General features: G+C 46.2%; 4 protein-coding genes across 5 annotated transcripts; 3 read left to right on the forward strand and 1 right to left on the reverse strand.

The window, feature by feature from the left end:
* The first annotated feature begins 2,719 nt into the window (after positions 1-2,719).
* On the forward strand, positions 2,720-31,103 carry glg1b (golgi glycoprotein 1b). Of its 2 annotated transcripts, XM_067249622.1 has the most exons (27): positions 2,720-3,037; positions 13,478-13,507; positions 15,189-15,275; positions 16,194-16,409; positions 17,788-17,991; positions 18,206-18,277; positions 18,545-18,731; positions 18,910-19,124; positions 19,202-19,323; positions 20,287-20,388; positions 21,094-21,247; positions 21,473-21,490; positions 22,120-22,257; positions 22,359-22,445; positions 22,577-22,639; positions 23,026-23,139; positions 23,544-23,632; positions 24,283-24,400; positions 25,117-25,209; positions 25,300-25,437; positions 25,633-25,756; positions 25,874-26,016; positions 26,354-26,455; positions 27,038-27,145; positions 27,301-27,421; positions 27,819-27,925; positions 28,007-31,103. In XM_067249622.1, the coding sequence occupies exons 1-27, from the start codon at positions 2,720-2,722 to the stop codon at positions 28,172-28,174; spliced, it is 3,438 nt and encodes a 1,145-aa protein (XP_067105723.1). In that variant the 3' UTR covers positions 28,175-31,103. The 2 variants fall into 2 exon arrangements, with proteins under 2 accessions (XP_067105723.1, XP_067105724.1); XM_067249623.1 differs by lacking the exon at positions 21,473-21,490 and having other exon boundaries at positions 2,727-3,037.
* A 407-nt stretch (positions 31,104-31,510) lies between these two features.
* On the forward strand, positions 31,511-42,646 carry pdpr (pyruvate dehydrogenase phosphatase regulatory subunit). Its single transcript, XM_067249624.1, has 18 exons — positions 31,511-31,625; positions 32,209-32,494; positions 32,672-32,805; positions 33,160-33,241; positions 33,615-33,778; positions 34,094-34,215; positions 34,452-34,569; positions 34,733-34,882; positions 35,748-35,940; positions 36,444-36,568; positions 36,929-37,084; positions 37,633-37,766; positions 37,927-38,075; positions 38,408-38,520; positions 38,784-38,878; positions 38,986-39,075; positions 39,246-39,428; positions 39,699-42,646. Exons 2-18 carry the CDS (start codon positions 32,220-32,222, stop codon positions 40,104-40,106), a joined length of 2,691 nt encoding a protein of 896 aa, XP_067105725.1. The 5' UTR covers positions 31,511-31,625; positions 32,209-32,219; the 3' UTR covers positions 40,107-42,646.
* An 87-nt stretch (positions 42,647-42,733) lies between these two features.
* mrps11 (mitochondrial ribosomal protein S11) lies at positions 42,734-44,299 on the reverse strand. The gene is made up of 6 exons (XM_067249625.1): positions 44,161-44,299; positions 43,859-43,972; positions 43,666-43,764; positions 43,438-43,567; positions 43,142-43,207; positions 42,734-42,928 (listed from the first exon to the last, which is right to left on the reverse strand). Exons 1-6 carry the CDS (start codon positions 44,214-44,216, stop codon positions 42,821-42,823), a joined length of 573 nt encoding a protein of 190 aa, XP_067105726.1. The 5' UTR covers positions 44,217-44,299; the 3' UTR covers positions 42,734-42,820.
* Positions 44,300-44,977: 678 nt separating this feature from the next.
* Positions 44,978-46,739, forward strand: mrpl46 (mitochondrial ribosomal protein L46). Its single transcript, XM_067249265.1, has 4 exons — positions 44,978-45,255; positions 45,371-45,572; positions 45,976-46,146; positions 46,320-46,739. The coding sequence occupies exons 1-4, from the start codon at positions 44,989-44,991 to the stop codon at positions 46,565-46,567; spliced, it is 888 nt and encodes a 295-aa protein (XP_067105366.1). The 5' UTR covers positions 44,978-44,988; the 3' UTR covers positions 46,568-46,739.
* Positions 46,740-53,286: the final 6,547 nt, after the last annotated feature.

Genomic DNA, 53,286 nt, shown 5'->3' on the forward strand with positions numbered 1-53,286 from the left:
GAAAGTCAAGTTTTTCGTGTGGCTTGTCCAACCAAGATGGTTCCAGAGACATGTACATGTGTGTACAGTATGGCAAAAGCCTTGCCTAGTAAGACACTCTGCATTAGGGACACTTTCTATCCTCTGTTCTAGAGAACAGCACAGGCTTACCTCATAAGACACTACCTGCCAGAGGGACACTTTGATGGATAGGTCTATTTCGCAAATGATTAAAATGAAGCCACAGACACCCTGTCATGGTAATGCATCGTGAACATGGAATATATTTCCTACAATCATGTGACAGGGCTGAGGCTGAGTACATGACATGAGAACTGTGTAAGTCCACTGCTATCAATCAATCTCTCTGTTGAACGCTGTCTCTTGCTGGATACTGCTTCCCTCCACTTTTCTATGTATCCCATCATACCCTCTCTGTCTGTTCTGTTTTCTCTCTCCCTTCTCTCTCTCTCTCTCTCTCTCTCTTGTAGGGAGTCCTAGTCTCTATGGAAGAAACACTCTACTGCTGCATGTGCCACACTGAGGTTAAAATATGTCTAATGTAGGAGACTAATGAAAGATGAATTTGTTAAAGAACATATTCGACAGAGCGCATAAGAGGGTAATAAGAATGATGAATGTTTCTGAAATATGTGACTGCTCTGATGGCGACACAAACTTGATGTGAAAGATATTGACCTGGTGTTGAGTCAGAGAAGACTTCTTCACGGCCGAATCAACAGAGTTGGTCTTCAATTTGTAATCAGTCTGAATTGATTTCTCAATCAGAGCCAAATCTGTCCAGACGCTGCACAGGCTTGAGGAATAACAACTGCAGTGTTTGTTCTTCTGACTCAGGTTTTCTTTTGGAGCTTCTCTTCCTCTGTCTTCAGAGGATATAAATATCAGCCCTAAATATAATCTTATGAACAATTTTTCGCTTTCTTTGCCAATCTCTCTAGAATACCTCAAACTCCAGGTGGTGTCCGTTGAGGCTACATCCTGAACATACCTATCTTCTACCCCTACCTGGATATGGAATAGACTCTAAAATATTTCCTATTATTCTTGGTTCATCTGGGTCATCCCATAAGCATCCTGCCAGTTGCCCGAGTGTTTAAAATCTGAGGCCTCCTCAACTGATTCAACGTTTTTCACGCTGTGTCGCACCTCCTGCTCTTGTCCTTATGGTGACACAAAGATCCATATTCACAGAACAGGTGATGAATGCCACCCCTTCCACACCATGGTGTGAGCCAGGCACCAGACATAACACTCAGTGGCAAACTACTATTGGAGGGGTTGTGTACATTTGACACAGCTTCTGTGGTCCCTCAGCAATTACCGCTTGACTCACAAATCATCACACTTCCAGTGTCCCTGCTCCCTAGCTAGTACTGAATTCAATTACTGCACAGTAGCATTATAACCTGTCCTTTTGATGTTTCTCCCTCTCTTTCCCCCATCCAATAAAAACACAGCGATGATGAAAATACATTCCCAGGCAGTTTTGTGGCTTTTGTGGGAGGCACAAGTGCAGGAAGGGTGGGTTTCAGATCTGTTTGTGGTTTCTTTAGGACTGGAAATACGTTACACCCAGAAAATACTGAATTATTTCAGCATTAGTTTTCCACAGACCTTATTTCTTAAAGAAATCAGATTTAATTATGTTTAGATTGTTTCCTATCTCCACCCATTTCTCAGATTTGCGTAAAACTAAATCTGTAAGTAAATTTGAATACATACAGTTGAATCTGAATCTCTCCCTCTGCTTCTCTGTCTATGCAAATGTAACTCTGCCCTTGTGTGTAAATGTTCCTTGAGCCCTCATGCATCATGTGTCTGCTTCCTAGGCAGGCATCCAAGGCCTAGACACAAGTTCACCTGCAGCCTCCTGTGAATAATGATAATCCCATAAAGGGCTACTTATATCTGGAGATTCTGCAGCAGCCTCAGGTGGAGTCTATTTCCCCAGTCCCTTCTTTGTTCTGACCCCAGTCTGACCTGCAGCTTGTTGACCCACTCAGTCCTCCTTCCGGGAGTCTCTGCAGTGAGACAGCCGAGGGTGTCAGGAGGCTGTTTCTCGTACATCTGTTTGCAGACTCAAACACTGCATCGGGGACGAGACTTTCTGAGATCACTATGGACTGCTTCTTACAAACAGCAGACAGTGACGTTGTTCCACCTCTATTACCAAAGCGACACAGAGCTTGTAATACAAAAAATGTAAATCCAAACAACCATCTCAGATCAATTACCGTTCCTCTTCTACGGTCACATCAATAAATACATCCGAATGTTTTTAACATGGAAATTAGGAAATTGCATTGCTCTATAAAAAAACTGGTATTACCAACATTGACTAGTCAACGTATTATTTACGATTATACGACTATATGTCACTATTTGCCAACAATTCTATTCGAGGTGGCGGTGGGAGGGATTTATAGATATATCTGTGGAAGATCCGTTCCTGTAAATGTATTTCGCGGTGTGTGCTTGATTGAGCTAGATAGCATGTGAAACACAAATATTAAGCTATTATAATTTACCGTTATAGTAAACACAAAAAACGCATTAGTCTTGTTATTTCCCCTAGAAAAACTATTATCACGTTGAACGGCGTTTATCTAGTACTCTTACGTCTATGATCCAGTGAACTCCCCCCCCTCAAAAAAAAAGCGCACGCAGAAGAACAGGAGTGGCGTATTGCCGCTTTGCTAGAGCAATTTCCCCGAAGATGGCGGCGTGTAGACGTGTTCAGCTGCTTCTGCTGTTGATGTCCGCGTCATTCTGCATTTGTACCATTCAAGCATTTAAAACACAAAATAATGGAATTGGAAATGGACTCGGTAACCAACAAAACGCTCCTGGGCTTAACGGAGCGGCAGTCCCAGTCAAAGATGTCCCGGTTGCCGCGGCCTCGCAGCCACGGAGGACAGCCGGCTGGAAGCTGGCAGAAGAGGAGGCCTGCAGGGAAGACTTGACCCGGCTTTGTCCGAAGAACACCTGGACCAACAATCTAGCCGTGCTTGAGTGTTTTCAGGAGAGAAAAGAGGTACGCATGCTGGAGTTTGGGCGAGGCCATTCCCCTTGTTTTCATGTGTTGAAATAGGGTTAAGCAATGCTGCTTAGTTGTGTTGGCTGTGTGAGAGTTGATGCGACAATCAAAAGAACACAAGCTAATGTCGAAGTCTGTGCACCATATACTCTAAGTTTAACTGTACCCGTGTTGACATTAACATGTTTTGCCCTTTTGTCATGTTTAGCAATATTCTGCTGAAAGCATTTGCAACGAACACAGATCGATCACTTGCCATTTACTACTCTGCATACGGAATTATTACATTGAAATCCTGTTAACGGTGCAACTTGGATTGTGATTGTGAGATTGTCATCAGATAGAAAAACTTCTGTCGCATGTCCAGCATGTCTGTTTTAGCCTTGATGGACCTTATCCTGACCCTCGGCAGTATCGACTCTTCAGGAGGAGTCAATTGTACTTGTACTTCAGGGATTAAGCGATTTTGATAATAGGGGACAACAGGACGATCTTTTCTCACCCATTGTTGTAGGCGAGTCTTTTCACAATGATGAAACCTTTAGTAGAGGGAGCTCGAATACTTTTTTTTTTTGGTCGGGATTCTTATCAGCCAAATTGCTATGTGAATGAATCAGTTTCATGATCATAATCATTTATCAACGTCTTACCGCACATCTTTGTTGCTGATTCGATTAATTCACTTTTAAAGAGGTTATAAATGCTATAATATGTCTTGTTGGGTAACCAATTTTCTCTTAGATTAAAGCCCTTGAGCAGCATTTTCAGTCTTGGATCTTGTCAAGTTCCAACTCTAAGAGTTTGTTTAGTAGGTTAATACTGCTGAAACACTACATGTTCAGTCAGGTTAAGATCCAATCCCTCCCCAAACCCCAAATCAGTCACAAGTTTATAGCCATATGTGGCTTAACTCTCTACTGCCATCTCACTGGGACAGTAGTCTTGTTTTCCCTTCTCCCTCTCCTTTCTAAATCACTGGAGCAGTCCACGCATGAGCGCAAACTAAAGAACACACGTTGCCCTCTAAGAATGACTGTTTCTCACACCCCTCAGAGACACACTAATGATCAGAGAGACCGGGAGCTGTTATGTCTGCTGATAAGACTCGTGACCCATTTTATTGAGTCCAATTTAGTTCCCCCCCACCCGTCTTCTTTTCATTTCTGTCTTCGGTTCTATGGCTGGCCTGTGCCTTTTATCTGTAGGATGAAACATTTAGTTGTCTTCTCTCTCTGAGCCTCTCTGATAACCTAATCTACTGAGATGGCAGAGTTGTGTGTGCGTGTGTGTGTGTTTGTTTTACCAGCCATGATTTCGAGTAAAGCCGTGCTCTTCCTCACACGGGTGAAAGGATGGATTTGAAATGTCATCTCCGGCTGGCTGCTCCGCATCTAGACCCGCTCTAGAAGCCTTACAACACCTTGACTCCACTCCATTCAGCTGAGCAGACATGCTCCCGTATTCAAATTCTATTCACTTGTTTTCACTCCTGTCTCTGGTTTAGCTTTGGTTATCTGAAACCATGACAACGCTGCAGCCCCAGTGTGCCAGCCTAGTTCCTGTTGGCTGGTGTCAGCGTGTAGAAAAACCACACAGTTAACCAGGACCATCAATCTTTATTACACATGGGTGTTCTGCTGTGTTTGCAGACACACAGTTGGGGTGGGTGGAGGGGAAGCTGCTCTCATCATAAAAAGTATGGTAACCATTCAATTCTGATTTGGCAATTTAGAAATGTTTGGATGCTTGGCATTCACCCCCCCCCCCCCCCCCCCCCAGCTCTCCTTATGTACCCAACAATGCCATCCTCAAATCTGCTGAGGCTAAAACTTCCTCCAACGTGGCCCTGAGTGAGACCATAATTATTGAAATAATGACTTCGCTCCAACTCTGTAACAGCTGTGGCCTTCTGAAGAGGTAAATGGCTCCTATAAATCTCTCTCATCTGCTCTAGGCAGGGACCCAGTTCGAACCCCTCCCACTCCCCAACGCCCCAGCAGCGCTATCATCAGCGCTAACGCTCGCTCGCGAGGCTGGGGGCAGCTGCCGCGTGTCGGAGTCTGCCTGGCATCAGCCGGTGTCGGAGTCTGCTCATCTGCATTTTGAGCAGAATCCTGACAGACGGATGAGCGGTAAACAAAAGGGTGAGCGTGACTGATCTGGAGGAAGACTCCCCAGGGACGAGGAAGGCGCCCACAGGGAACGGAGAGGAAGAACTCAATGGTTCATCAGTCTTTAGTCCTCGGAGTAGGCTGTTTTGTTGTGGGGGAGAGAGAGACTACTAGAGGAAGGTTCTGTGGGAGACTTGTGTTTAAGGCTTGTGAGTCATGTTTAGTAGTTCATTTTTCTCTTGTTTCTCATCTCTCGCTTCTTCTCACTCTCTGTCCTGACACACACACACACACACACACACACACACACACACACACACACACACACACACACACTGTACCTGATATCACATTTTAGCAGTGTCTCAGGCTGTCCATGAAGGCCCTAATGTGTCTAAATTACCCATCTTTCCCACCTTTACTACTTAATGGGGAACAGAAACTCTGGACCGAGTCGCTATGGGCTCATTGTTGGGGACGATAACGAGAGAACGGGAGGTGGGCAGCCCGATACTGCAGTCACTGCAGTGCTTTCACTTCACGCTTGGAAAAGGTATTTTGTGTCAGTGAGTGGATCTTGATGATTTTTAATTAATGCCGCCTTCCACTTCGTTTTAAATGTAATGTCATGGCCATTCGTTATGGTGCTGATAGGGGGTCAGAGGGTGATGGTATAAATTCTAGCTACAGGAGACTGCTGTAACAAAAGAGCCCTCACCCCCGGACTGCCTCTGCCCTGACCGTGTGGCTGTGTAAAGTGGTGGCCAGAGTGCTCGTGTCCCTCTATTCAGACCATGGCTTTGCTGATGCAGCTTAGCCTTTAAATGCTCCCTGAACTTCCATCCCATTCCAATGATCCATTAAAATGATGCACTCTGTGTGCTGTAGTCTGACTTGGCAGGGAATTAAGGTTGAGGCCTGCATATCTGCTGGCTTGGAAAGATAGTTATTTTATCTTAAATGTACCAGATGAAGACTGAAGGAACAGTGTTATGACAACACAAAAGACTCCTATGAGGAAGTCCTCATTATTCCAGCTCACATGCCGTGTTTCCAACACTCTGTGTCTTGCTCACTTTCCACCTACCCTCACCGCTCCTCACTCCCACCCTAATCCTCTCGCACTGTCACATTTTATTTCCTGTGGCGGTGGCTCCTATGTGCATTGTGTGAGGTTGGCGCCGCAGCATGGACCTGTGACCCGGCGTGATCTGGCCAGCTGGCTTGTACGGCGGAGTCCCGGGTCTTCTGTGCTGAACAGTCATGGAACATAAAATCCCTGAGGCCAGATCACTTCTTCCAACAAAATTAGAATTGAACAAGCCAGTGTTTAACTGAATTTCCCCCCTCCCCCTCCACGATCTCTAAAAAATTGTTTATTTCTTAATCAACATTTATAAAAGATTAATGTGCCACTGTGTCTGTTGTTGTTATTCTGAGCATAAGAAACAGGTGTAATCCTGGGATGGTTGTGAATAATTCATCCACGTTTACCACAGTGTTTTCCTCATTGGTGATTTTCTTTTGATCCTGAGGATGAAGAGGAATGCTGTTGATGCGTGTGTGGGTGTGGGTGTGTGTGGGGTGCCGGAGACTGTTGAAGTTTACTGTGTGCTGAAGGCAGACTTGGCTTACGTCAGAAGTGAATGTTGATGACATTATCTTCACAGTCAGCACAGAGAGCCTGATTTATCCTCCCCCTCAGCTCCTCTGCAGTCTGATGGACTTCTAAGTGCCTTGTTTAATGTGTGACTGTGGCCATCGTCTCATCTGCATGATTACAGGCTGGTGGAGGAGGTGTGTGGGAGTGCAGTGCTGAGGGCAGAGTGGGTCACACTGTAGGGATAGTCACTTTGAGGCTGATTAAGTGGCCCTCTGATTGTCTCCCTCCCTCTCTTTGCCAGTGGTTAAAAAGCAGACCAGCTGGAACGTTGTCGAGAGACTGCTGTGTTCATATGCTTAAATCCCACTTTCTATCCGGGGGTGGGTATGCTTGCGTTCAGCTTGTTTGTGGGGGGCAACTGGAGGGTATGTTCCCTCTGAAGCTCTGTGACGCTTGATAGCGAAGGCAAGGCAATAAACAAGAACTGAAGGGTATTCCATGGGTGTGTAGGATGGACGCTGATTGAAGCAGGGCTTCAGTCGGCAACTTGCACCTGTCCTTTGCAAACCTGTGGAGGCTTCAGCAGGGCGACGACAGCTGTGTGTGTGTGTGCGTGCGTGCGTGTGTGTACACGGAGCAGAGAGAGACGTTTGCCCTGTAGGAGAACAGACCCTCTGATAAGGACACTGACGCACTCCCCAACACCTACACACACACACACTGCGGGGCGGCTCTGATTTCTGTGTTATCTCCCCGTCGCAGTGCATGCCCGTTGCGCCCAGGGATGGATGGTTTATGTGGCCCCGGGTGTCACGCCGCACCGCCTGTGTCACTACGCCCCTCGCCACGGAGCTCCATCTCAATCTCTGCAGAGGCCTGGCCCGGAGAACGGAAGAGAGGGAGAGGGAGAGGGGCTCCCCCAGAGTTTATCCTATTAGAGGATGGGAACAAAGAGACGAAAGGCACACTGACACTGTCTCTATCCCAGATCGATCCCACACACAAACACCCACACACACTCCAGCCCTGGGGGCACCTCGACAAATGCAGGACTTTGTATTCAAGTCCACCCCTCCATCGGATTGGAAGGAGCCCATTATCATGCCATAATCATGTCGAGCCTATTCTAAATGTCAGCCCACAACCAACAACCAAAGCAATTTACTTTTCAACGTTTTAACTTTTTAAGAGATTCTCTGGCCTACATCCCGACCAGTGAGGGACGGCAGCAAGAGGGGGTTGCATGTTGAAGATGAAGTGATTGCTGTCAATAACCAGTCTTTCCCTCTCCTCAGACAGGTGGAGTCGACAAGGCTGACAAAGCATCCACCATGTCGTGCGTGTGTGTGCTGCATGCTGCTTAGGAAAGCAAGGTGGATGCTGTGATTAGAATGAGAATAAGGTGCTGGCTAGCTAGCGTTTCACCTCCAAGCTGAGTGTGTGACGTCAACTGCTGCAGCCTTCCAGAAGGCTTCAGAGAGCAGGAGAGAGAGAAAGAGGGGGGGGGGGCAGCCTGACTAGGCTGCGGAGGTCACGTCATCACTGATGTTTTTCATCCTGGCTTACAGTGCTTCCCGAGTACAAAATACTTTCAGTGTGGAAAATCTGTCCGAAGGGGGTATTTTGGGGTCTTTGGGGGATGGGTGTGACATGGCTTTGCAAATCAAGATGGAGAAGACAAATCTGTGTTAAAAACTGTGTCTTTCCTCCCGGATGTGAGTTGTATTGCTGTGACTTGCACTTCCGCAGACACGCTGCCTGTATGCAGAGTTATCAGAACTCCAATGTGCTCTGTGACCTTCTCCTCGTGCATGCCACACATTACTGCAACAAGATTATTTTACAATAAACCTTGGCCTGTGGAGGGCCAGGAGGAAGACCAGACGCCCTACTTGCAAAGTCAGTCCTTTTCACATTAGGTCTATTCCCTGACCAAATTATTCCCCTCTATTTGCAGTTTTATTAGCCTAGTTCGTAAAGCCCTTTATCTGCACGCAGCAACTCCATCTTTTAATTGCTCTGCTTTCATTCCCAGCTTCGGCACAGTGCTTGGCGAGCAAATCTCTTCTCATTCCTCTATGCCTCTTTATTTCAGCCTTGAACCCCTATGCTTATATTTCAGAGTTGAAACTGTGGTCCCTGAAAAAAGATCCTTCCCCCCTCTGCCTCTCTCCACAGTGCTCTTTGATGGTGGTGAAGGCAGCCTGAGCATGCTGCAGGCTCCAGACTAAACAGTTGCAGTGGTTTGAAAAGTTCAGACTGCCCTTAGTTGTTGTGGTCGAGTGCTGGGCTTGCATTCTTGGGGATTCATTTTCAAGTTCATTTTTCCCCTAGTTGGTACAGAGAAAAGTCCCAAAGCACCATCAAGTGCTAATATTTTAGATGTTTCTGGAAAAAGTGAAATGATTCCGATTACGCTGACAAGCCTAGAGCTGTGTGTATGTGTATCCTTGCGTGTCCTGGCTTGAACTTTATATTGTTTACATCCATGTCTGCTAAAAGAAAGGAATTCATGACCTACATGGAAATGCTGTGATAGGCTAATACTGTCAAAAATGCACACAGTCATAAAGGTTACTTCTGAGGTGTCAATTTGCTAAGTGATGTGACATGGAAGGACAGAAGTTGGGGAGAAGTTCTGATATTGTGCCTACTTTGAAGGAATCTTCTAGCTTTATGTGCTGTAAAACAGCTTGATACAACCCACTGGAATTGCATTGTCTTCAATCAACCCAACAGCAGAATTGGCTGCAATCACGTACAAGGAAGATTGAAAAAGAAATTGCACTTTGATAGTTTCGAGAGAGGGCTGAGTGGTCGGTCTCTGAAAACGTATGCTGTCCAACACATTTGCCAGACTCCTACGCATAATGTATCAGGATGTTTGTGTTCATTGATGTTACACTTTCCACAATTAGAATAACGGTTTTTGTATGTGCTTAGGTAAGTCCAAAACCGTTTTCAGAAAAAGCTCACAATTGTTGATTGCAGACCAGAGAATTGCCCGTGCAAATGGACTTGAAGCCAAGTGAGCTGAACTTTCTCAGATGGGATGGCCAGCTGACGTGTGTGTGACCAGGAAGCTAACAAAATCTGACATTGGTGGACAGGACTGAATTTACTTCTACAATAAGACAGTTCTTCACATCCTCCAGTATGCCTACATGTCTTTAACTGTTTCTGATTTGGACTCTATGACCTAACCAGCTGCATCATTGTTGTTACAGTAGTTGAGGCCTTTGAGATGGCAGGAAAACCACATTTCTACTATTTCAGGAAGTGACCCTCGCTGTAAAGACTACATCCGTTTCAGCGGCTGCCTCTCTAAGCCCTTGGATAAACCTTTTGACAAATGTAGCGGTACAGTAGTAAATAGGCCACAACAAGTGTTGAGTATTGAAAGATGAATGACTCTGTGTAGTCTCATCTTCACAAGACTAGATCAATGAGATACCTTCAAAGTCTCCCTGTCAGAAGTCATTTGAGGATGTGCCAGTGAATCCTACTGGAATATATCCAGTAGCCAGATATTCTTCGTCAATTCTATTACTATTGTCATATCTGTATGAATTAGCCAAAGTGGTATTGACATTGGACATTACTTCAGCAATAGTTTTTTTTTTGGTATACTTTATTTTTATTTTTTTTACTGTGACTGACTGTTGAGAGACAGATGAGTTACATGTCCTCAAAAGTATCCGATGGCCATTGACCATCTTGCTACCTTCTTGGGCAAGCCAAAGCTAAATACAGTTCCCTATGAGGGCACTAGAGAAGCTTCTGGATTGGCTCCATGAGACTGCTTCCTGGTGATTAGACCCAGGTCCATTAGCTACGCGAGTCAGTGCTGATGCATTCCATAAACTTGCTTCCTCAGCTAGCCATCAGCGTCACAGAGATGATGGTCTTCCACAGCGCCTATCGCTTTAGACCGAGACCTGTAGAGAGCGTGCAGAGCCATTCACAGAACAATGCATGCTGCTGGGGGCACTGTTCATCACCCTGCCGAGACATTTGCATGTTGGAGAGGAGAAAGCGCTGTGACTTTTCCACTGTTTGTAGGTCAGTCCTACAGCTAGAAGGATGAACGAAAGGTAATCTGATGACTTTTGGACAACCTAGTCCTGCCCCTCCCAACTTCTAGCATTTCACCTGGAGGGGGAAGGGGAGGTCTCTCTTGCCTCCCACTGGAATATCTGTTGCCCTTGAAGGTCCACCCTTGCCTATTCAAACTCTGCTCTTTGACACACTCAAAATGTCAGCGTCTGTCTCTTGAAATAAACCCATTTCACCTCTTAGCTTCCCAGCTGCTGACAAAAGCACCTTTGCATGCTGAAGTTTACCCAGTTCTGGTATTGTCCCCCTCTTTTTACTTTGACTCAGTAGCAGAGCAAAGTAGCTTCCTAGTAGTTAGCAGCAAAAGGCTAGTTAACTAGTCGGCATAAGCGACAAGCTAGCAAGATATTTAGCAGCAGCAAGCTAGTTAGCTTGTTAGGTCATTAGCCACATACCTGTTGGGCAGTGGCCTTGTTTCTGTGGTATGTGCTATGCTCTTGGTGGGCTTGCATACCATGGTGTATCTGTCTCACATAGCAGTACAGCAGCTACTGCCAACGGAGCAGATATTTAGAGATATTCCTGGAATTGGGTATATGAGCATGCGTCTGGCAAACATGAGGATGTTTTCCCTCTCTCCAGACAGTGTCGCTCGCCCTGGCAGATGAGCTGATTTAGTGGCCCTGATAGGCTCTATTGAAAGCCTTCCTCTTCTCTTGAGGACGGTGTAGTGCCTCACCCATCTCTTTCCCTCCCGTTGTCCCCCCTTTCTTCTGTGTTAAGGTTGTGATAATAAGAGAGCAACTCTGGATTTTCCTGCCTGCTTATTTCATGCCGCCTATTTTTCATGTTAAGGCACAACAACCTATATTTTGCCACAGAGTCATGGTGTGTGATGGTGCGTGGAGCGGGAATGCAAATGCTATTCCTCCACTATACCCATGATTTCCTCAGAGAGCCACGAAGCCATGATGATGTTAATTAAACTAGTGGGATAATTTGTCTTTTAGCTCTGACAGGGAGATTGTATGCTTCACAAAAAACATGCAGTGCGTGTCTAACCTCGCATGCGTGCGTCTGTGATAAGACCAGTGCTGTCCTAGCATTTTACTCTAAGCAGAGGGCGTAGGCACAGCAAATGGATCAGATTCTATAATACACTTCTAATGACATCTATGTTAGTGCAGGGACATGACTTTCTTATAGCATGCATGTTTTATTCCATATGTCTAACAACACCTCTGCATAACCCTGGTGCTGATTGACAGCCATAGACCCGGCCCATTTGGACCACATAGTAGCCAGTCTCATCTCCAACTAAACACAGTGGCCTCAGCACGGTCTTATTGCCATCTGGGCCAACTGTATTACATTCCTGTTGATGGAGGACATTGCCTTTCTAATGCCCTGTGTGCCCCTACCCCCTGTTTTCATCATTGTCACAAGCCCTGGGCTGGGCTGTTGTAAGTCCTCAGTAAGGATGATGCAACACACCAACACAGTGGTCCCTGCTTGTCTAGGCTGTGCTTGGTGGCACAACCATTTGTGTTGTTCTCAACCTCTGGTCCAGACAGTGAGACAACGGCTGCCTACTTTGAATGTCAGTAGTCTATTTAAAGCACATTTTGTATTTGTGTGGGCTCTGTTTAAAGGCAATGCTGGTTATTGGGAGTGTTTGAAACGTGTGTGTGTTTTCTGCCAGGGACAATCCAATGTAGGTTATATAGTTAACCTGTTTGTTTGCTTTCAAGGAAAACAAGGACTTTGGGTTTCTCCCTGCTCTCAGGTTCCCCCCCACCCCCACCCCACACACACCAGTTCTGGGTAGCTGCCTGGGCCCTGACCTCGTTCTCAGCCCAGTCTTGCAGCTGTCAGCCTTCAGTGCATTGCTGGAAGCATGGTAGCAAATAATTACACTAGGCGTGCAGTGTCAGCCTCAGTGTTTTAGCTCTGAGTGTTTATCTGCTACAGAGAACAACACTCGTCCTAGTGTGTGTGTTACAGCACGGAGGCGGTTCTCTTGTGCTCAGCTGCTAGCTGTGCTTTGTCTCTTGACTTGACTTGCCTGTCTGAATGTATTCCCATCGTTGTGTATGTGTTCAGGGTTATCGCTTCCAAATCTCTGATGAAGTCAAATTGGTGAAGCAGAGTCCTACTAGATGTTAAGCTTAACGCTAGGGAAATAAGTTGAAATAATGTGTGTACTGTATGGGTGTGTGCTTGTCACTCTGTGTGTGTGTGTGTGTGTGTGTGTATGTGTGTGTGTTGGTTAGGCTGTCAGTTTGATTGTGTGTTTCTTAGGCTGTGCATGTGTTTTTGTGTGTGTGTGGGTGTGTCCTTGGCCAGGGCTCTTCTCTGAGACTTACAGGCAGTTCACAACCTTCACAAGTCACTGTCAAACTGGTTTGGGTTTTATGTCTGTCCATGTTTGTGTGTGTGTTTGTGAGAGAGAGAGAACGAGAGAGAGGTGTGCATAAGATGCATGTAAAAATGAGATGACAATTGTGGTGTGCGTTTGTGCAGTGTAACATCCTTGATGCTAGTTTGTCTGTGTTTTAGAGGTAGGGATCTACCCCTTATCTCTGGTCTCCAACAGCAAGGCAGGGCAGAGGCAAGGTAAAACCTAATCCTCTCTAATACCTGACTCTTTTCTCTTGGTTTCAGCAGGATACGGAGATTGCTGCAGACTGCAACCATGTAAGTACTCATCCTCCTCTCTGCCTTTCATCCAAAACATTACGTTCCTCCTCTCTTCTTTACGCATCACTCGCCGCCCTGTCGGGTCTACATGCTTGTGAGGGGTGATATCATCTGCTTCCTAAGTGCATCATCTCCATCAGTCCTGCATCTGGCCCTGACCCACAGCATTGTAACACCTGTCTAGAAGAACCTGCAATATTCAAACCCAGCTCATACAGCGATTGACCACAGTGTGAAAGGAAGAATGAATGTAAAGTTAGACCAAACAGCAGCTTAGAAGGCAATAAACAACTGTTAGCTGTAGTCTTCTACTGTAATCAGTAGCTAACTCCGGATATTGGGCCTGTGTTTTCTGCTGTAGTCAGGACTCGGTTGACGTCACCGTGAGACAGGGAAGGCTGAATGTTGAGTGGGTCTTATAAAGCCACCCTGCCCTTACAAGGTTAAAGCCCCAGTTAGATGACTGCTCCTTGTCCATATGCCAGAGCCACGTTTCTAGTCATTGACACCATTTATTATGGCCCTGCCTTCAAACACTGTAATTATAGTGGTGACTCTGTCTCTCTCCGCCTCTCTCCGCCTCATCTCTGGGTCTCTGTATCTCCCCGTTTCTCTACCTCTCATTCGTACGTGTCCTTCTTCTCGCCCTCCCTCTCTGAACAGTCAGTCATCCCATCTCTCAGAGTGTTTTTCAGCATCGCTTTATGGCCCTCTTCAAGACGTGGCCCATAAACCTGATCCTGCGCTCGTAAAACTCAGCGACTCCATGACAGGTGTTTTTGCAGGCTCTCACACACAGAGAGAGTAGGAGCGGACTCTGGGCGCAGCAGCATCAGTAAGAAAGCACGCCAAGTCGGAAGAACATCATAATATGTTGCAAATCCCCCCCCCCCCCACACACACACCCCCCCCCCCACACACACCAGACGTCTCAGAGCCGTGATATCGTCAGGGTTACCAAGGACCAAGGTCTCATCTCAGCCGTAGGTGTTGATTGCGTCAACAGAGTTGTTAATGAGATGCTGAGTTATTTTTGGCCCCATCACCATAGATTGTGTGCATTGTGTATGAGCCACAAACAAACACATGGCCCGGCCCGTCTCTGATCTGGGGCTCTGCAGCCGGATATGTGTTGGCACCTCCTGCCTGTCAGAACATTTGCTGTAGCAAGACTTTCCCGTCGTTTTAACAACATATTTCTATTTTTCGTCTCTCAAAGTGGTAGTTTTAGTTGCTCAGACTTGCTGATGTGTAAACTATGAGGGTTAATCACCAGTTGATGATAAATGTCCTATTTCCTCAGGATTCGTGACACAGGGCTTCTCCAAGCTTGTTTTGGGTAACTGGCTAATGGCGAGTACTGTGTGTGCGGGCGTGTGGGTCTGCTGATTTGCAGTCAAACAGCATTAAGATGTCGTCTCCTAGCTTCAGATCCAGCTGTAGAATGATCAGATATTCCCTCGTGGTTTTCCTCCATCACCATCTTGATTGTCCTCCATCCCTCAATCTCTTTCATTCTCTATCCCCTTATCCTCGTGGTGTCATACTATGAGTCTCAATAATGAGCTACAGAAGTCTCAACCTCCTATCTCTCTACCTCATTATTCTGCCATGTTGACACTCCCTTCTATGTCTTTCTTGCCTTAGTCTCATCCCTCTTTCCCTCTCTTCACCTCAGCTGCTGTGGAACTACAAGCTGAACCTAACGACCGACTCAAAGTTTGAGTCTGTTGCCATGGAAGTCTGCAAGAGCACCATCCCCGAGGTAAGTCAGGGGTTCCATGACGGGTTAATGGTCACTGATCCTGGATCCATTACTTTTTGCGAATGACGGTGAAGTTGTCTTGCCGAGTTTGATCTCGCTTCTCAGGTCACTGTGAGGAAAAAGGAGGCGTCTCCAATAACAAATCACTGTCATAGATTCAGTTCTGTTTCATACTCATTAGTTTACATAAAACACGTTGAGAAACGAATGCTCTCTTTCAAACACAAGCACACCCATCCCCCCAACACACATACAGGCGCACACACACACACCTACGTATACACACACATGCTGCATGTGTTTGAGAGACCCCAGAGCATTTACCATACTCTCCAGGGAGTAAATGAGCACACACACACACAACTATATATTTAGGGCTGGCAGATGGAAGTAGTAACATAAACCAGATAATATGCTGTCAGGCTGTGACACACCACAGTGCTACCCTCCACAAAGAACCTGCCTGTGTGTGTGCACCTGTGTGTGTGCACCTGTTTGTGTGTCTGTGTGTGCATCTGTGTGTGTGTGTGTGTGTGTGTGTCTGTGTGTGTGGGCCTGGTACTGAGGGACTTATCGGAGCTACAGCCAGCTTGTTTAAGGCTGATTGTTCAAGCTGCCTGCTTGCTGATTGTGTGCCTGCGCACTCCTGATGCTTGTTGTGAATGTTGTCAGACTCGGATCACACCAAATCAAACCGTTCAATGAAACAAGGCAAACTGCTTGATATTGATTTCTTGTACCATAGCTGGTGGACTGTTATAAACATTACAAAGTTATATTCTTAAAAAAAGCTACTTTATTGACTTTACAGTTTGTATTTTAGGTGAACATGTGTTTTGATTTCCTGACTCAATTAGCCGTTTTCACAACAACACAATAAAGAATTGTCCCCCCCCCCCCCCCCCCCCCCCCCCCCAGATTAAGGAGTGTAATGAGGAGGAGCGCGGGAGGGGCTTCCTGGTGTCCTGCCTGGTGGATCACCGTGGCAACATCACGGAGAACCACTGCCAGCAGTACGTAACGAAGATGACGAGCATCATCTTCAGCGACTACCGGCTCATCTGCGGCTTCATGGACAAGTGTCGAGAGGACATCAACACCCTGCACTGTGGCAGCATCAGCACTGGGGAGAAGGTGTGTGTGTGTGTGTGTCAGCATCCCAAACCTGGGTTAGTCAGGGTTAGGAAAGGCATGTGTAAAAGACCTGTAAGGAGAGTTATGTGGTGCTAGAGGGGGTTTTGGGTAGGGAGAAGGGACAGAGTTCACCTTGAACAGACTGGTGTCTGTCTGTGTCCTGCCTCTCCCCTCTGTCCATGGCTGGGCACAAATTCCATTGATTACAAGATGGCCTCAGTGGTGGTGGCTAGGAGGAGTTATAGGGGTCAGCTTTCAGACTGAGTGAAATACGACGTGATGTTACCGTTTGCTGAAAGCAAGCCATGCTGGAAGCGTGGGGGTTTGGCACTAAACTACAGGCCCCAGGCTTGAGTAGAAATGGCTTGACCTGCACTGGCCCATGTGGGCCCCCGGTCCTAGTTAGGCTAATTGTTCCTGTCAGCTAGCTCTCCGAGACACGTCCTGTAGGCCTAGCCAGTCTGCAGGCACGATGTGTCTGTTTGTGTGGAGCACCCAAAGTGAGGTTGCCTGGCATTAGCGAGCTGGCTATTATTGAGATCATGATTTGAATGGCCTTCTCTCTCTTTGTATCTTTTTCTGTCTCTCTCTTTGTCTGTCTCTGTAGTGTCACTGAGCTGCTATTGTTGTGACTAGATGGAGCCACAGTGTAATTAGCCCTAACACAGGCCTTGTTTGTAGGATATGCGCTGAGTAACAACAGTGAAAGCCATGGGGTTTTCGAAAGGAGTACATTTACATTTACATTTAGTCATTTAGCAGACGCTCTTATCCAGAGCGACTTACAGTAAGTACAGGGACATTCCCCCGAGGCAAGTAGGGTGAAGTGCCTTGCCCAAGGACACAACTTCAGTTGGCATGACCGGGAATCGAACTGGCAACCTTCGGATTACTAGCCCGATTCCCTCACCGCTCAGCCACCTGACTCCCCTGAAGTTGAGTAAGGTTAATGTTATCGCCATAGAGTTGAATGTACGATGCACTCAGCAGAATGTGGCTGTTCTTTCCTGTCCCTCTGAGCCCTGTGTGACTGACAGACTGTTTGTTTGAGGTCCTCTCTCTATTTCTGGGTTCTGATCCCGGATGTGGGTTGATGGGAAGTGGCTGTTTCTGGGTCTAGCCGGAGGCACATGTAAACAATTGGTTCCTCTTCTATCTCGCTATTCATTTCTGTCTGACTCACTGCATCTGCCTGTCTGTGTTTTGTCTCTGTGTCTCTGTCTCTGTCTCTCTCTCTGTCTCTCTGTCTCTCTGTCTCTCTGTCTCTGTCTGTCTCTGTCTGTCTGTCTCTCTGTCTCTCTGTCTGTCTGTCTCTGTCTGTCTGTCTCTGTCTGTCTGTCTCTCTGTCTCTGTCTCTCTGTCTCTCTCTGTCTCTCAGGACATCCATTCCCAGGGTGAGGTCATTGCCTGCCTGGAGAAGGCCTTGGTGCGAGAGGCAGAGCAACAGGATCTGGCTCATCCAATCAGAGACGAGTGTAAGAAGTCCATCATGCGCGTGGCCGAGCTCTCGTCCGATGACTTCCACCTGGATCGATACCTGTACTTCTCCTGTCGTGAAGACCGCGAGCGCTTCTGTGAAAACGTACGACACTGGGAGAGTGTGTGTATGCGTGGGCGTGTGTGTGTAATTGCGTATGTGTGTTTTTGTGTATTTGTTGGCACACACACACACACACACACACAGTTGAAAGAGGAATTAATTGTTGCTGCTGGCAAACAACAGGAATCATCTATTGAAATGTGAATTTGGTGCGTCATACAGGGTGTTGAGGGCTCTCTCTCTGTTGTGGTTTCAGACCCAAGCTGGGGAGGGCAAGGTCTACAAGTGTCTCTTCAACCATAAGTTTGAGGAGGGCATGTCTGAAAAGGTACGTGCCAACCACACAGAAAGACTGTGTGGTCGATAGTTACTGGTTCTAGTCCGCTGTACGTCGCAATATGGTTGAGTGCGTTCGTCACCCTCCATTTACCTCACTTGATATTTTGTATCCTTTTATTGAATGAAGAATAAACAAAGCTGACCATTGACCTACTTGATAACTGGTGTCAGAGTGAAGATAATAGTCAAATTCTAACCCCAAAATCTTTTTCTCTCTCCCTTTCTTTCTCCCACTCTCTGACTGCCCCTCCCCAAGTGTCGAGACGCCTTGACCACCAGACAAAAACTGATAGCACAGGACTACAAGGTGAGCTACTCCCTGGCCAAGGCCTGCAAGGCTGACCTGAGGAAGTACCGCTGTAACCTGGACACCAACCTGCCGCGCGCTCGCGAAGCCCGTCTCTCTTACCTGCTGCTCTGCCTGGAGTCTGCTGTCCACAGAGGTGTGTGTGTGTGTGTGTGTGTGTGTGTGTGTGTGTGTGTGTGTGTGTGTGTGTGTGTGTGTGTGTGTGTGGGGGGGGGGGGCTGGGGGCTGCATGTTCTTGCCACAATGTTCCATGTATGAAAAATGCCCCCTAAGCCTAATAAATCCCCCAGAATAATACTGTGTGTGCGTCACAGGACGGACGGTGAGTGGGGACTGCCAGGGGGAGATGCTGGATTACAGGAGGATGCTGATGGAGGACTTCTCCCTGAGCCCGGAGATCGTGCTGCACTGCCGGGGGGAGATCGAGGCCCACTGCTCGGGCCTGCACCGGAAGGGACGGACCCTTCACTGCCTCATGAAGGTGGCCCGCGGAGACAAGGGCACTGTGGACGGCCTGTGTCAGAGCGCGGTGAGAACTCGCTCACTCATGACACACACACACACACACGTTGACAGGTCCTAACCCAGGAGCCGTGTCCCTCACAGCTCCAGACCCTGATCCAGTCAGCTGACCCGGGGGCGGACTACCGAATAGACCGTGCCCTCAACGAGGCCTGCGAGTCCGTCATCCAGACCGCCTGCAAACACATCCGCAACGGGGACCCCATGTGAGTATTATATACACACAAACACAACTGCACGCACACAAACTCGCCATACCACACACATGCAGACACACCCTCTCAACAAGAAAACATGACATTGTATTCCACGTAAGTGATACGCATACACACGCGCACACGCTCATACATGCTCAGAGTTCCAAGAGATGCCATATGTCCAGCCATATGCTGGTTCCAGCTCCCATGCATAATCATGGACAAGCTCCGTGACTGTTGTGTCTCAGTGCTGTCTCTGCTCCTCTGCACTTTCCTCTCGTTCTAGTCCCTCTCTCTTTCTGCTGAGTTCAAACATGCCTTCCATGGCTGTCTCAATTGGGTTTATTTGACATCCATTATGTGGGTCTTGAGTTATTAATAAGCACACTGCAACCTGGCTTCATAATTTCTCCTCTTTGTGTAATGTGAGACGAGTATTGAATATTTCCACTGCTTCCTGAAAAAAAGTGCTTGTTCTCTTCCTCCTCCTCTCCTCCTCCTGTTTCTATCACCCTGCTGCTCATTAATGCTGTGAAGCATATCCAATCATTGCCTCTCTCTGTCCTCTTCTTTGAAACAACCTGCGTCCATGAATACATTACTCCCAATAAAGTGAAGCTTAATTCAGTGAGGTGTGTATGTGTGCGCGTGCGTGCGTGCATTTGCACATCAGCAAGGACCCTGGTGAACTCCTCTCTACAAACCCCTCTCCCTGCTTACACACTGGCTTTTAATGAGCTCAGCCGTCTCTGGAAACGGGGGGGTGCGGGGAGCACTGTGCCAATCACAGATGAGAAAGGAAGGGGGGAAAAAAAGCGAATGTTAAGAGCTTGTTTAAAGTATTGGGTAATGACTCTCAAAACAGGTGCCTCCATGAAGTGTCCATTGTCTTGGTTTTTGTTTGTGACGTTGATGCATCTGCTGCTCCCTCTGTGCGTGTGTGTGTGCGCGTGTGCGTGTGTGTGTGTGCAGGATCCTGTCCTGTCTGATGGAGCACCTCTACACAGAGAAGATGGTGGAGGAGTGTGAGCACCGCCTGCTGGAGCTGCAGTATTTCATCTCACGAGACTGGAAGTGAGGCGCTCCTGACCCCAGATCCCTTTCACTTCCCAACACTGACCGTTTCACTTTGAGCCGAACTCGTATCCCAAGCCTCCTCCTCTCCCCCCCCCCCCTCCCCCCCAAATGATTCTACTGTGGTTTTCATCCTGAGATCCTCTTCTAAGGAACCTCCCCTCTTCTGTCCTGAATCTTTTAGAAGCTGTAGTCATGACACAGTAACAACTAGCATTTGCCACTACATTGATTTTGAAGTGTATGACTCATGTTCTCTCTGTCAATATGCTAGGGCAACTTTGAAGTGAAGTACCTCATTATGTTGTCCCAGCACTCTAGGCACACACACACACACACACACACACACACACTCATACAAAGGTCCACTCATATACACTTGCACACCTCTGTGTGCACACACACACACAGTCAGAGGTGCACAGCCTGCTAAGTAGCCTCTTTAGCCTATAGCTCATCACTTCTTCACAGCTCAATAGGCCTAATGGGCTTTTTAATTGTCGACTTCAACAGCGATTAACTGTAATTGTGCATTGTGACTGCGTGGGGTGGGGGCTGGGGGGGGCTTGTTGTGAAGGCAGATGAGCGTCCATCTGCCGCTGCCTGGGATCGTGATGAAGATCTGCGTTTACAGAGTGAAGGTTTGAGTACGTCAGGTGTTCTGAATGACCTTGGTGGGCGCTTGTCTTTCTCTCTGCATGGCAGGCTGGACCCTATCCTGTATAAGAAGTGCCAGGGTGACGCCGCCCGCCTGTGCCACACCCACGACTGGAACGAGACCAGCGAGATGATGCCCCCTGGAGCCGTGTTCTCCTGTCTCTACCGTCACGCTTACCGCACTGAGGAGCAGGGCAGACGGGTACGAATGGTAGCCTGCCAGTCTGCCAAGCTTGTCTGTCTGCAAACTTCATTTAGGACCAGCCTTGTTGGTCTGCCTGTTGCACGGTCACTTATGAGCATATGTTGTATTGGTCACCGTAAGCATCATTTTCTGTTGCAATGACATGATGAGCACATTACCCAGCCAGCTTTAGCTGGCGTCAGAGACATTAGGTTAACCATATGATTTTTTTGGATTGAACAGCCCAGTGCTGAGGACTCAGTAAGTTGCCAACCCAGTCTGATATCAATAATGGTGGTGGGTTCATGATTATAATAATGATGATAATAATAATGATGACCATGTCAATCAAAAGGGAAATGTAATTATGGTTGCAGAAATACTTGTGAATTGGACTTGTCAGCCAAATCTCAAAGAATGACAGTGAAAGGTGATTTTAGCTGTAGGTAGGCCAATTAGACACTCGGTAAAGATTGGTCAAGAACGCTCCTCACTGAGAAATTTGAGAGAATGTGATGGAGGTGATATGGCTTTACACTGCCACTAATGGCTGGCTTATGATTCTTTTTGATTATGGCAGCCTAAAAAATGTGGGTATGCAGGTGTAGTTGAGAGAGTTTGTTGGGGGCAGAGGGTTTGCTTGCGTGAGTGATTACAATTGATGTGTGTTGGTGTGTCTGTCTGCGTGTGTGTGTTGGTGTGTGAGAGTTGGTAATGGAAATGTCTCTCTAATGACTGATTACTTGATTTGTAACTGGATGGGATTTCTGGTATGTGTGTGTATGTGAGTGAAAGGTTGTTCGCTTGACTGATCACTTGTGATATGGGTACCATGGGTGAGTAGAGGTGGGGATTTCTGACTCTCGGTGTGTGTGTGTGTATATGTCCAGCTATCGCGAGACTGTAAGGTGGAGGTGCAGAGAATCCTCCACCAGAGGGCGCTGGATGTGAAGCTGGACCCTGAGCTGCAGAAACGTTGCATGACTGACCTGGGCAAATGGTGCAGCGAGAAGACTGACACAGGCCAGGTGAGACACACACACACTTAAGACAGACATTATCTACCAGGTCATTAATTGTTTGTCATCCATTTATTGATAATACTAATATAAGGTTGTGTGCGTTCTAGGAGTTGGAGTGTCTACAGGACCATCTAGAGGACCTGGTTTCAGAGTGCAGAGATGTGGTGGGCAACCTGACTGAGCTGGAGTCTGAGGTACACACACACAAACACACACACACACACCCTCGGCAATAACAGGAAACCGAGTTAAGTTCTCTGCAGCTCTAATGACCTGTCTGTCTGACATCTTGGCTGTCCCTCTAACGTCTGACCTTTGACGACAGGACATTCAGATTGAAGCCCTGCTGATCCGTGCCTGTGAACCAGTCATCCAGTCCCACTGCCACGTAAGCAACCAATCATCTACCAAGAAATCTATGACATCACCTCAGATCTCAGCCATGTGTTCACCATCTGTTCTGTCTTAATAGCTCTCTTCTTAAATAAACAACGGTTGGTCTAGTTCTCTCTGACTATTTATTCAAACTAATATTTGATCTTCCACCTCCCCCTTGTCTCTATCCACGCTTTCTCTCCTACCCATCCTCAACAATCTGTTTCTATCTCTGTCCTCTCTCTCTCTCTCTCTTGATGCATACTCTCTCCATACCCACACACTTCTCATTGTGCCGGCTGACCCCCTTCCCTCTCTCGCTCGCTCTCTCTCGCTATCTCGCTCGCTCTCTATCTCGCTCTTTCTCTCCCCCTCTTTCTCTCCCTCTTTCCTGTGCAGGATGTAGCAGATAACCAGATAGACACAGGGGACCTGATGGAGTGCCTGGTGCAGAACAAACACCAGAAGGAGATGAATGACAAGTGCACCGTGGGCGTCACCCACTTCCAGTTGGTGAGTCAGCCTGCTGACGCCTAGAGAAGGGGTCACACACACACACAACACACACACACGGGTCCAGAATTGTCCCTTCACATTACATCAATTGAGCCATCAGTTTGCATCTAATCTCAGGAAATCACATCACTCTTGACCGCTTATAGTCAGTCTGTAGAGCTTCCGTCAACCTGGGCAACGTGTGTGTGTGTATGACCCCTGCTCTCCAGGAGTCAGCAGGGTGACTCATCAACTTTGATGTGTTTGATTATGAAAATGAGATACACTTGGACTTTACACACACTTAGATTGCTTTGAATTTCTATAACCAATCACTGGTCTAACTAGACTCACTTCCTTCCTTCTCTCTCCCTTACTGTCTGTCTCTCCCTCTATCCTTCTCCCCCCCCATTCCATCTCAGATCCAAATGAAGGACTTCCGCTTCTCCTACAAGTTCAAGATGGCTTGCAAGGAGGATGTGCTGAAGCTGTGTCCCAACATAAAGAAGAAGTGAGTTGTTTTTATTGCGTCAAGGACACAGTGCAGAATTTTCTGAATATTTAAGTGACTCATTTAATCTCCCCTGCCTGAGAGCAAATCATAACCTTGTATTTTCAATCATGGCTGTCACTAACTTGTCCTCAAAATCTTTGAATATTTTCTTTCTATCCATTATCTTTTATATCAGAGTCCCTGTGCTTGTGTGAATGTTTGATTGACAGGCCCTGTACAACGGGCCCAGTGTTTGTAAACCTGTATCTAGGTGGCCTTTCCTCCATGTATTATCGTCATCCCTGAGGTGATTGACTCATCAGGCCTCTTCTCTGGAATCATTTCTGTGCTGCTGAAAACGGGTGCTAGCCTGCGCCTGCCATGAGTCATCAGCGCGTGTGTGCAGAGCTCGCCAAGCTCTGCCTCTCATCTGTCCTCTCTGATCCTCTTCTCTCCCATTTTTTCTCTCGCTCGCTCGCTCGCTCTTGTCTCCAATTTTACCCTCCCCCTCTCGATCTCATCTCCACACCCAATGTATCTCCCAATTTCTTCGCTCTCTCAAACTATCCACCGCCTTCATCTGTCTCTTTTCTCCACCCTTCTTTTCCCTCAAACTCTTTCTCTGCCCCCCCTTTCTGCCTCTTTCCCTCCCTCTCTCCCCCCCCCAGGGTGGATGTGGTCATCTGTCTGAGCTCCACGGTGAGGAACGACACCCTGCAGGATGTCAAGGAGCAGCGCGTCTCTCTCAAGTGCCGCAAGCAGCTGAGGGTGGAGGAGCTGGAGATGGTGAGTGTGTGTATGTGTGTGTGTGTGTGTAGGAGGACTAGATATACCTAATGGTACGTGGGAAGCCATGCTGAGCTAGAGTGAAGTTTGGGACATTCAGGTCTCAGGTGTTTCTTAACCAGTGTCTGTGGGGATAAGGTCATGGTGGGACCTTGATACCAATCCCAGACCCATCACCGCTGTCTGTCCCCAGCCAAGCGTATCAGACTGTATGTGACTTTCACATTAACAAGAGACTGATGGATTGCTCCCATTTGAAAGCCTTGAGACTTTCAAATGTTTTCTAAGTGTTTAGTCTCCAAGAACCGTGCCATTTATCTCAGTCAGAACTTGTGTTTCACGCCTACATCATGATGGTATCAGTTTCAAGGGAATGTACGGGCTTAGCTCATCTTAAGTGGTTGTGAAGAAGCCTGGTCCTATTTTCAACACCAGTGAACAATGTTCGGTATTGACTCCCTGGATCTGTCTGACCACAATATTGACCATTAAAAGTGAAGTCAGGCCCGCTGGGCCACCTTATTGGCTGAGTGATTAGGTAGGGTGTCATGGTTGTCGATGCACTCTCCCCTAGGACTGAACACACCTCTCTCTTAGTCCCTCTTTTTTTCTTCTGTCTCTTTTTGTCTTCTCTTCCTTTTCTTCTCGTCTCCTCCATCTCAAACTACTCCCCCCCCCCCCCCCCCCCCCCCCCGTTCCTCCTACTTTTGCTGTAGTCGGAGGACATAAGGCTGGAGCCCGACCTCTACGACTCTTGTAAGACTGACATCAGCAGACTCTGCTCCAACGTGGCCTTTGGTAACGCACAGGTAAGACGCACATCAACGTCACACACTCTTAGACACCCTACATATAAAAGGTTTCTGAAACTCAAGGAAATCTCTCTCCTGTTCTTCTAGATGATTGAGTGTTTGAAGGAGAGTAAGAAACAGTTGTCTCAGCGCTGTCACCAGAAAGTCTTCAAGCTGCAGGAGGTGGAGATGATGGACCCAGAGTTGGACTACCAGCTCATGAGGGTCTGCAAGCAGATGATTAAGGTGAGACCCGCCTTACCCCAAAAGCTTTAGGTTTCTCTCTTTCTCTGTCTGTCTCTGTCTCATTGGACAGGTCAGGACAGTTCTTGCATATCCCTTCCCCCCTGACACACCCTCATGCTGCATACTGATGCTTCGTTGTCCTTTCATAATGTCATAATGTCTATCCACCCCTCGTCTGTGATTGGATGGTGTCAGCGGTTCTGTACTGAGGCGGATGCCAAGAACATGCTGCAGTGTCTGAAGCAGAACAAGAACAGTGAGCTGATGGATCCCAAATGCAAACAGATGATCACCAAGAGACAGATCACACAGAACACAGGTAGAGTACACACACACACACACACAATGCACAAATGCCAACACTACACAAATACCAAACCGATAATGTACCCTTCTATATCTGATACCTGAGTGTTGCTCCGTAATACTCTCCCAGATTACAGGTTGAACCCTGTGCTGAGGAAGGCCTGTAAAGCCGACATCCCTAAATTCTGCCAGGGCATCCTGAACAAAGCCAGCGACGACAGCGAGCTGGAGGGGCAGGTTATCTCCTGCCTCAAACTCAAATATGCTGACCAGGTCTGTCCCTCACTCCACCAACCGGACAATAGGAATATATTTTTTTTTAAGATTACTTGTTTAACCGCTACATAAATAATAGAATAGAGAATAATAGAATAGATAAAAATGCCATAATTTATTGTTTGAACTTGTAAGTAGCTTCGCAGTACATGAAACCAGCCTTCAAATATGTTCTCAGTCAATACAGTTGGGTAGAAGAGCAGAGCTTATGAAACTGAACAAAAGTTATTTCACCCTAGGCCATGCTGCCCAAACAGTACATTATAAAATGTGTTCATTATGTCAACTCTTGCCTTCAAGCAATATAATATCATATTTGTGGTTGTGTGTTCAGAGGCTGTCCTCAGATTGTGAGGACCAGATCAGAGTCATCCTTCAGGAGTCTGCTCTGGACTACAGACTGGACCCACAGCTCCAGATGCACTGCACTGAGGAGGTGAGCACACCCACACACCAAAGCAGATTTCTTTTAGTCAGCTAGTCTCTTTAAAAAAAAAAATCTATTGGTCACTTATTACCCAGCTAGTGTCATGTGAATGAGAGTGTACAGTGTTGTGATTGGTTTCTGTGGGCACCTCAGACCATGCCCACCAGGCTGCCAAGCAGGTGGTGAGGTCCCTGACGGTCAGATGATGTATTCTGAACGGGAACATCATGCCCTTAGGCGTGTGTGTAGGTGTGTGTGTGTGTGTGTGTGTGCTGAAGTTATTGGCAGGGTACCAGTTGGTTGGGGTAGGGGTTAGGTCTGGACAGAGCCAGCCAACTCGGCACAAAGCAGCCTCGTGTTATTTACAGCTAGAGTCCTGCTGAGATTATGAGAGCCTCAGGTGGAGTGACAAGCTGGAGGAGGGACTGAGTGCCCTTGGTGTGTCCTTGGCCGGTCTTGCCTCTGGTGAGCCAGGCCAAGCTGGGCTTGCCCGGGCTGGGTTCATGATCCTTTATTCATCGCTTTCTCTCTCTTTCACTGTCCTTACCATTCTGCCTCTCCGCCTCTACTCTGTACCACCCCCACCCCCAGATCAATCGACTGTGTGCGGAGGAAGCATCTGCTCAGGAGCAGACTGGACAGGTGGAGGAGTGTCTGAAGGTCAACCTGCTCAAGATCAAACATGAGACTTGCAAAAAGGTACACACATACACATTGAGCAGAACCTCAAGACTGCAGCGTAGCCTAGTGTCCAGCTGCCATCCTAACATATCATTGTTAAGCTGCTGACGTTGTGGTGACACATGCTCTCACTCTTTTCCCCCTCCTCCCTCTCTACCCCAACCCCTCTGCAGGAGGTTCTGAACATGCTGAAGGAGAGTAAGGCAGACATCTTTGTTGACCCCGTGCTCCACACAGCCTGTGCACTGGACCTTAAGCACCACTGTGCCGCCATCACACCTGGCAGAGGACGACGTGAGTGAAAACAGTGCAACTCGGAAGTACTGTCAAATAGTTGGATGCACTTGATTTGTCTCACCCTCTGTACGCTGCAACCAATGTATCAGTCACAGAAGTGCCCTCTGTGAACCAAATGAAACGCACCTCACATTGACTAAAACTATTTACATACCGTGGCAAACCCTGTCACAAGGGAATCTAGATTTGGACTGGTGGTTTGAAAGGGTCTTATTGTGAAACCTAAAGTAGATGTGAGTGTGGTTCATTTTGCTCTCTTTAACTGGAGACAGCAGCATGCTGAGTAGCTAGTGTACACCTGCATAGTTCTGGTTGATGCAGCACATGTCTGGGCTACAAGGAGGACTTGTAGAGTGGGATAGTTAACCCTTCCCTCCCCTGCTCTGTCTTTTAGAGATGTCCTGCCTGATGGAGGCCCTGCAGGACAAGAGGGTGCGTCTGCAGCCGGAGTGTAAGAAGAGATTGCAGGATCGCATCGACATGTGGAGCTACGCCGCCAAGGTTAGAATAAACACACACACACACACACTTTACAGATATTTTTTTGGGGCATACGAATTACATTTTGGCTCTGTCCACCAGGTGGCGCCGGCGGAGGGCTTTTCAGACCTGGCCATGCAGGTGATGACCTCGCCTTCGAAGAACTACATCCTGCTGATGATCACAGTGGGCGTGTGCATGCTCTTCCTGGTGGGACTGCTATGCGGACGCATCACCAAGCGGGTCACACAGGAACTGAAGGACAGGTAGAGGAGGACCGGACCCCCCTCATAAGAGACTCTTTCTCCAAAGGCCCATCTAAGATGCCCCAAGCCCCTGTCAAACACCCTTGGTTTGGCCCAAATGCCTCAACCAAACCCCCAGGGTTCTTGTTCACATTGGGGGTCCTATTCCTTGGCCGCCCAAGCACCCTCCCAACTTCCCCACAGTGCCATGTTTGGACCCCCCCATTCACACTCCCACATAGTACTGAAGAATACGCATTCAAATGCCCTAGCCTTTCTACTGAAGGTACTTCGACTACGGTCATTCTTTGGTCCTGTCGAGAGGAAGCTTTTTTTCTTTTTGAAGAAATCTTGCTTTTTGACCGTTTGATCCCCAGACAAACATTTTGTGGACCCTTCTAGAGTTGGCTTGAAACCCACAGGTTGTCCTTCAGCCAAATCTGATATTGTATGTTAATAAGTATTTTATGGGTGAGGACAGAGATGGCAGCAGTTGTATCAGTTCAGTTACTAGGCCGGCGCCTACATTGGCCACCAGCACAGCCTCCTTCTCCTCTTTGTCCCGATGGAAAAGAACCTGCTTTTGATTTGTGATGTTGCGTTGGCGTTGGAATTTTGTTCTTTTTTTTGTATAAAAGGGATATAAATGGTGGAGGCAGAGGGGTGGTGGGGATTTTTTTTGTGTTTCTTTCCAATTGAATACCCCAGGGGACTCTGAAGACAAACACCCAAGGCTCCCCTTACATCACTGGATATAATTTCTTTTTTTTTTCTTTAGCAAATTGTAATTTTTTGTCTTATTTCATATGTACACTTTGTTAAATTTTTCAATTGGCACTGAATTTGCTGAACTATGAGATTATGATGTTCTGACTATTTGGGAGGCCTCTTGTGTCCTCTGAGTATCTGACCCAGCCGCACCTCCATAGCCATGTCGAGGACCAATTCACTTTCTGTCGTGAAGAAATAAACAACCCCTGCAAATGATTGAGATGGATGGGTGCATCGGTGTACATCTAGTTTTAGATTTGTCATATTCTAATTTGAATCATTGCACATTTTTTTTTGATTGTGTACTTTTTGTTTGGTTGCAGCCTTATTTATTGTTTACTAATGATCGGTTGAATTTTTATGAAGTCCTCGTTGCGTGCTTGCGTGTGTGTGGATTCACTCACACTATCCACTAACTAGATGTCTTTTCTGCTCAAATGACCCAAGTGAAGGGTGTTGGTTGGGAATCCTATGAATATAGAAACATTTTGATATTTTATATGATGGATGTGTTTAGGTTATGGGATCTGGTGAGATTGTACATTTTGAAGCTACCAACCAACATTTTTGTTTTAAAAGAAGCCACAGGGTGTCCACACTTTGCAAAGGCATGATGTATATCCTTCTCTCCTTCCTTTAGATTGCTTTTCTTTTCTTTAGGAGTCCTTTCACAGAAATCTGAACAAACTGGCTATAACTCAACACCCATGTCCACACTGGTGAACAGAAGCCCCTCTTGGGTCTAAAGGCAGCAGCACCCAGGAAATATGGGGCTGCAGCAAAGCCCATTGGAATTTAACTAGACAGTACCCTTGTAGACCAACTGATTATATATTAACAGCATATATTTCGTTGTATAGGTACTAAGGTGAGCTTAATCATTAACTCTACAGGTGCTACTTTTGCACCAGGACTGGTTCTGGAGACTTGCTGTTTGTTCAGACCAACTAAATGAACGTGACATGTTTGTACATGGCTGAGATCCTTTGTGAATGGGGCGGACCCACAGAGCCAAGCCAGAACCATGTTATCCCAAACTTTGTATGACAGGTCTGCTCAGATCCTGATCATATTTATGTCTACAGAATGGAGGAGCTTGAGAGTGTGTGTGTGTGTCTGAGTGTGTGCATGAGGGTGTATTGGTCATCATGCAGCATTGTGTTGGGATAGTTGGTTAGTTTGGCTCTTTTTGTAGATGCTATATGAAAACAACTCAATATTGTACAAGAACAATGAATGTTATTCACAGATGTTTCTCATACCTACCTGAGTTGTTTATACAAAGTGGTAACAATGGTGTATTGTCTGCAAAAGATTTTGTTCTTTCAGTTGACATCCAGTATCCAAACAGAACCTACATTTTATGTACTTGCAGTTAGAGTTCTTGCAGTTGGAGTTCCTCTGACTATCAAAAAGTACCACTGAAACCTGAACTTTTGTGATTTGAAGATGTATTCCAGGACCAAAGTGGTAAGGGAAGGCTGTTGCTTGGTTTGAAAATAAATAAATGTGTGGGTACATTGTGGGGAATTACAGGTTTCACAGTTTATTTACTTTCAGTGATGTTAATGCCTTTGTGAGAAATTATCTACTGTGTTTGGGTACTGTGGAAGAAATGGGATTTGTTTGTCCAGTTCATTTGGGAGCCAACCAACACTGAATCTTAATAATTGTGTGGCTTATAACCCCCCTCCTCCCGAGTGAGACTGCAGCCTGCTACTCTTACACTGGCTGGGACAAGGCCTCCCCTTCTATGACTGGCAAAGAGACTGCGAGTGTCAACGCTAATCAGTCCAGCACACAATGCCGGTACTACGTAGGGGGAGCTGGGATCGGCATTGCAAAGCTGCCTAGCATCGGGCCCGCCTGCACGTATGGTTCCAAAGCAGAAGATTTTAATGCTTCTTTGTTGCCCAAACCAACCCCCAGGCTCTGAGCTTTGCTGAAGTCACAGTACTTGTCCCTTGTCTGTCTGCTTGAAGTGAGACTTTCTTGAATCAGATTGATGAAAAGATAATCGATTTTGTCATTTTATTTCAGTGTGCAAAGTTATGGATGTGCTGTTTATTTTTCGTTTAAGATCATGCCATGTAATAATGAGATGTAACAGATTTAACATTGTGCATTTTCTTTTTGCTGTACAGAAAATTTGTCAATTTAATAAAACTGTCTGCAGATTTTCATATCATGGTCTCGTTTTCATATTTGAGAAAGTATCCTTGAGATTGTCATCATTATAGAAAATGACCCAACATTCCAATGACTAATTCTTCAGGAGACACAAAATAAACAGCTTTTGTTATTTCATCTTAATGATGAAATAACTTTTTTTTTTTGTAAGTTTGACCTTTTATCCATGATTATGTATTGACACAAATCAAAGACCAGACAGTACATTAGTAGGCTACATGCTTTATAAAAAAAATAATAGGTGCCAGTTGGGTATATGATAATTTGATCAATATTGGTATGAAAAACGTGCACGCGCAGAGCGGGTATGGAAAGGTGATATGACGTTGGCTAGGCCCCGCACGCACGTACTAGCCTACGCAGCAAGCCTGTCACTCGCTACTAGTACTAGCATCCATGGGTCGATCATAAACAAGAGAGTCTGACTGTCATGTTCCGGTGTCATTGGAGCCCCTGAACTGAACTTGACATTTGAGCATAAATAGATATCATAACTTTTTCAGTGGAGTGCTTCGGTGAGTTTACTGCCAAGAGTTGGACTAATTTAACAGGAAATGTTAACCTCTAACGTTAGCTCGCTAGGCTAGTCTAGAATATTGTGCTACCAACTTGCAAGATCTCTTTATACTACAGTAGCTGGCTAGCTAGGGTTTCTGAATAGCAAACTCCAGTTTGCTATTCAGAAAGTGTCAGTGGCAACCCAGAATTTACGAAGAGAAAACGGTGATTTACATATTTTAGGATGTAGCTAGCTGGTTGCTAACGTGAGCGTAGTAGTAGCCAGCTAGTTGACAGCTATGGACTTTTCGTAAGGTGAAGGACACCAAGGAACCAGACAGCAAATGCAACATTTATAGCTCAGGCACTAGTCATTGATTGACACAGCTGTTCAAGCTGCCACATCTAATGTAAATGACAAAGCCTAGCGTTTGGGTCCAGAGCAGAAGATTTGCAACAGTGTAGATTTCAGTCTACACTGTTGTGGTTGTAAATCCAACAGACAACTTAATGGAATCCCAGGTCTCACGTGTCATCCAACTATTTCCTAACAGATTCCAAACAGCATCTTTGATACACAGATTCTTTCCTGTTTCTCAGGTGGGAGAGTCATGCGTAGCTGTGTGAGGAGTTCCAGGGCTCTGTCCCCTACCCTGCTCCCCCAGCTGCTGCTGTCCCAAACTGGGTGCTGGGGGACCAGCACGGGCCATCGGGGTATCTGGTGCTCTCCCCGGAAGCTGGCTACCCCGAGGGAGACCCAGGTCCTGCTGCCCCTGCCTAGCCAGGCCAGAGTGGTCATCTGTGGAGGGGGCATCGTGGGGACTTCTGTGGCTTATCACTTAGCAAAGATGGGCTGGACGGAGATAGTGCTGCTGGAGCAGGGCAGGTGTGTTCTGGTTTGAGCCAAGCCTCACTGCTGGTTCTTCCAGTACTGTTCATATGGGCTGTTTTGATGACAGTAAAGGATGTTGGAGTGCGAGTGAGAGCTTGGCAGCATGTTGTTAAAAGAATGAGGAAGAAAACTACCCTTAATTCATGGTCCTTCTCCTAACTATGTTCCTAGACTCGGTGCTGGCACAACTCGCCTGTGTGCTGGGATTGTCAGTGTGGCCAAAGCCATCTCCATCGAGTGTAAGATGGCTGACTACTCCAACGCTCTGTATGAAAGACTAGAGGAGGAAACTGGGGTGAAGACTGGTGAGTTTTCATGAGACCTCAAATGCATGAACAAATATTTTAAGTACCTTAGCCATTACCCTGTTGGTTTCTGAGGCATCTAGTGCATAGTACTCTATGGTAGCATGTTTTTGGTTGCATGTTTAAGTCCTTGCCTTTAACTAAGTAGTTAATGAGTTGAATTTCCTCTTTGGAAATATATTTTTCGGCATGTTTTTAGTTTGTGGATTACATGTTGGATTGTAGCACGTTTAGATGAACGTTTAGGTGAACAGTATGTTATGGAGTGCCAAAAGAAGAAGGGTGGGGCCTTGTGTGGTTTCAGATGACTATATTTATGCCTTAATATTTGGTGTGCGCGTGTGTATTTCCCAGGTTACGTAAGGACTGGCTCCCTGTGTCTGGCCCAGAATCAGGATCGTTTCCTCTCTTTGAAGCGCTTAGCGTCCAGGCTTAAGTAGGCATCAGTCTGACCTGACTTCCTCTTTTCTCTCATCCTCATAGCTCCCTCTCTCCACCCTCCCTTCTCTTCTCTCCGCTCAACCATCCCTCTCGTCCCTCCCTTCTTCCTCGTCCCTCCCTTCTCTTCCTTACTGAACACAATACCCCTCTATTGTCATGTTGATTCTAACTATTTTTGTACAGTTACATTCCCAAACGACCCACCTTTTTAGAATGTCCTGAAGTATACAATGACTAATTGGCTCCAGCATTATCTCTTGATGCAAGGAATAATGAAAAGTACAGACCGAAAGATAGGGAAACAGCTAGTACTGAAACTTTTCTGTTAAAAAATACGTGTCTCTTGACTCGGACGGTAACTCTTTCAGGGTCATGGGGATCAGCTGTAACGTCATCAAGCCCAAAGAAGTGGCTAAGCTCCACCCCCTGGTAAACATTCATGACCTGGTTGGAGCGCTGCATCTTCCAGGGGACGCTGTGGTCTCACCGCCAGACGTCAATCACGCACTCGCCGTGGCGGCCGCCGGCCACGGTGAGGGAGGAAGTGATATCACACTCTGAGAAAGCCATGAGATTGGCTGCTGATCCCTAAGCGGACACACATTTATAAAGATAACCGAACCACCATCACTTTACTTTATTCATCTTAGATTTACATGGATATTCATGAACACTGACAAATGGGACTTTTAATGGGCCAGTGATAGCCAGAAATCGTAATAGGGATAGATACTTGATTGTTGATAGTGTCTGTCTCTTTTGTCTTACTATTGCCCTGTGCTTTGTTACTCCCTGCTACCACTGTACCAGGCCTCACTTTTCTTCCTGTCCATGCTAATACCCCCAGGTGTCCAGATCTATGATCGCACCAGTGTGCAGCAGGTGTTGGTGGAGAAGGGACACGTGACATCAGTACAGACCGACAGAGGGTCCATTGAGTGCGAATACTTTGTTAACTGTGCAGGCCAGGTAAACCTTTCCACCTTTCCCATGGGCATTTTCTGCTTACGTATTTAACTGAAGTGATTGACACTGATAAACATACAGATGTAACGATCTACACACAGCCAGGTTTTCAGCTCAACACACCAAAAGGCCTGTTGTGTTGTTGTCACTGTGTTAACCCAGCGTATTATATTTTGTTATGCTTTTGTTTTATTGTGAGGTTGTTACTAAAGGGCCATTCCCCCCTTTTCACTCCAAAGTGGGCCTATGAGCTTGGCCAGGCCAGTGAGACCAAGGTGTCAGTGCCTTTGCATGGCTGTGAGCACTTCTACCTTCTCACCAAGCCTCTCCAGGTTCCCCTGCAGCCCAGCACCCCAGGTCAGACACACTACACACACCTGGGGGGTTAGGAGATCCCCATGTCTCACACTCTACACACACACCTCATCCACCACCCTTCTTTCACTGTATTTGTATAGCTGTTGGTGAGGGACACACCGTTTGAAAATACACACTAAACAACCACATGTCTGTGTCATAGTGGTGATGGACATGGACGGGAGGATCTACGCTCGACCCTGGCAGGGGGGGATACTGTCTGGGGGCTTTGAAAAGAACCCCAAACCCATCTTCACAGAGGGCAGGAACCAGCTGGAGATCCAGAACATGCAGGAGGACTGGGACCACTTTGGTGAGGATCACCATCTCTGAGAGAGCCCCAGTAGGCATAGAGGAGTTCATTTGACCAGATTGTTGAAGGCCGGTGTTAAGTGTTGACTGTGTAAGTTCAGTCAGAAGTTTGTACCTTATGTTCAAGTTTAGCCTGAGAGCAGAGACGCACTGGGATGAGAGGCTGGTGTCGGGCTCAGGGTTAACCTTATTTATAAGCTAGGTCTATTTCTGGATCTGAGTGGAGCCCTGAACCACCCTTCAGACTGTTTGAGATTCTAGTAGAGTGTCTGAACCGGAGCCAGTTAGCAGAGTCACCACAAACGCTGGGACTGTGGCAGTGTGCGACACAGCTCTCTTCCTCTGAGCAGAGAGTCTGTCTGCAGCGGACTCAAATCAACCAGTGAGGATATGATGTAATAGGCAGGCATGTCGGGTGTCCCTGTCATGTTGTAGAGTCAAGGAGTGTGAGGTTACCTTCCCACAGCTATGTGTTACCGTTGGTGTGGAAGGATGCATGCCTGCCCCCGCCGATCTATACATGATCTACATTTGTAATGATGCCAACTGTGTCAAGGAGTGTTCTTGTAGGTCAGAATATCAGTATGTCAGGCATTAACGTGTTATACTCACAGTATTGAAACGGAACACCTGGAAGGAATTCAAAAGGAATTCTTACGTAAGGATACTTGCAAGGGAGTCCTCATAAGATGGTAAGATGTCCTGTCATTGTGCAGCAGTCTCCAAGCTCCAGGCTCCTGGGGAGATTAGACAGGCTGAACCCTGGACTGGTGCATCAACGATGGCTCTAGGAGTACCTGTCTAACCAGTGCCCCCCTCCCACCCCACCTTCCTCTCCTGCTTGGCCCTGCTCCCTGTGCCCACAGAGCCGATGCTGAGCGCCCTGCTGAGGCGCATGCCCGACTTGGAGTCGGTTGAGATCCACCAGCTGGTCAACTGCCCCGAGTCGTTCACCCCAGACATGCGGTGCCTGATGGGTGAGACCCCCGGCTTGCACGGCTACTACGTCCTGGCTGGGATGAACTCCTCTGGACTGGCCTTCGCCGGGGGAGCTGGGAAGTAAGTTCACAGCAGGGCTGGACATAGAGGTGGAACTCTGAAAACAGTGTTGTTAGCATGTTAGCACAGCGAGAGGTTCTCAGTCCAAGAAAGACTACGGGAGTCAGGTGGCTGAGCGGTGAGGGAGTCGGGCTAGTAATCCGAAGGTTGCAAGTTCGATTCCCGGTCATGCCAACTGACGTTGTGTCCTTGGGCAAGGCACTTCACCCTACTTGCCTCGGGGGAATGTCCCTGTACTTACTGTAAGTCGCTCTGGATAAGAGCGTCTGCTAAATGACTAAATGTAAATGTAAATGTAAGCAGGCGGAAGTCCTTCATGATCTAAGGTGTTTTACTTAGGTCTGGTCTTTTCTTTGTCACACAGGATCAAATGAATGTCATGCAGTTTATCATGAACAGATTGACCTCTCATCTTATGTTTTCTTTCGTTATCTTTTGACTCGTTTACAAATGAATCTGGTCTGTCTGTCTGTGTGTGTGTGTGTGTGTGTGTGTGTTTCCAGGTATTTGGCGGAGTGGATGACCTACGGCTATCCTACAGCCAACGTCTGGCCGCTGGACATCAAACGCTTTGGCAACCTGCAGAGCAGTCGCACCTTCCTACGTCACCGGGTCATGGAGGTCATGCGTGAGTACCCCTCAGTTCTGGGCTGGCGATATCAAATATGGACTCCATCTGTAACGCCCCCGTAAGCCAACACACACACGTGCTCTCCTGATAGGATACACCTCATCAAGTCTCTCATGGACAGAGATGAGGGATTTTACTGCTTATTGCCAAGTACACCACACTAAACTGTCGAGCATGTTGATTGTGCATACAGCATATCATTGGAACTTAGGCTGTGTGTGTGTGTGTGTGTGTCCATCCTCCACACTTAGGCTGTGTGTGTGTGTGTGTGTGTCCATCCTCCACACTTAGGCTGTGTGTGTGTGTGTCCATCCTCCACACTTAGGCTGTGTGTGTGTGTGTGTCCATCCTCCACAGCCCTGCTGTACGAGCTGAAGGTCCCTCGCTGGGACTTCCAGACAGGCCGGCAGCTGCGGACCAGCCCCCTGTACGACCGGCTGGACACCCAGGGCGCTCGCTGGATGGAGAAGCACGGCTTTGAGAGGGCCAAGTACTTTGTACCTGCTGGGAAAGGTGAGACGTGGACACCACACCCAGGGCTCGAAATTAACGGCGTCCTGGGAAATCCTCCAGGGAAATCTGTTCCCCCTGTGTTGTCAGATTAAAAGACTGGTGTATAGATGGGGGGCACCACTTTCCTCAGGCCTCCAGGGAAATCTGTTCCCCCTGTGTTGTCAGTGTAAAAGACTGGTGTATAGATTAAACTTGTTATACATAATGATTACAGTAACATACATCACCAGCATCAGTGTAGTGCTTTAGAAATGGCCAGACTGTAATATACAGGGGGAACCACTTTCCTCAGGCCTCCAGGGAAATCTGTTCCCCCTGTGTTCTCAGTGTAAAAGACTGGTGTATAGATTAAACTTGTTATACATTATGATCACTGTAAAATAATATACTTGAAAAATGGAACATTCCAATATTGAGATCACACTTATTCATATAGCTTTTATTTTTTATTTTATACAAGCAGTGTCCCCACAGGCTTCACATGCGTCTCTGAGGTTAAACCTCCATTTTCAGAGAAGACAAGTATGCTGTGTTTCTTGTGTTCTCAGACCTTCTGTCCCTGGACCAGAGCAAGACCTTCTACAAGCCTGACTGGTTTGACATTGTGGGCTCCGAAGTCAAGTGCTGCAAAGAGGCTGTGTGTGTCATCGACATGTCCTCCTTCACCAAGTTTGAACTCACTGTGAGTCATCATGTGCAATACATGTATGGGCTGTAAACCAATTAGGATGTTAAGCAGTAGTCCAGGGACTTCATTCTGTACTGTTTGTAGATGTGATAAGTGGTTGTTTCTACTTCTTATTACCTTTCTGTTTTACATACTTGCGCACACACACACACAGTCTACAGGCGACGAGGCTCTGGAGCTTCTGCAGCGCCTGTGTGCTAACGACCTGGATGTGCCCGTGGGCCACATCGTCCACACGGGCATGCTGAACGAGAGGGGCGGCTACGAGAACGACTGCAGCGTGGTCCGCCTCAAGAAGAACAGGTAGAAGCTCCAGGGGGGAGGAGCAGCACTGATCCACCACGCCACTCTGTCACCATCTCCTTCCACGTGGTTATGGTGAAAGGTCTTGTTGATGTTTTCTCTTCTCGCCCTTTCTCTTTCGCTCTCCCGCCCTCTCTCTCTCTCTCTCTCTCTCTCTCTCTCTCTCTCTCTCTCTCTCTCTCTCTCTCTATCTATCTATCTATCTATCTATCTATCTATCTATCTATCTATCTATCTATCTATCTATCTATCTATCTATCTATCTATCTATCTATCTATCTATCTATCTATCTATCTATCTATCTATCTATCTATATCTCTCTATTCCCCAGTTTCTTCATCATCTCCCCCACAGATCAGCAGGTTCACTGTTGGGCGTGGCTGAAGAAGCACATGCCCAATGACCCACAGCTCCACCTAGAGGACGTCAGCTGGAAGTACACAGGTTGACCATCACACCTCATCCTTCAACCTCCTCTCCCTCCTTCCTCCCTGTCAGATAAATACAGTATATACACAAATACTCCAAATGTGTCACCAGATGTGACCTGACTGGATAGGCGATGACCGTACAGTAAAGATTATGATTAAAGATGTTTACACCAGTCTTGTTCGGTCAGTTCTTCTAGAACTGTCTGTGGAAGTATTCCTAGTGTTATAGTTGTGACACTGTGGATTCCTTACCCTGTGGCCATCTTGATTTTTCAGCGCTAAATCTGATTGGGCCGAGAGCAATGGATGTCTTGTCTGAGTTGTCCTACGTTTCCATGACTCCCGATCATTTCCCCTCTTTGTTCTGTAAGGTGAGCCTATTCCAACACAGCATACACACACACACACGGTCGCATTATAGATTGATTGTACCACATTTTCTTGTGTTTCTAAGACCCTTCGTGTTGTGTGTCAACAGGAAATGAGTGTTGGCTATGCCAACGGGATTAGAGTGATGAGCATGACCCACACTGGAGAGCCTGGCTTTATGCTCTACATACCAATCGAGGTGAAAACACACACATACTTGAATGCTGTGTTTGCCTCTCTCTCTTTTTTTGTCTGTCTCTCACACACAAGATATGTTGTGTGCATGCCTGAATTTGTGTGTGTGGCAGTGTCCAGTGTGTGCATGGACATTTGCGACGCTAACAGCCTCCCACCTATGGCCCTCCCCAGTACGCACTGCATGTGTACAACGAGGTGATGTCGGTGGGTCAGAAATACGGCATCCGCAACGCGGGCTACTACGCCCTGCGTAGCCTGCGCATTGAGAAGTTCTTCGCCTTCTGGGGGCAGGACTTGGATCCCTTTGCCACCCCTCTGGAGTGCGGCCGTGAGTTCAGGGTCAAGTTCGACAAGGTGAGGGCACAAATGTACCTCATTGTGGTGGTTGAGACCCAGATCGGACCTGATCATGTTCCTTGTTCTTGATGGAAACGCTCATAAAAATTGAAACGATTGTAGCAACCCTTATATTTTAAGCATGTTAAGCAAAAAGCTTATGTTCTAGTTATTTATTTGATTATTTAGTCCTTCACCATCGTCAATATAACACCCAGCTCCCCTTTTTTCCCACCATGTCTGCCTCCCTCTGTCTTTCTCCCTCCCTTCCCTGTCCCCCTCTTCCAGGATATAGACTTCATTGGCCGAGAGGCCCTGCTAGCGCAGCGCCAGGAGGGCGTGTCTCGCCGTTTCCTCATGCTGGTTCTGGAGGACCATGACACGGAGCTGGACCTGTGGCCCTGGTGGGGCGAGCCCGTCTACCGCGACGGCCTGCTGGTCGGCACTACCACCAGCTCCGCCTACAGCTACACCCTGGAGCGCCACGTCTGCCTGGGCTTCGTCTCGCCGCCGCCGGGCCCCGAAGGTGCCCCGGCCGCCATCACACCGGACTTCATCAACCGCGGCGACTACGAGGTGGACATTGCAGGACAGCGGTACCCGGCCAAGGCCAAGCTATACCCCTTCAGTTCCCTGTTTGCCCAGCAGAGGCGCCGCAAGGACGAGATGGAGCTGAGCAACTTCCAGGGGAAGTGATGAGGGAGGTGGTGGAATTCATACGAAAGGTGTGTGTGTGTGGGATGTGAGGGTTGAGAATGTCCCCCTCTACCTCCAGTCTACTCCCTAGTGCCCCCCAGCACAGGCAGTCCCCTGGACTTTCCTGTACCCAGTGCCAATGTCTTTCTCCTGGCCCAGAGTTCCTTCTGTGGGGGGCATGCACAGCCTGTCTCCATCCCTTTCCAATCACCCACCACAATTCATCTTTCTTAAAGTGCAATATCTGATAGACACCAAATGCTACAATGTTGAGAGGCTGTCAGTTAACAGTCTTTTCTATACCCCATTTACATACTCAAATGTGATTGGTTTACCATCAGTGCTGCATGACAGCTGGCCATCGGAAAAACGAAAAACAAGCAAAAACAAACATTCGGCATGTCCCAGTCACTGTGGATATCAGCAGAATCTGAGACACGCGTTACTATTCTTCAGGTTTGTCATCCCAAAGCCACCGCCTATGAAGTATGTTGAAGACACGCCCCTTCTCTCCCCTCGTAACCAATGGGCTGCTTTGTTCTCACTTGACAGCATGGCCCAAGTGTACCTGCGCTTGTACTGTAACAAGCTTGTGACAGAACTTATGAGTGTGTTCTGTGTTGTGTGTGATACCTCTGTCTTACATGTGCTGTCCTCCTGTTGGTGTTGAAGCGCCATTTTGTCAGACAGAGATGAGTAAATACATGAGCTGTGTAATGTGAAGTAGTTTGTCAATTGGGAATTAACAGCTGTTCAGGCCATTGCTCTTATTGCTGGAAAATGCTGCATCTAGTACCTTTTTGTCCAATGGACTGACTCATTATTGTCCTGTCCCTGGTGTGGCTGGTGTTAGTGTTTTTCTCTAGGGGTCTATCTGGGTGTGTGGAAGGAAGTAAAATGTAAAATGCTTAAATAATGGGATGTATTTTTGTATAGGCAAAGTGTACAAAACCTCCTTTTATATTTTACGCAAAAATGCACATCTTTTTGACGTGTTCCATTTTTTATTAGTTTTAGATGGAACCAGGCTCAATCGTGTACAGAACAACATATTCATAGTAATCCTTCTATTGCCTTTCTTTTTGCTGTATTAGTCATTGCATCAAGGAACCGTTTTGGATAATTTTGTGTCAGCAAACTGCTCAAATTCAGATGTTTTGGCTTTAACACATAACACTGGGATAGGAGTCAAAGAGAGTGGAGGTGAAAGTCAGTGAAAGCGTTTTGGTCTTTCGGGATGAGCTCTCTGTAAGGCCCTTTCAGTAGATAACTAGGTGGTGCAGTGTTTGGTGTGAAGAGGCCAGAGACTGTGTTTGTGTGTACGTGTTATTAGTTTTAGTCGTGAAGCACTTTATCAGCTGCCTTTCTGTCTGATGTCAATTTTTAACTGTGGCAAAGTCTGCCCAAAAAACGTATTCAAAAGAATAACAAAAAGGCAGTTGAATTGAAAATGGGTCTAGTGTTGAACAGGGTTGTTTTTGGCACATGATACAGTTTAGGCTTCATACAGCTTGGGGTTGTGTTTATATCAGCTGCCTAAATATTATTTTCAATGGTACATATTCAGTTAACAAAATTGTTGTTTGATTTTGTTTGTTTGCTTAGTCATGTAATCCTATGTATGTTAAAAACCAAAGAGCATACATTATTCTAGATGTACTACCCAGACTGTAAGATTACTACCTATATACTACATGATATGTACTGATAGAAGAGATAACACTGAGCGTAAATGTTTTTGAACCTGGGCTAGCCGAGGAGGGTGGAGTTTATTATTATTTTCATCGTTCAAAAACACCAAGGTCTGACCAGACCAAATCTGGACTCAGACCAGTGACCTGAAACACACAAAAAGCATGTAGAGAATACAGACGGTATCTGCACTGCCTAGTCCTACCCCAGTAAAGTTTGTATTGGGGGGGGCTTTCCTATAGGCTTGTGCATGGCTGCTTAATGCTATTATGTGACGACATAGCATAGTATATCTTATCAGTTTTGAATGTTTACTACACCTGTTTTAAGTTTTTTGAAAATGACAAATGACACACTGATGTTACGGATGGTCCCCCACACTGTAGTTTGAAGCACTGTTGTTGCAGCCATTTGGTAAAGTGTTGCGATGATGAACTACATTTAAAATAGCTTCCTACTTTACTCCTGGCCGGATTTTATAAAAGCATTAAACTTATCAGCCCATTAGTTTCACCAGAAAAATATTGACAGAAATGTGCCTTCAACTTTGAGTAAGATACCCCAGCAGAAAATGTACTAAAATCTTCCTAGCGAATTTGTATCTGCACTGAAGTGTGAGGGATGTTTTGTGTACAATCTTCTTTAACCAATTTGTTAACCAATCCCCTTAGAAGTGATTTTCCTGTGTCTGTCTGTTGAACCAACCTTGAGGCAGTGGCATCCGTAAAGGTGCATTAGACTCTAAACAAGTTATATCCTGCTGTTCACCTTGTATTTATATCATATTGTACAGGTGTTGGCTGTGTATACGTATTTTACTATAAAGAATTTGAATTGTAATAGACAAATCTCTACTGAAATTGTGAAATAATGTTGGCAATTAATTTAGTAAAATTTGATGATGTATAACCAAAGAAACACCACACACAAATGAAAGCAGTAACATAAGAAAACACTTTATTCAGAATTTGACAAGACAGATTACTGGGCCCCTGTCACCCTGCCAAGGTGGTGTGTAATATTTATATTCTTCTGGCTTTGCGTGGGCGGCATCCATTGTGCGGCACAGGGGTGTTATCTGTTATGGACACCACCTCCAGCCCTCCCATTGACAAACCCTTGATGGCAGACTAGAGAGGATTGACAAGAAATCAAAGATGATTTAGACTAGGATATTCGGCCCAGATATCATAACCACTACTGGCCTCGATCAGCATTTACAGCTGTATTGTATAAGCTGCCAGTGCTTCAATTGTATGTGGTTAGGCTAACCAGCAATGACAGTGTGATGTTGACAACTAAAGCTGTAAGGATAATTATGTTAGTTGGATAAACGGACTCACCAGGCGTCCAGGGCCCAGACCTTTCACAGATACGCGGACAAACGTGATCCCTTTTATTGTGGCTTTCTGCTTAGGAGAAGGCAGGGGGAAGACATGTCAACAAAACATATTAGGTGATGGTTCTTTACAACAAAAAAATAAAGAAAACAATCAAATTGTAGTCCATAAATACAATTCTGTAACAAGCATTTGAAAGATGAACTGCCTTCAAGTGGTCATAAGTTACATAACATTTCATTAAATTACAGGACAATAATGATTTATTTGCATACTCAATGTAATGATGCACATCTTACCGCTGCAGCTGAGATGCCTGCTGTCTGAGCAGCAATAGGTGTGGACTTCCTTGCATTCTTGAAGCCCTCTGTGCCACAGGATGTCCTAACCATGTACTGGCCCTCGCTGTCAGTCACCTGGATGTGGGTGCTGACACAGGAAAGCACGCACACAAAATCTATTATCTCCCCATAACTCACTGTCATGATAATTCCATTCACTTATCTACAGTATGTTTGTTGTCTTACTTATTATATGTGGCTTTGATGTGTGCAATAGGCAACTCCTCAAACTTCTTCCCACCCCATCTCAATGAAGTGTCTTGGCCCGGTAATGGAGGATAGTGACTGCGGGGTGAGGTACAATTATAGTTTTTGGCTTGAAATGGCTATTATGATTATTGGCAATATGCTCCGATGGTGGAATGTGCGTTAACGTTACCTGAACTCTTTTGAACTGTTAGACTTATTGGATTCGGTGGCAATGGATGTTTCCGCTGTCCCCTGCAACCTGACAGCGCTAGTACATACTGCTCGCTGCAGACCACCCCCTAAACTGAAACACAACAATGTCGCATCATTACACGTATGCATTCAGCGCACATGTTCACGTTTACAAATTGTTTACTAAACTTATGTTTAGATATGTCAGAAAGTCTAGGAAAAATGCATAGCTTAATACGCTATTTCTAACGTTTGCTAGCTAATCTAGATTTCAGATCAAATACAAAACGAGATACTTACATGAAACCCCCTGCAGTCCTTGTATAATTTAATAATAAACAGTTTAATTTATACATGACGCCTTTATATAGAAAGCTATATTTACGCTACAAAGCTAGCTGGTTTACACAACAACATGTGTGACATTGAGCATAAAGTAGGTGGAAGCCACTCAGTGGAATCTCATTTCCTGTTAATTTCTTCAAAGTATTTCAAAATAAAGGTCAATAGACAAACTATCTTTAATGTAATGCCTTACGTCGCCACTAACAATAACAAATAGAGGCCTGGGTAATCGTTTAAAAGACTTTTAAAAAAACTTGCAAAACGTTTGTGTAGCCTGTGTATAACGTGTGTAACCTTCTGTTGAACTGATTTCATTTTTATTATATCATAACTATTTATATCAACATATGTGTTTTCACCTGGTTATATTTAATAATACGATATAATGGCATAATATATACAATGGTATATGAACCAAGCTAACTGGTTGATGCGAGAACTCGAAATGCATCACCGATTTCCCATTTTTAGACGTCTCAGACTCTTATTCTCAAAACCGGAAAAGCTATTGACGACTGTCAAGGACAGTTTCACTGCACATTGGTGTACTGACGCTTATCCGGAAAACAATCATTGTATACTTTAGGGGATGGTAAAATATAGTAGGCTACTCTGTAATAATTTACAAATATTCAGAGATTATATTAAAAAAATATGATAGACGCAAGCAACATTGCTATGCCTGAATATAGAGTACGCTTATCTCCATGTACCCCCCTTTTGCCAGAATAATCTCATCCTAACACCAGAGCATTGTGGGTACCACCACAGAAAAAAAGCAATATGGCAGCCCCCGGCGCAAGAATGGCAAGTCGCCCTTTCTGCCAATTTATTACAAATGTCGGCAGGACTCGGTTGACGAAGACATGTTTTCGTAAAATATCTTTCAATTACCCTGCTCGTGTTGCGCTTCATACTCAAAACACAGTGGGAAACGTCGCATCAGCGTCACCATGGAAGTTAATGGGAGCCGTGTGCTTGCAAAGGTTGCCCGTCACATCTCAGAAAAAAAACCCTATTGAGGATCAGTTTGCAGAACTCATGCAGCAGGTACTATACACAGACCTGCATCAAATTCATGCACATACACATTGGCTATGTAATATAGCCACAATGTCAGACGGTATTTAGTTAGTAAAATACTTAAAACAGTTATATTTTTCAGTTGGAGCTGGAGAGAAGCATGATTTCCAGGCACGAGCTGAGGCTGCACGAAGAGGCAGAGCGATTGAGTCGCAAACAGGCTGATGACTACGATTCCGATGAAGAGGCGAATTACGGTGCCGAGGAGATCGTCACTGCTCAGGACCTGGAAGACTCCTGGGAACAGAAGCTGAAAGGCTTCGAACCCACCCCAAGAGACACAGGTCTGTGTAACAAGTCAACTTTAAGCTCGTCCAACTCAACTCGCTGTCAACATCCACCCCTCTTAGCAAACTTACATTTGACCAAATCTAACTTCACTTAATGGTCAAATTACCATTACATTGTATTACAGTATGTACACCCATATGGGTGCACTTCAATGGCTCACTGGTCAAGTGCGTTACGTACCATATAGGCTGACATTTTACTGAGGTTTGAATCAAGTCCAGACCATTTTCTGCATATCGTCCCTATCTATTTCCCTTACATTTCCTGTGTTTCTTCACTATCCATCCCAATAAAGCAGTCATTTCCAATAAAGAAGTTGTAAAAAAAAAGTACCACAATGTATCCCAGTGCTCTAGACATACACACTTTATTTGACCTGTAAGCTAACTTCTTCAGCTGGTGGTGAGGAAGACCCGAGAAGTATGAGTGGTTATCTTGCGGACAGCTTGGTCCTGCTGGTGGAGCAGACAGTCGGCAGTGATAAGTTGTGGCTCCTACCTCAACTGCAGTGGGAGTCTGGAGAAACCCTGAGACACACTGCAGAGAGGGCCCTTGCTAGCTTGCCAGGTTAGTCAATGGTTCATTCTTCTTTAGAGCTTTCTTTGATGTCCTCGAGAGAGTCTTTTAAATAGGATGTGTTTGTTATTTTCAAAAATTGTATCACTTACCAGTCAATGTGCTCGCAACTGTAGTTTATTAGCTTGAGTCTAATAAGAAAAATACATTTTTAATGATTACAGAATGCAATTTCAAAGCAACGTTCCTTGGCAACACCCCCTGTGGAGTTTATAAGTACAAATTGCCTAAAGTTGCTCAAACGGAGAGCAATGTGGGAACAAAGGTGTTTTTCTTCAAGGCGATCCTGTCAGACGGCAGTCTCGCGTCAGCTACAAAAGGACCTTTCATGTGGGTAAAAAAGAGTGAACTGCAGGATTATCTCAAACCAGCGTACTTTGAGAAGGTCAATCGCTTCATCATTGGCGTGTGATGGAGAGGCTGTCCATGGAGCATACGTATATCTTTATAACAGCCACCGGAAATTATATTCAATCACCCATAGCAACTGTCCAGAGCCCCCCATCCCCACCAATTCAACAACTTGTGTAACTCTGTACTGTACTGAATAAGATAGAATGATTAAAGTATTACAATTTTTTCAACGCACTGTGTTTGAGTAATATTGTATTGGTTTTAGATTGATATTGTGTTGGTTTGTTTTTTGTGGGGTCTTTCCTTGCATGATTTTTGCAATGTGTGACATTTTCTGTTTCTCCACTGGAGGGCAGTAGTTCTACAGGGAGAGTCAAATAAATACAATCGCAGCACCTCTATTCAGTTGAGCTCTAAGAAAAAACTGAGAAATAAATGATGTCACCGATAGTAGAAATACGAAATTTCTTCCTTCATCTGATGCCTTTTTAATAACTTTCTACCTAAGTGCAATTCTGTGTTCCAAACCCATTCTCTTTTAAGAAGCAGCTTGTATTAGCTATTTGTGTCAGAGGACAAGGAGATTGTCATAAATGTTGAAGGTATTCTTTTTGGTTTGCCACAAAAAAATCAAATGCTTGCTAAAAGCCTCTAGCTAAGTTGCTATAATGACCAAGCGGCCCAGTGATTGGATGATTGTAGGTGCATGACAGTTCTAAGAGGCTGTGTTGTTCTAAGGTCACGACTAACAGACAGGGCCATTTGGAACTGTCAGAGAATTCAGTCTCCTCTGTGTTGCAGCCAGAGGTGGGTAGATTACCGTTGGTGCCTGAGGCAAAGTTTACTGAGAAAAATAACCTGTCACCTTCATGACAGCAAGTCCAACATGCGCTTTCTTCCTTGTCTTAAATAAACAAATGATCATAAAATGACCTGCGGGTAGGCTTTAATCAACATCGAAAAATACAAATCAAAACACATTTCTCCATTCTCTCTTCGATCCTCTCCTTCCTGGAGTTTTTCCCCCCGAACACAAATCCCAAGTGAATCAGTGGGTTATAGGAATACAACTGTTCATGACATTCCATTAACCCAGCATAACACATGTGAAAACACATAACAGAAGCAACACTTCCTGCTAGAACAGGGCTGCCTGCAGGCTCAGGCTGGCAGGGCTGTCGTCTGGTCCTCTGTTGCAGGGACGGAGGCGTCATACGGTATGCTGCGATGACCGAGAGGAGAGTGGGACGGGGTGTGACATCCTCCCGCGCAGCAGCTGTGAGCCATCTGATTCTCAACCCTGTACTGTATCTAGCAGAGAGGCCAGAATCAGGGCATACTGAGCTCCATTGACATGGATTTGCTCCAAACGCCTTTGTCCTGTGGCTTGTATGATTGTCATCGGCTGGGGTGAAATTCCTTTGAGTTTGGACAGTACTGCCCCTTGTTCAAGGTTCCTTCCTTATCACCTGGGCTGCAGTTGAAAGTGTAGCACCAGCATGAGTGATCAGAAAAACGAGAATAAAGAAACAAATCGTAGGAGGACATTTTTGTTCATGGAACTTTCCATGCTAGACATTTCTTTTGTACCTCGTTTGAAAACTTTAAATTATCTTTTGTCATTCGCACAGCTCAAAAATAAAAAATGTCGAACTCAATTTTGCAGTGAGTAGGGTAAACTGTCCAAAGACACAGTTCAGGTACATTGCTTGTCTCTTTAGAATCTTGAATCGATGACAACCATCAGCAAGGGCAGACTGCTTCCCACTGCTCTCTTCCTACAAGGCTCTCCTCCATACTGCATGCACAGGAGGACAAGCACAGGTCCCTCCCCCCACCACCCTCTACTGTCCTCTGGTGTGTGTGTTTGTGTGTACACTGCGTGCATATGCTGGAGGTTGACAGACGCTAGCTCGCAGGACGACCCCTGAACTCTGCAGGCCGGATGTGTCGCCCACTTGGCAGCGAACCACACGACGGGAGCTGTCAATCGAACAGACTGGTAGTGGGGGAGGGGGCGTGAGGGCACCTCCCACAGGGTGAGAGAAGGCACCAAGGCGGAGTTGATCCCTGTACCCGATGGCAGGCTTATCATAGAACCAGACGGACCTTAAACCCAACACATACACACACACACCCTTCACCTCCCGGGTCATTGTTAGCATATGCTCAAAGAAAGGAGCATCCCTTTGAGAGTCTCAGGAGAGCTTCGTAGAGCACAAAAGACCGGCCCCTTCTCTGTCTGTTCATTTCCGAGATCCTAAAAAAGCCCAGAGAGAAATGAAACAGTGTCTAACAGTAATTAATGTGACATTTTGGCTGAGGTACGATCTACAAAGGGTATCCTCAGAGGCCTTTATAAAGGCGATCAATGGATTTACAGTGGATTTTGAGTTGAGGTTTTTCTCCAGGTTGATAGAGGCCTCCTGGAGTGTGGGGACACCAGCTGTCACAGGTGGCTGGAACATCTGGCTAAATCTTAGTAAGTCAAAAGTTTTGTCCGGAGGTTGCTGAAGGATGATTTTGAACACAGTGTCATGTCATGTTTTGTAATCTCACGTGTGGTCCTGCTTCCTTTTGCTTCAGTGTTTCACTGTGTCACTTCATTTTACTCAAACTTACTTTGTAGTTAACATTAATGGGCTGTGTGTGTGTGTGTGTGTGTGAGGGGGACTAGAAATAGGAACAGCTCTCTGCAGATTTTCCTCCGTGTTAGATGATAGCAGAGTGGGCGAGGTCTTCAATTGTGCATGATATCTCCCCTCATTAGGACCATGCTAGCCCAGAGCTGAAGATCAGCACCGTATGCAAGACGTCTGCAAGAACTCCACCTCCACCAGTTTTAACCTCTCTGTCTTAGCTTCTCTGTTAACGACAATTTTTCAAATATTTTTTCAGTTGATGTTTTTACACTATCCTAACTATTCTAGCTATGACCTAGAGTGAAAGTGCCTGGATACATTATTATTTATTTGTCTACCCAACTTTTTCACCCCTTCCCCCTACCCAGATGAAGAAATTACACTAGAGGTTGCTGAGCAGACACTCTAAACAGAATCCCTTTTCAAATTAAATTTAAATGACCCCCTCAGCTCATAAACAGAGGGTCTCCTGACAGCTAGATTCATAATTCAGTGCTGAGCCAGGGGCTGGAGGGCAGTGAGGAGGGGTAAAATGGAGAGAGATGCCTCTAAATGGGGTGTTTGTTTGCTCCTAAACTCCTTTATTGGCCACAAGTCCAGAGCTCAGCATTGTGGTTGAGAAGAGGGCAAGGCAATTAGCTGACCGAAGCTTTTAGCTTCCATCTCCCCATCCCCATCCCTTCCATAACCAGACCACAGTCATGTGACCTGGGGTGAGGGAGTGGAACGTCATGTCCATACATGATGTGGAAATGAAGATTTTGTGGCAGAGATTTCTATTTAGAAGGAACTGTAGGAAATAGGAGAGTGTGTGTGTGTGTGTGTGTGTGTGTGTGTGTGTGTGTGTGTGCGTGTGTGTGTGCGTGTGTGTGTAAGAGAGAGACAGAGCATACGAAGGGGGATTCACTTTTCAATTAACAGAAAAAAGAAGACAGAGGGGTGGAAAGAATTATTTTTCACCAAAACACTCCATTTATGACATGAAGTGAGATATAATCGTGTAATAACCTCTGCACCTGCATCAGCACATTCATCTCTGAAAGCCAGGAGAGCACAGCCAAGATGGGCTCTCTCTCTTTCCTCGGCGGCAGCAACAGCAGCCGACGTAACAGACAGACTCACAGTCGCACCCTTCCAGCGGAGTACAGACCACTGTAGGCCCTTGGCCGGGCCCAGAGCACCCTTTCTCAGTGTACCATTACCTGTTTTAATAGCAGGTGATTTGTCGTCCTCCATAGGTTCCCTTTCTCTGGTGCGGCGTTGATGTAGGTTTGTGAGTGAGCTCTATTAAAAAGTCATTAAAGCCACAAGAAAGCAAGGCAGGCTTGATCCTCTCGGCGAAAGGCGCCTTTGGAAATTGCTCCATCCATCATAATTACACATACTGGACAGTGGAACGAGGGGCAGGGGAGTGTGCCCCCCCCCCCCCCCTCCTCCTCCTCCCTGACCTGGCTGAACAGGATCTGAATGAGAGTTACAGCAGGGTGTGTTGGTGAGTGAGTGTATGTCAGCTTGACTGGCATCAACATCAAAAGAGGTATGAGTCGACCCCTGGGTCGTCACCCTCCTCTGACCTTGCAAGACCAGCATTTCTCTCAGACAGGAGAGAACTGTTGTCACAGGCCACTTGACTCATTCACCCCATGACAAAATACTGCAGTTATGTGTCAGTCATGTATCAGGCAGCAGACAACATACACAGAAAAAGCATGCAGTCTGTACTGGAACTGTCAAAGAAAGTGTTGTGTCCGTCTCTTCATAAACGGAGTGACTAAGTTCAGTTGAGTTCTGGATTTTAATAAGTATTATCAATCTGCAGATTGGGATAGACCAGAACCAGACCTCTGACAATAAATGACAACACCAGGCTTAGGTCTCAATCATGTCTCTCTCAGCAGGAGGACCATCTTTTATAGGGCACAAGAATGTAAACATAGATAGTGACAGTCAGGCAGTTATGACGTTACAACAGTCTCAGAGAAAGAGATTCCCAGCTCCCAACCCATGACCACTCTCAGACTAGAGAGTTGGAGCTCTCCTCATGACAAGGGACGTTTAGCCAGTACTTTCTCCTGACCCCGAACATCTATTAACCCTGACACATAGACACAATCTACTTTTATTAATAGCAAGCTCACAAGAGAACATACTAACTAGTATCCAATGACTAGTTATATTGATTAGTGAATAATGTAAGCACACAAGAAATCCCAATTTCTTCCACAGAACACACTACAGACCTATGGTTTATTGTGATGTCATGTGACCATACTAACCGACTTTGACATGCTGTAGAACAACCACCCCAGGCAACATTGCATCTCACAGCATCATGTCGTTGTATTTTCACATCATTTCTTGGTATTCATGAGTGGTGCTCCCTATCCCTCCTCTCTCTGTCCTCATATCTATGTTCTGGACAGATGCCTACTGTATGGGCTGTGAGTGATTTAACTGTCTGTGCCATGCCATGATTCCCTCTGATCCATGGCCCCTTCACCCCCCACCATCTGTGCCCCCCCAACCCCATCCCTGTACCCGCAGGCACAATGACAATCTGTAGGTGTGTGTGTGTGTGTGCAAGAATATGTGCCTTTGTGGAGCACACTAACGAGATGCACAGAAAAATATTGTCGTTGTTTATGGTGAGCGCCATCGACACACCACAATGACTAACTGGGGATACAAGCAGTGTGTGACATACACACCTGTTTGCGGTAGCAACAGATCCTGAGAGGCACGGAGACCGCTCTGCTTGTCGATGCCACTGGGCCTGACTCTTAGGAGGTCACACTGAGATAAACGGGGCGTGTTCCTGTGCATTCGTATTTCTCCAGTAGGTTCTGTATCTTGGTATTACTTGTCAGTGTGTCCTGAATTGGTCGTGCATCAATTGGTATGGATTCTGTATCTGTGTGTGAGTTTCCTACGAGTGTTGCGTGTATTACGTGATCGTGTGTGTTTTGTAAGTGTGTGTGTGTGTGTGTGCCTGAGTGTAGTAATGAGGGGCTGCTGTCGAGCTCAGCAGCACCCAGCTGGTAGTGTGGGCTCCCGTGTTCCCTGGGTGATGTGGGCGCCATGGCCCATGTGCCCTCCCCTAACCCCACCCATCAATCATAGGACTGACAGCCATGCGGGCCTATCAGGGGCCCCCCAGGAAGCATGCGTCTCCTGCTCCCTATGATGGATGACTATGGAGGCTTCAGGACTGAGGGGGGCTGAGGTCTATGGAGTGTGAAGTTAAAAGAGGATACAGAGGGATCAGCCTGTGTTACATGTGCTATGAGTCAAAGTCTAGGAAGTAGGCTAGGATGTAAGTTAGGATACAGGCTGTTTTGGTGTTGTGTACCCTGTAGAGGTAACTACATGTGCATTCTTCTGAGGGTGATAACATGCATTAACAGGGCTGTAGAACAGCCCATTCTACATGGATCCACTTTCACATTCATGCTTGACTGGGTAGAGTTTGCCTCATATCAGCAGTACGTCTATGGATTACAGACAGAAGTGTTATTCTGTGCCTCTGTGAGTTTTTATAACGACTCCAGGTCTCCCAATGAATACACCAGTACTCCCCTGAGTCCACTTTCACTTTATCTGAGTGGTTGCACTTTTGTCCATGGATTTCCTTGGCTATTTCTTTTTAACTAGCTTGTAAAATGTAAGATACAATATCTATCCCAGATGACCAGCTTTCTAAATAACCCAAAGCAGTGAGATTCAGTCAGTGCATTTATGCCAACAGACCAAATCAGATAAAGTGTTTCTCCATTACCATGTCTACTCTTGGGAAAGCAATGATAAGGGGGTGAAATAAAAGCTACGGGATTTGATGTTTTGGTACTGCAGTGTTTGCATTATGCAAATTACTGTAACATTGTCTTTTCTAATCAATCAATGTGTTCTAGCAATGTTTTAATTTGAAATACTTTCTAGGAACATTTATTTTCCTTCAACACTGTATCAGCAGGAACAGCCAAGAGTTGTTATATATGTTGTTGCAAGCTTAAACTAACTGTTAAATGGCTAATGACCACAAAGTAACAGTTACAACTTGTGTTTCTACCCAGTACATTAGCTGCTCCAGAAAACTAGTACATTTGCTAAGTGGATCTATTATTAGCGTTGGATGTCT

The sequence above is a fragment of the Osmerus mordax genome, chromosome 13, assembly GCF_038355195.1.
Source record: "Osmerus mordax isolate fOsmMor3 chromosome 13, fOsmMor3.pri, whole genome shotgun sequence".
Lineage (NCBI taxonomy): Eukaryota > Metazoa > Chordata > Actinopteri > Osmeriformes > Osmeridae > Osmerus > Osmerus mordax.

Coding starts and splice junctions, on each gene's coding strand:
- glg1b (XM_067249622.1), top strand. CDS start 2,720: ATGGCGGCGTGTAGACGTGTTCAGCTGCTTCTGCTGTTGATGTCCGCG. Junction 13,508..15,188: donor TTGCTGCAGACTGCAACCAT/GTAAGTACTCAT, acceptor TCTTCACCTCAG/CTGCTGTGGAACTACAAGCT. Junction 23,140..23,543: donor GCGTCACCCACTTCCAGTTG/GTGAGTCAGCCT, acceptor ATTCCATCTCAG/ATCCAAATGAAGGACTTCCG.
- pdpr (XM_067249624.1), top strand. CDS start 32,220: ATGCGTAGCTGTGTGAGGAGTTCCAGGGCTCTGTCCCCTACCCTGCTC. Junction 38,879..38,985: donor TCCCCTCTTTGTTCTGTAAG/GTGAGCCTATTC, acceptor GTGTGTCAACAG/GAAATGAGTGTTGGCTATGC. Junction 39,429..39,698: donor TCAGGGTCAAGTTCGACAAG/GTGAGGGCACAA, acceptor CCCCTCTTCCAG/GATATAGACTTCATTGGCCG.
- mrps11 (XM_067249625.1), bottom strand. CDS start 44,216: ATGTATAAATTAAACTGTTTATTATTAAATTATACAAGGACTGCAGGG. Junction 43,765..43,858: donor AACAGTTCAAAAGAGTTCAG/GTAACGTTAACG, acceptor CTCACCCCGCAG/TCACTATCCTCCATTACCGG. Junction 43,208..43,437: donor CAGGCATCTCAGCTGCAGCG/GTAAGATGTGCA, acceptor TCTCCTAAGCAG/AAAGCCACAATAAAAGGGAT.
- mrpl46 (XM_067249265.1), top strand. CDS start 44,989: ATGGCAGCCCCCGGCGCAAGAATGGCAAGTCGCCCTTTCTGCCAATTT. Junction 45,256..45,370: donor TTGCAGAACTCATGCAGCAG/GTACTATACACA, acceptor TATATTTTTCAG/TTGGAGCTGGAGAGAAGCAT. Junction 45,573..45,975: donor ACCCACCCCAAGAGACACAG/GTCTGTGTAACA, acceptor TAACTTCTTCAG/CTGGTGGTGAGGAAGACCCG.